The sequence below is a fragment of the Lytechinus pictus genome, chromosome 2 (genome assembly GCF_037042905.1).
Source record: "Lytechinus pictus isolate F3 Inbred chromosome 2, Lp3.0, whole genome shotgun sequence".
Taxonomy (NCBI): domain Eukaryota; kingdom Metazoa; phylum Echinodermata; class Echinoidea; order Temnopleuroida; family Toxopneustidae; genus Lytechinus; species Lytechinus pictus.
Window position 1 is genome coordinate 51,702,721 of NC_087246.1, and position 69,503 is coordinate 51,772,223.

The window sequence follows — 69,503 nt, forward strand, 5'->3', positions numbered from 1 at the left end:
CTTCTATGGAATGCTGGGCTTCATATTATTTCTTCCATTCTTGTGACAATTATCATTCTACCCATTTCACGACTCAATTATTATTATTGTTTTTTCAACTTTTGCAGTGGGATAAGAATAATTTTTAATGGGTTGATGAGTTGACAACTGGCAATCCATAAAAGTAAGGTCTAAGTTAATCCAGGATTAACTAAACCATGACTATCAGAATATCATCCACGATGGTTATACAATATATGTCCAAGACCAGATATCTGTCTTTAGCTATTAAAACAATAAATAATTAGGTTTATTGTCAGGGGCTTGTTGCAGAAAGAGTTTCGATGAAACACAACTCAAAAAATCAAACACAACTTCATTTTCAACCAATGATACACACATATTCAGGACTTGTGCTTGATTTTTTTTTCATTTAAACGCGAACTCTTTCTGTGATGGGCCCTTGACCTGACAGTAGCAATTACCTTCACACCAGGTGTTTTAAAACCCACTGGGTGGGATTCTAATAGCCATGGTTTAGTTAAACCTGGGTTAATTTAGACCAAACGTTTATGGAATGCCAGTTGTCAACTTATTCACCAATTAAAATCGTTCTAAACCTGCTGCAAAAAGTTGCCAAAAAATTAATTATGAGTCGGGAAATGGAAAGAATAGCAAAATTCAAATATATAATTTATTTTAAAGAATTGATACATTATATTTGCTACAAATATGGAAGAAATAATTTGAAGCCTAGCATTTCACACTCGGGATAAACCTAGGTCTAATAATCAGAATATCACCCAGTGAGACCTGGGTGTTTCATCAATATTTTCCCCTGACAAGTTGCCATATCTGACAACTTTCCTTGATTCTTATTGGCTGAGAAGCAACATTACTATGGAAACTGTCAGACAACTCCTTTCATGAGTGTTATATTAAAAAGTATCATGGGTTGCCCATCACCCGCAGTAAAATCTGGGTTATGACTAACCAACCTTAATAATCAACTCATTGGCTCACATAGTCACTGTCTCACTACCAAAGAATGTTTAGACTCGGACTGCAAATTTACCCGAGCATCAGAGATGTAGTAGCTCTATTACAGGATTTTCAAGAGCTTTCCATCAAATCTTGTGTCAGCAAATCATAAAATAATCTCTTGGAAACTGACAAATCTCTGCCTTCAACACAGAGCGGTGGGACTATCATCCATGCAGAATCCAGTGATCTGCTATGATTTTGATGTTGATTCATCTGCATCTTCATCAGGGGTTCCAAACTCATCTTCTTCCTCCTCCTCCTCTTCTTCCTCCTTGAGGCCGTTTCTGGTAGAAGCATTCTCTAGATGTTGTTGCTTATCCTGTGAGTTTTCTGAGGAGTCTACAAAGAATCAAGAAAAAAAAAGAATATTGCTAAATACTAAAATACAGTCATGCCAAATTCCCTGCAAGTCTTAAATAATAGTTGGATAGTGGAAATATGCTGCTCTTACATTTCCAGTTGCTTGACATGAACTACCAGTGGTGGATCTAGCCAGGTCAAACACATTTTTCATTCACTCATATATATAAACATTTTTTACACAAATAAAATTTTTCAATATGAATTATACACAATCACAATCACAATATAAATACATATTTGTTAACAGAAGAAGTCTTGGCTGTTGATAATGTGATTGCAAACAAACTCTACAGATTTATCGCAAACAATATCCAGGGGCAGCTAATAAGCAGCCAATCCCCCCCCCCCCCGGGCTAGATAGGGTTACGGGTAAAATGAACCAAACTTAAGTGTACTTTGAATATCCAATACCTGCAAGTATTACTAATTGCAGATACATCCAAGCTTACCTTCTCCTTCACCCTCTATATGTGTTTGTTCTTCATTTAAATTGGCTTCATCTTTGGTTTCTGCGACCTTTGAATTCACAGAATCACTTCCTTTGGACTCCTCTTTTAGTTTCTCATCTTCTCCACTCTGTCCTATCCTCTCTTCTCTCCTGTCCAATGAGGCAGTGCCTTCCACTTTAGCTGCATCCTCCTCTTCATCCTCATCATCACCATCATTACTCTCTTCATCCTTTGTCACTGGTACTCTTTTTCTGCTCGAGCTCCTACTGACTTCCTCGTCCTCTTCGTCAGGTCCCAGGAAGTCGTCCAGAGCTAGTTGGTCATCCCTATCGACGGTTATCTCAAATTCATCCAGTCTGTTCTCCAATTCCTGAGAGGATTGGGTCACTGGAGCTGTGTAGGGGATTGAATACAGAAAATAGAAATGTGACTGAAGGCGATCACTACCCCCATACTGTGACAACTGCCTTATTGCCATGATATACTATTACCATGGAAATGAATTTTCTGCAGTTGTATGCTCCAAACATTTTTTCCCCTGATTTATTGCCACATGATATGCCGTTACAATGGCAACACAGTTTGTGACACATTTGATGAAAATAAATCTTGCACATCTTCACTCCAGATGCCTGTGATCTCAGGGGGAGTCACAGGATATATCACGCATGGCTGGGTTTTTTTTAACTTGGCATCTTTGCAAATCTGTCTTGGCAGCAAGAGGGTTCTCTTACGATTTTTCTTTAAAGACCATCGACAGGTCTTCTTTCAAAGGCAATCACATAAAAAATTAAAACGTTTGAGGGGGGGGGTCTTATTCATGGACAGGCGGTCCTTATTTTTAATCAAAGTCAATTTATTTATTTCCAGTGTAGAATCATCATTCATCATTTATTTCAGTCAGCACTTTACCTCTTACGAAGGGTTACTAACTTACTGACTCTCACACCATGATGACATCTCTTCCACATCTTTCTGTCTTGGGTAACCTCCTCAAAAACAATTAGATATCAATATTTATACCATATACATACATATCAATTACAACAATTGTGGAACAGACAACTGAACTCTGAATAAGTGGATTTGATTGTACTACCTGACATTTTCCCATGAGTCTTGTAATGGGCCATGTCAGCAGCAAAGACTTCTTGGAAGGCTTTCTGTCTCTCCTTCTTCTTGGCATCTTCCCGGTCTTCCAGTCGACGGAACTTCTGGTTGTATTCATCCAGCAGACGATCTGACAAGACAAGGCGTGTTTAGTGCACACTTATATATATATATATATACAGTAGAATTTCTGGGGGGTGTTTCACAAAGATTTAAGTATGACTTAGAGTCACACTTAAATGTCTAGTTGCGTGCGGTATAAAAGGCATGACCGCATTGGTCAGATCATGCGAAGAGGACACGAACTACTGCATATTAATCAATAAGACTGTGTGTTGCATATCATGTATGCATCAGCATTTAAGTGCGACTTAAGTCATACTTAATCTTTGTGAAACATCCCCCAGGACAAGGTCCTTGGGACCAAATAATCATCTTGTCATCAAGGTTACAGAAGGGATTGTGTTATGTCAGGTTTAAGAAAGATGAAAATATGAAGAGCAGGGACCCTGGGCCCCATTTCATTAAGCTCATTATCAGAGGCAAGTTACAAAATACAGTTATAAGCTATTGAAAATGGAAACTTGATGGCTGAAAGCAAATTTGTAATACAACTTCATCTTTATTACAAGTTCCAAGAAACTGGGTATAGAAATATTGTTAATGAGAATAATGTTATATATGATCTCTTCATATTGGCTCAAATTCACGAAAGGTTTTCCATGAACTATTCAGATTCAGTGTATAATTGCACTTGATGTAACAGTCATTGAGAAAGGTCCAATGATAAATGTGCACTTACAAAAAAGGGTGCTAAACTCAATGTGAATTTAGGGCACATGAATTCAGTGCACTTTGCAAAAAGTGCAATATTGAAAAGTCATAGATTTCTTACTTTTTCACAAATTTCATTAATCAATTACTGAAATATTCCATACATATTAACTATATAAATAAAATTGGCACAAAAAGAATTGTTTCCAATTAGAATCTCCTCACAGAAATTTCATAAACTTTTGAATACAAACAACTTACCTCTTCTCTGTAACCTCTCTTTTCTGTAACATAAAATATGAATATAGAAATAACTTTACTAGGTGATTACTGGGCAGGAATGAGGGCATTGCTATTTTCTTGTGAAACTTTGTTGTTAGTGTCAATGCAGCAACTACCAAGGATGGTTTGAATACATAATAAATAACATAGGATTTGTATAGCACACATATCCATCCACCTTGTTAGGTGCTCAAGGCGCTCCTATATTATCCCGGCTAAGCTAGTCTACCGATTCTGGTGCTAACAGCTCTTTTGAGGAATTACTTCCTGCTGGTACCCATTTACCTCACCTGGGTTGAGTGCAGCACAGTGTGGATAAATTTCTTGCTGTAGGAAAACACGACATGGCTGGAAATCCAACCCAAGTCCCTCAGAAAAACTTTGATGAACATACTCATGACCTAAACTCATAGAGAAGTTATTGATATCATGGACTAGATAGATTTCATGCAATAATGACTATTCAGAATGGATTTCCTCACAGAATTATCACAAAATTTGTAAATGTTGATAGTCTTCAGCTGTGTATTAAGGCCACCTCACACCTTACGACCCGACTGGTCTACGACTGGCTTGCGACTGAGTGAGTAGAGATGAATCGCAAGGTAGTCATAAGCCTCCACACCGCACACCTTGTGATCCGACTACCATGCTATGCTGTCTGCGACTCACGCATGTGCGCGCTTTTTGCTTTTTGCCATAGCAACTGAGAAAATGGCGCTTACTACAGTGTATGCACGTTGTATATCATATACGCATCGTGCAACTCTGCTGTCTGACTGGCTGGAAGTTGGATTGAGCTTGCGATTCAGTCATAAGGATTCGATATGTCAAATCCTTACCATTTTCCTTGCGACTTGTCTCTGACCGGTCTGCGACTCTCAAGCTGACAAGAGCTGTGACGTCACATCTTCCCTCACTCAGTCGCAAGCCAGTCGTAGACCAGTCGGGTCGTAATGTGTGTGGTGGCCCTTAGCCATTGATCCCTATGCCCGAGATATCATGGTTTTGAATGGTCTATGATAAAAAATGTGATTTACACTGAAATCAAATCATATTCAAGCATTACACAACTGTTCCCAGTCTTACAAAGAGTTGCAATCGATCCATTCAACCACAACTATGGAAAGCCAGCAACGTCAACATCTGAAGTGCATGTCTTTTTCAAACTGTTTTCTTGATATGATGCATATTCATATATCAGACTGATTCATATATTCATCGTTTTCTTGTGATTTCAGTATGCTTCTCTTTGTTTACAGAGGACATTGTGCATATTTCCTTGAGAAAAAATCACGACAACGATGGATTTACAGAGTTGAGGTTGATCGGATCAATCTGAATTCTTTGTAAGACAGTGCCCTGTTCTTCATAAACTTACTGAGAGAATGTTTCCTACTTACGATTTTTGCTCCTTGTATTTCATGAATTCTGCCAGCTGTATCTTCTTGTTGCCTAGCAACTCCTCCTCCTCACATGTATCTTCAAGACTCTCCAGCATGCTCTCTATTTCCTCAAAATTAGCTTCCAATTTACCTATAGAGGGATATCATTATTGCAATTTATAATCCAGGAGTTATCTTAAAGCTGTAAGTTATGTATGACTCTAAAGGTAAAGGAATGTAGCTGCATCAAAAACCTGGCCCCGTCTTACAAAGAGTTGCAACTGATCCCATCAACCTCAAGTATGGAAAGCCAACAACGTCATCATCTAAAATGCACGTTAGTTCCAAATTTTTCTAGATATGCTGCATATTCATACATCCATTTTTGGGGGGTGAAAATTCAGTGTGCTTCTCTTTTGTTTACAAAGGATATTGTGCAAATTTTCTGTAGAAAGAATTATGACATGGATGGATTTCCATACAGTTGAGGTTGATCGGATCAATCGTAACCCTTTGGAAGACGGGGCCCACAGATATCATGGGAAAGTCTGTAAAATCAAGGTCAATTGCCTTCACATCATGGTAGCTATAGAGCTGGTTTACTTACATAAACCCAACTCTGTGAAATCATGAAATCCAAGCTGAAAAGTGACCACACTGGAGATTGCCCATTCAGATTAGCACATATGGGACAACGTATTATTATTGTTTGGAAAAAGACTCAACATTTGGGCGGAAGACCATGCTTGATTTGTCAATTTCTCAGCAATGGCACATTTTCTAACATAATCATTTGAAACATATTAATTTATGTATATAAACACTTTGGTAGTTGTTTTACTGAATTCTGTTCAACTCATTTTAGATTGTTAACACAACTGGCATTTACATGTATTTTAAAGACTGGAAAATGCTCTCGGGATTTCGAGCTAAATTGGTTTCTTGAACATTTCAATTCCTATTAGTTGATGTTAAAATAGGATCATTGAACATTCCAGTATTAAAATTTGATTCCTATTTCAGAAAATTCTCGTAGGCCTGATTATGCTTCTCATATCACCAGACCAGTGGCAATGAAATGAAAAAAATAATGCTTCTCTATTAAGTTAGCAGTCATTCAGGCATTGACCCTTTAACTACGCTTCTGCAAGGAAGATTTAACTCAGCATAAACCCAACATAGTTTCTGCTTGCAGTTTTGAACATAACTCAAGGGAATGAGGTTGCTGTAACTCCATCTATTCAAAAATATATTTTGTGATTTTGAATGCCAAAAGCAGTTTCCATTTCTTATAGGTCATCATTTTCATCATTTGTATCAAGCCTCACACATAATGTTCACTATTGCAATTTAGCTTAAGAGAGGGAGAGAGAAAGAGAGAGAGAGAGAGAGGGAGAGAAGATAATTGTTGAGGAGAGGCACGTATTAGATTTTTAAAAATATTTAATGCCATTTTCATAATTTAATCTATAAGGCCCTCATATAAATATAAAATTGATGAATAAAATACAAACTCTAAATGGGAAAGGAATTCATGGCAGAGCTGCTAACTATAATATTCATCTTTCAGGGAGAATTCACTGAGGAAGAAGGGGGAGATCGTTCTCAATTACACACAATCAAATGAAGGAGATCAATGTATCAGGAAGAAGTTGAAAACCTGCGTTTTTTCGCTAAAATTTCAGTCAAGTTTCAGGGAGTCTCCCTGACCATCAGAGAAGTATTGTAATACCTACCTAATGTTACTGCTAGATTCTGGATCTGTGCGACCATGCCTGGCACTTCTTGAAGTCTAGTCTGGAACTGTTTCCAGACCTGGACCTGTTTGTCATGATGCTCTACCAACTCTAAGACAACCTTGTCATTTTTCTAGGGTATACAAAAAAATGAGAACACCACCAATGATAAAAACATGAAATAGGTATCAATATAAATACATGTATAAAAACTTTAAAAGTGATGTCTTTTTCATTCAGTATGAATATAAATGAACTATCATTTCAGTCATTAAAGAGGTTTACATTTGATTTATATATGAGTGGCAATCAGTAAGCTTACAACATACCGTAGCTTTTTCTGCAGAGAATTCAATATTGACATGTAGCTGAGTCCACATCTGTTGAAACCTTAAGAATTAGACAAAATATTGAAACCATAAGTACTTTCAAAGCAATTCTCACATCAGAACCATTACAAACACTTTCACTAAATAATGGAAAATGTAATAATATTTTGACACAGGCAAGTCCAAGATAAAATAATTCCTGTATTGTATTATTTTTCTGAAGTTTGATTTATTTAAAAAAAAGATAATTTAAACAAAGATAAGCCTTAATATTTGTAATGAAAAATATATCACAAAACCCACAAAGTTATTAGTTTCTTCAAAATCAAATAACCACCTCATCTGACAACGTTAACACATCTTTAAAACAGGAAAATGATAATATTCTATTTGAAGGAGAGTGATGATTTATTAAAATTTACTTTATGAAAGGATTAACTGTTTAAACTACATCTTATTTTGATTTTCTTATGCAATTTACCTGTTGAGGATTTCATCGCCAGCATCAACACATTCTGGTTTAAGAGATGCAAGGCTGGGGAAAATGAAATAAAATGGTGGTTAGTTCCCTGTTTGAACATCTAGACTTTGTCAAAATAGTAGCATTTTAACACGTACCTACTATACTTACTTCTTTAATTCTTTGGTTTATTACATGCTAACATCCCACTCCTCTTAAGCTCATCTCCAATTTAATGAGTGTTGATCTAATACTAATTAATTACATCACCTTGTCTGTTAGAAAAAAAAAAGTTATGTAGACACCAACTAATTTGCCTCCTATTTGTTTGTTCTTATTCATTCATTTCAATGAGCAAACAAATATCACATCATCTTGCTTTTACAATTGTCTTTCTACTGACTAGCAATATAAAAAGCACAATTATTCATAAAGGTCAGAACAGGCGCTAGTGCGTTTGGAGTAGCATCATTTCAGAACTTGCTTATTTTCTACAAGTTAGTTTAACAAATTTAGATGATTAAAATTCAGTCTCATGGCTATTAAAATTCAGAATGGCTTTTCTGGTATTGTAATCACCAGAAAAAAAAATGTTGCATAAAAGTGATCCAATGCATATAATCTTGCAAACTTTAAATGAATTAAGATGACAGTTACTATAGCGAGTCAGATTATTGAGTATCCTTAAAGTGTGACGGACCTTCTAATCAATCTTTCGATACCCTATTTTTATGTTTTCTCTACATATGACAATGAAGGTTTATTCAAAGGTTTGATTATAATTACATGCTTACATTAAATTTCTATTTTACATTATTCTATGTAGGCACCAGCCAATAAGGAGAACCTCTCAGTTCTTTTATGTGATCCCCAGGCATTGGCTGGTGCTAAAATTTCAAACTTCTCGTCATGTTTCTATTGTATTTGTCATTATGTTATTATCTTGCCAGGAAATACAATTTCCAAAAAAAAATAATAATAATAAAAGAAAAGACAGACCAGTTCTTCCACCTCTCATATAAAAAAATATTTTCACAGACCATTGCAAGAATAAATTGAATGCAATAAAATAAAAAGGGGGCTTACTCTGCTGTTTTGCTGTCAAGAACATGCAATTCACCAGGCAGTCTAAAAAGGCAAACGAGGAAGTGAATAATATATTTATAGATACTTATATAAATGTACACTCAAGAGTATGTTTCAATGATCTGTAAAACCTGTAAAAAAATATCTTGATTGATTATGGTTTAAGACATTCTAAATCAACGCAGAAAAGATTTAAGATCAAATTTCTTACAGGCAATAGACTTTTAGCAAAAATTTGAATGTATTGTCAGAAAATACATAAAAATTCCCACTCCAATACCAAAATATTGATCTTCTAATCTAGTAATTACTTTGCATTTAAGTCACTACATCAAACTAAGTTGCACACATTGGCATCTTGAACAATTTGAGGATAAATATTCATACTTTGTTCAACATGTTTTTATGAGACAAAGGCTGTTCCCAAATTTTGAAATAAAAAAATTAATTATGTTATAAAACAGATTTTTCTTTCATTTCCATGTTCCCTTATTTTTACCAATCAAGCCCTTTTGCCAAATGATTAGGGGAATGAGCTAGGAACTTGTGCATAATACTGAAATAAAATGGTGTTCAATGGATTAAATAAAAATAATTGGGAATGAATGCAACTCACTTCTTTGATCGTCCAACTTCTCTGGCCTTCTCACTCAGTGACTTCAAACTGAAAAATATACAAATGAAAATTCATAAAGTGAATCATGCATGATTCAATTAAATATAATGAATTTATCTGATATTCAAAGGGTATATACCAATGACTATGTTTATGATTTTCAGGTTGATGAGGTTTGAACCTTGAAAGATGTTCTGTTCACTATATGTTGTTTTCTCTTCATTATTTTTGTTTTCAAATGAATAGAAAATTTTGTTCTCACATAAATAGTGTGTCAGAGCATATTTTACAACGTAAATTGTTGCAGGACCATCAATGTTGTAATTATTTTCTTAAGAGGTAGATACTTTTATCCAAGTAAAATGAAAAAAAAATCAAAATTTTGGAAATCAAAGAAACAGGACTTCATGAAATTGCACATGTGGGTATATAATCATCACCAGCTTCAGAATTCCATTTTTTATAACTTAGCTATTTTTCTTATCAGATTTCAATGAATTTTTCAGTTTCCCTTGTTTAATTTGACCCTTGAACTCTGCTGAAAGGAACATTTTCAGCCTGGATTACACCTTCACAATTTAAAAAAATTTCAGAAAATGAAATTGATTAATACTTACCCAGCATTCAAATCAAGCTGAACAGAGTGAATCTTCTCTTTAAACTGATCAAACATCTTGCTTGAAATAACTCAAACTTCATGGGCCACTTCCAAATAGTGTACTAAAATTGAAAGCAACACAAGATAGAATTTTATAAGAGAATGTAACACATTTTTACATCGACGTTTTGTACTTGTTAAATGATTTCTTTTTAAATCAACGTTTAACGTTAAAGTAGACCGATAAATAGGTCTACTTCTGTCACACATTTGCTCCGCTGAGAATCCATCAATAGACCGATGACGGCCATTGGGCTCGTAGTGGTGGAGCTCCACCGACGCCTTAACTACATGTAGGCCTACAGCGTCTATGGAGAAAAGGGTGCAAGAAAAGGGTGCAATTTTGCACCCTCCTTGATTACTCCTAAATTTTGCTTTTTGACAGGGGAAAAAGGAAAAAAATATAAAGATAAATTTATATCAAATACAATCAGTTTACCACCTTTCAGAAAAATATGCTGGAAAATAGCGAAGTTCTATGAAAAACAATCTATCAGGATCAGCCAAGTTCTTCTTCGATCGCCGTCAGCTACAGCTGAACGTACGGACGCGCCAGCGGATTGGCTGGCACGTTTGTACACTCAGCTGTAGCTGCAGTGACAGCAATCAAAGAATTGTCTCAAATGTAAGTTTCCCTTATTTTATTACATTTAAAGTTAAGATGAATTAAAATGAGTAGACTCTAATGTGACACATTTTCAAATTCAAGCATGCAATCATAAGGAAAAGGAACAGACCTGCACACAACTCTGATTTAGTGATAATCTCACTAAATACTTGGATGCAGGGAAACACAAACCGGTATATGCGGTATTGTCACCTATGAGGTCCATACATGTTAATGTTTGGACCTCATTGGTACTCACTCACACAACATACTAGGACTAGGAGTGGTCCTAACCTAAGTTAGGTTGACACAGCACAGCAATTGCCAGGCAAATACATATAAAACACGAAGCATAACGGGTGGGACTAAACAAACAAAAAATTGCCAGATCGAGTCTGCTAAGCCTATGAGTATGTTTATGCCTATGGCTACAATAGCTTGAACAAACAATAAATATCAACAATATATTTTTAATACCAAGGCACCCTTTCTTTATACAGCAAGATAAAATTTCCTGTCAATCAGCCTGAATCAGGTCAAATGTTACCACTCACCTCGAGAAGCTCCGTCACGACCGCCTATACATAGAGATGTATACTAGTAACGCTAGAGGGCGTACTTCGTCAAATCGCTGTGATTACGTGGAGACCGTCCGCCATTGCTCGATAGGTATTCGCAGCCTGCCATGCGCGTACAGTACCTATGGGGCATGTACACGGATGAGCACAGAACATGACAAATTGATGACATATGAGCACGAAAGCATATGGAAAAGCAAAATTGTAAATATTGCACTGGATTAAAGTTCAAATACAACAAAAATCTAGCAAAACTGAGGTCAAAAGGCCTATATAGGCCTATCTATAGCGCATAATATAGGCCGATACAGCTATAATACAGGCAAACGATTTAAAGTCCCAATTGTTTTTGCTTAGGTAAAATTTCGATACATTAATATGACTTCTATTTTCTAATGATTTGGAAGAGATGAATATCAAAAATAACATTTAGGCCTAGGTCCTGATAAATAAATTTAATGTGTTTTAATATGATTTGATGTACATTAACCTAAGAAAATTCATAGGCCATATCACAGTGTCTGATGCATCTGAGACGCTGTATCGAAAAAAAAAAACCACGATTGTATTTTTATAGTTCATAGTTTCCTAATTACTATTATGCTGATTGCTGATAATTTATTTCTTCACTTTAGATAATTGTTATAATTCATTTTCCATATATATCTACACAATAGGGCCTATAATAACTCGATCCCTTTTCCCCATGTCTTACACGCTGATGTAAACCAACATCACAAAAACTCGCGAATCATAAAATGACTTTTTATTGATATTTGGAAATGATTTACGCATTGATTCAGTTAAAAATTGATGATTTAGATTTCCTTTGCTGGCAACCATCCCATCATATTTATAAATATGTATATAAAAGTATACTTTCTTACTTGCGATCAATGTATAGAAAAGTTTGTTGACAGCAAAATTTGCATATCAAATGCGCGCATGCAGTCGTACAATTTTGCAATGTACAGGAGGCCTAATGGGGGGGTTGGATGTTTATGTACAGTGTTATTGCCTTGCAAACATTTTAAAACTTCGGAGAGTAAACAAATCACAATGCGCAAAACAATTTTACTTTGATTTTCTGGAAAGTATAGACTTGATTCTCCCCGGCTGAAAATATGCTGATCGGCAAACTGGCTGAAATATTTTGTTTATCGCCGTTGTTTCTGATCCTATAATGATTAGACCAATATCATGTGAACAAATCAAGGATAGAATAATAAGGAGAGGAAGAAGGGGGAGAAGGAGAGAAGAAAAGGGGCGGGATTATGATATATAATTTGTATTATACTATAAAGAATATTATTACTACTGCAAGAGTGTATAAAACTAATATCATGAAAGACATCAATGCAAACTTATCATAATTATGAAAACGGTTGCAAAATTGTGAGTACTAAAACCAAACATAGAAACAATAATATTGCAAAAGTGACAATACTTGGAATAAGATATTAAAAATCCTAATTTAATCTCAAATTTGATACCTGCCTTGAAATTGTGTTAATTAACTGTGTCTGTGTCGCTTGAATAAATGAACTTTATGGCAAATATTTGTAAGCACTGGCACCGGCCTAACATATAAACAGATAAACACGCGTTTTGAATATCCAGTTTTGTTTTTCATTTTAAAAGTATAACTGAATTTGATTTTCTAGTTTTCTTCCTTTAATGTCATTTGCTGGCCTATGGACATGAGTTTGGTTATTCGATCAGTTTTTTTTAAATAAGATTTCCATGGATGAACAAAATTATTATATTATGTTACGGCGTCGCGGAATGATTTTGAAAGTGATGGGGTGTATAAAATCACAATCATTTATTATGTGTAATGTTCATTTTCATTTCAGGGAGGGGTCCGGTCGCGCCCCCTGTATTTTATTTTGATCAGTATGTTAAAGCGAATTTGCTTAGGTGTGTTTGTTATTTTAATTGCACACACGGCCCCTAAAAAGCGAATTAAAACAAATCTAACTTAAAGTGAAGGGAATTAAAACTGTCATTTTTGAAAAGTTTGAACAAATTAGGCTATATTCTCGACATTTTAAATCAATATTTTATTTTCGGGCCATATAGGCCTGCAGATTTTGGGGAATTTATTATGTTCCTATAAGAACAAAATCAGCACGTTCACCAAATAACACAAATTTCAACATTGATGGTGTAACGGGAGGCTCACCAAGAACAATAATGAGATGCCCTTTAATAGCGCATGTAGATCAAAACACTAACTTATACAGAATTATTGTACAACTTAATATATAAAAATGATAGGCCTATATTTCATACAAATTAAAGCAAGTTACATATCATGTAGGCCTATATAGAAATTACAAAATTATATCCAACATAAACATAGAATCAAAGGACGTATATGTGGGAAGGGTGGAAGGAGGACGATGCAGTTAAAGGTATATAGGGAAATCCAGAGAAGGGCTAATTCACTGCAGTCTTTTGAATTAATTGTCAATCTTTCTATTAATGTCCGCTGTATGTTTTTATTTTTATATGATTGTTTATATGATAGTATATCAACATTGTTATCTATTACAGGCCTATAAACGGACAGGTAAATGCAAATTATTTAGAATTTCATCCCGAGAAATCAGGTTTTTAAAATGCCAAATTAATAGCATAATCCCCATGTAATCACTCTAATAGTGTATTGAGATGCAATTTGTCATTCATATTTTCGATTTTTATGAGGTTGTGTTCTTTTCTTCAAGATAAAGGCCGGAGACGGCACCCCTTTTCACAGCGTTACAACGCACGAGCTATGGGTACATCCGGGTACTTTTGCGAATCTATACCTATCGAGCAATGGCCGCCACGCTCCACACAATCACAGACGTTAAGTACGCGCGCCTATGGCGACTCCGCACTCTAGCGTAGTTAGTATACATCTCTATGGGGATATACGGCTTAGATCTTGTTGTTTAAAGGTGAATATGTGATGACCAACGAACGTAGAGGGCAGCAACACACGACAGTGTTGCTTTTAGGAAGGTCCACTCCGCTCAGATTTTGTGACCACTTAAGCCCCGCCCATCACTCAGCGCACTTTTTTGGTAGATTGTAGAGTTGATTTTTTTTCGTTTGTTCAATTTTACTATTTTTTATGGATACTGAAAACTCCAAGAAATAATGTAAATATTCTTTAATAACTGTTCATTTATTTTTTGAAAAAAGTAAGACAAAACGTAATCATGATTCTTGTAGTTTGCACATCAATAAACATACATAGTCTGATGACATTGAATTACCTCTTTTCTGCTTAATTTCGCTGCCCCTACAAAGCTACACCAGCCAACACGAGAGCCAATACCTTGATCTTCTGGCATAGCCGCGCCGAAACTTCCGGGACACAGTACATCGGTGCGCGTACTGCGCAAATGCAATACTGGCCGCACTAGCTGGACTGGCAGGATATCTAGACGCTACTCGACTTAGCCAGATATGGACTTGAACGATATGGACTTAATTAATCTGTCATTGATGTGGCACTAACTGCCAGTTGCAACGATAAATGATCAAGGTTAGGATCCGAATTTTCCCCTACAGTGTAGATCGGAGTCTGAAAGTATAAAAGAATTAATCGATATCCACGAATCCGACCCAACTTTTTTGCAAGACATCAGGCAGAGCTCGAATACGGCCACCAGTCAAGCTCAAGCCCAGGTAAGTCCTAGTCTAAAGTTAGACCTAATTAACAGACCAAAATTATCTGGTCCAGTATCGAGCCATATATGTTTTGACGGGCCTTGACTTGTGAACTATCAAGAGACGAAGGTATATGTCACAGCTACTTTTTTCATTCCATAATTTCATCCTAATTTGTGCAATTAGCATGCACAAATACCAGCCAACCGTATCCTACCTCCGCATCGACCGTACCGGCCGGCCGGGGCGCTGGCGCGGTCAGCCATGGCGCTTGCACTCAAGCGATGGCACTGTTGCTGGATTGTGTAGGCGCATTAATGTGGTGCAGCGAAACATAGATGAAGAATGTTCAACCTCACGTATATTTGTTATCATGTTGATATGCGAAAGTCATGAAATTGTTTTCACCACCACGTAATATTTTAGGAAAAATACAGAAATGAATATTGAATATTTTTATGCGTGATATTTGCTGTAAAAGTCTATCAAGTAAAAATGTTGAAAATGAGGAAATAAAAAAAAATCAACTCTACAATTTACTAAAAAAGTGCGCTGAGTGAGGGGCGGATCTTAATAGCGGTCACAAAATGAGCTTGACTAAATCGGGGTGAAATTAGCAGATTGGTTTATTTGATGGCATAATCAATCCTGTTTACTGAAGAATTAAAAAAACAAAAGACAATAATCTGGTAATATTTTTAATTTTGAAATGTGGTACATTTTTTGTCAATTGTTTTTATATTTTTCTATTTCTATTATTGGGATTTAGTCTTGTCATAATCTGTTATTTTACCTCTATTTTGTTATTAATCTCTGAATGTATCGCGTCGGTTCATGGTTTCGTTGGCATGCCTACCAAATTGTGCGCGCACTTCATTTGTAAGCGCGTATCGAGTGGACCTTCCTAAAAGCAACACTGTCGTGTGTTGCTGCCCTCTACGTTCGTTGGTGATGACCATAGAGATGTGATATGGCGTCACTGCATGGCCTGTGATGGTTAATATTAACCCCCCCCCCCTAACCTGGCTAGGCCTAGGGCCAGGGGCGATTAAATTGAAGGAAAGGGATGTGATAATTAAAGGGATATTCCAGGCTGAAAATAATATGGTTCGAACAGCTATCAGTCAAACAAAACACTGAAATAAAGATCCAAACTGGTCAAGGAGCTCCCTGGGTCAATAATTCATGACATTTTAAAGATTTCTGTGAATTACTAAGTATTTCTATTATGTATTATCTATGCATGTATTCATGAATATGTAATTAGCAAGTTGATGATGTCATATCCCCACTTGTTCTTTTGCATTTATTGTATGAAATTATGATTATTCAAATTTATCCTCAAGAATGAAAAATATTGGATTGATGACTGATTGAACTTGAATTCTTATTTTTTATAATAAGGGTGAAATACATACATAATTCATAAGAAAAAGGACAGTGGGGGAATGGCATATATATATATATATATATATATATATAAAAAAAAAAAAATATATATATATATATATATATATACGTAAGGGCGAAGTCTATGAATGGGTTTATTCTGTTATAATACACATTAACGTTAAGTCGAAGGTACTGAGAGGGCGTTAAGGCGCATTGCGAACTTTGAAAGTTCCTCAAAATATTTCAGTTCCTCAAAATATCTTTAAAGAAATCGAAAAGATTTCTTTTAATTTCATTTGGGGTGGAAATGACAGAATAAAACGGAAAATTCTATATCAAGATTATTGTGCAGGGGGACTCAAAGTAACTAATTTTGAAGTTTTCATTAAAACTCAGAGAATTATGTGGATTAAAAGGCTGCTGTACGGTGAGAAATATTTAGGTTGGAAAGTTACCTTTGACTACTTTTTTTTAGATCATTGGGAGGCCGGAGTATATTTCTTTGTAATTATGATGCAAATAAAATGGACTTACAAGGTATACCAATATTTTATAAAGATATGTTGAAAGCATGGCAAGATTTGGATCAATGTAGAAACTTTGAGAAAAACAAGATCAATCCTGTGATTTTTACTAACAGATTTATATGTCTTCATAATAAACCTTTTTTTGATGTTGAACTCTTTCAGAAAGGGATATTTCAAGCATCAGATATTATTGTAGGTCAACTAAGACCAGTCTCATACTTCCATAACCGGGGTTACACTGCTGATGATTCAAATAATTTTTTCTGTAATTAAAAAAGAATGGATACAAAGTGATTTTATAGTTATAGATAGTGAAAATTTTCAAATAGAACTGAAGATCTTTGGATACCTACATAAATTTATGGATTTAAAAGCCAGATATGTATATAATTACCTATTGAGCAATTTCAAAAAGAGTACACCGTGACATTAAAGGTTTATGATGGACATTGTGAATATGATCTTGGAATAGGGGAGTTGAAAGAAACCTTTACAAGATTGAAAAATGCTTTTATATGTAAACAAAGGGAGTTTCAGTACAAACTATTACATGGGGCAGTGTATACAAAAGAGAAGCTCTTCCAATTTGGTTTTGAGTCAGACAAATTTTGTTCTTTTTGTAAACAACAGGTCGAAACATACCAACATTTATTTTTAGATTGTTTAAAGGTTAAACAGTTATGGAAGGTCATCAAAAAGCTTCATTTAAAGGAAGTTAGGATTGATGATTGGAAAACAATTTTCATTGGTTTACTGGTAAATGTGTGAGAATACATGCAATAAACTGTATAATCTTTCTGCTAAAACATATAATTTTTATTTCTAGAGAAAAGGGCGAGCTACTGTCCGTACAAAGAACAGTTATGGTTAAAGGTTACAGAAACAAAGAATATAATATAGCCAAGAAAACAGGGAATTTGGGAGTACACTTAAGAAAATGGGAACAAATTGGTGCATTTCTTTGACTTTTTATTTATCGTATTCTATTTTATTTTATTCTTTTTTTTCAATGATACAAAGTTACAGATCGACAGACCGGAACGGATGTGCTACCTGTTGTATGATGTGTGTGCATGAGGGTTTTTGTGTGCGTGTTTTTGGGGTGGTATGTTTGTTAGGGAGTGTGGGGTGCGTGAAAGATTATATATATGTAACCTTCCTCTTAAGGATCAGAGTTTCATGAAAAAAGTAGTTTATTTGATTTGACATAATTTTGATATTAACATGATATAAATATTGAGGTAATTTTATTCTATATTATGTACTTTTTTGGGGGAAAAGTTATAAGAGTTTTCACATAAAAAAAAATATATATATATTTTCGGGTTAAAACTTAATGTTTTGAAGAAATTGTAGGTTATATTGATTTGAGATAATTTTTATATTAATTTATATGCTCTTATTTGTTTAGTTTTTTTATATGAGATACTTAAGTTTGTGAATAACTTGTTTCGCGATATTTGAAATTGTAAAATCATATTACGAGGAAGAAATAAAATATAATTTAAAACAAAAAAAAGAAAACCCCCCAAAAATCGCTTTAAATGCATCATCAGTTTACGTAATGAATATTCATGACATTCATAAAATTGTTTTCACAAGAAATTGCTTATATAACACCGTTATTTGTAATCAGATTTTGACAAAACTTTCACCATTTTGCACAATGATTTTTTTTCTATATATAATTAGACATAATTACTTTCAGCCCAGAGTACCTCCCTTTAATTCCAAAAAGTTTTTTATTGCAAATTCTTCAACCATTTAGCAAGGACAGTATTATTGTAGTAGTAGTAGCAGCAGCAGCAGTATAGTAGTAATGTATTAGTAGTTGACACCTTTTTTTTGCAGATCAGGGTAGCAGTAAATAATAGCAAGTTTTTAAACCTTAAAACATTTATCAAATCATATTCATGGTGGATTTAAGAAAGGAGAGAATTCAGTCATTGAATTCAGCAGCTTGCATATAATTTGTTGTGCCAAAATAATGCAACAATGCCGTAACATGATTTGTTAAATCTGATTTTGATGAAACTGAGTGCTCTGGGGCTGTTTTACAAGACTAGTAACCCCTTCATATGCTATTGCCCACATAACACTATGTAGCTGGCATAAAAACATGTTCCAGTCGTAGTTTAAAAAAATGAACATAACTTACAAACTGTTTTATGAAACACTCCCTAGCTGCAATGGTTAATTGCTCTATCAATCATAAGCTTATCAATACATATTTGAATCAAGTCCCCTTTTAATAATCAGAATTATACTTTTGCTTATATATTTAAGTCTGTAGAAGGAAGTAACTCAATTAAGAGCACAAATATAAGGAGTGTGCATTTCATACTTGGTATAGCACTTGGGAAGTGTAGGCAAAAGGTTGGTTTAATTATCAAACATCTTCAGGGGGTGTTTCACAAAGCTGTTCTTAAGAGCAAATTTAAGAACGACTGGTGAACCTTTCTTACACGCCATCTCCAATGAACATTTTGGTGTATACCATTTACCACAAGAAAGGATCACCACTCGCTCTCAACTTACAGCTTTATGAAACATCCACCTGAACTTTAGTTAATAATACAATTTTTTTTGTATTTCTTTAATTTCATGACAAAACATGCATATGCTCACAAGAATATCAAATCATAACTTTGACACAATTTGTTTCATATAGTTGGTCTTTATTCACCTTTTCTTCAACAAAGTTAACTAAATAACATGTCAGAATGTAAGGTATGAATGAAATAAGATATTGCAAATATTAAATTGTCATTATAATACAAAACTTTATCACCACCAAAAACTACCTTAAAACAAGGTGCGAATCATGCTATATCTTATAGCATAAAGATATTCATTTTGGAATACCTCTTGTCTATAATAATTGATCCAAACTAATGTCATAAATAGGAAAATATAAAAGAGACACATGTTGTGGGATTTACAATTAATATATAAAAAATCATGTAACAATTGCATTAAAATTCCTCTTTTGAAATAAAACGTAAATGATGTTCAACCGATCAATTAACATTTCAGTAAATTCAAGACAAACTTAATTAGATTTCATAGATTGGAGGTGGGGATGTCCCAGAGTTTTCCAACCTGTGATTGAGTTGATCAACCTATGCTAAGCATGGTGTCATTTTTCACATAAAATGACACAATTTACACTTGTCTTCTTTTTAAATTTATTTAAATATTGCTCTTCAGTTTTCACTTTGCCAATTCATCATGACAGATGAGTTACTTTCATTCTAGAAAGTAATCCATATATAGACACTATTATGCTTGATAAGAGAGGAAATTCCAAAGATATTTTAAACACATGCATCAGACTTATAGAGACAAACTTGTTGAAAGCATATACTGTACATTCACATTTATTTGTGTTAACTTATAGAAGCCTGATCTTAGTAAACTTAGCCCTGAATAATTTTTGGCCATGTATGATAAAAATAAACAGCCATAAATCTCTAGTCATTTGCAGCAAACAATACCTTGGGGAGAATGATGCAGAAAAGGGACAATTTTAATTTCAGTATGAGTATATTACTGTCCATCCTCTTCAAACATATATCATGCAGGAAAACTGGAAAATGAATGTATCTATTATTTACCAGACCCTTGTATTAGAGAATGGGAAGATAAATATAATCCTAACATACCCCAAACTACTTTGTATGCTGAATATTCTGTTAATTCTACCACTGAACAATCATAACAATATAATAAACTCTAGTATTTATAATATCTTTTCACAATACATTGGGTGGGATTCTGATAGCTTGGTTTAGTTACACCTGGGTTAACTTAGACCAAACTTTTATGGAGTGCCAGTTGTCAACTCATTCACCATTCAAAAATTATCATTATCCTGCTGCAAAAAGTTGTCCAAAATAATTAAATGAGTCCTGAAATGGGAAGAATGGGAAAATGAAAAAGTATAATGAATTTTAGTGAATTTGTTAGTACATTATAATTGCCATGAATATAAGAGAAGTATTATGAAGCCCAGCATTCCACAGAAGTGAGGTTTAAAATTCTAGTTTAGACGAGGGTTAAACATAGGTTTAATTATCAGAATACCACCCGTTTGTTTACAGTATTCTACATGAATGTATTTATTCTTAGGTTCAATCGGTCATAATACAATTAAATTTAATGAATACAAAGTTGATTGCAATTTAATAGATAATTTGTCTAATTTAGTTATTTGTCAAATTCTTCAGTGTACCTTAATTTCTTATCTAATCGTAGTCAAGCTCTTGCAGAGTGTCTTCCAATAATAAAGTAGTCAATTAAGATTCGAAACTGTTTGGATATGTACATAATCAAGTCAAATTACTGCATTGTTATTTGTTTCTTTTCTTTTATTATTTATATTGCAATGAATCAATTGAAATGATGATTGCTGATTGATCCATGGTACATTTGTTTCCCTCAAATTAACTGTTGCCAGTTTCAGTTGTATACTTTTAATTCATGTTTCTTTTTATATTCTTATACTGACCTGGATGGAGGTAAAGGGGTGTGGGAAGGAAGACCTGTGGGTCATGGTAATTTAGTTAACCTTTTCCAAACCCAGGCAGCCCCTTCATCTCTATTCCAGGTCCTTTGTAGTTTGTACTATGTCACGTATGTCCTATTGTTTATGTAATTTGTATTGTACTATAATTTATGTATATTGAAATGCCGAATTAATAATAATAATAATAATAATAATGCAGGAAGAATCAAATTCTGTAGCAAACACTTAATACTCATTCTACATATGACAGTAAATGTAATAGCAATGCTATATATCATATAATACATAATGCATGGATTGAAGAATTAATTGATGAGCATATGAATTGAAAATTTGATGAGCATATAAATCACATCTTTAAGAGCACAACATTCTTTTAAGCATCTCTATTTTATTTTACCATAAATGTAGAAAACAGTTTTAGTTTATAAAGTGATACTGGAAAAATAAACCTTTGCATAATCCATGCTCTAATAAATTATGATAATATTCTAAAATCATAAAAAGCTGCTCTTGAGTTCCATACTTATATTAATACTATAGGGAATTGAAATTGTTATCATTAACATTATCATCAATATCTTTATCATTAAGATTATCATTACCATTAATAATATCATTATCATTAATTTTATAAGATAATAAACATTATAAATATATTACTATTAATAATGTTATTACTATCATTATCAGATCTTTAAAAGCACTATATTCTTTTAAGCATCTAAATTTTCCCTTTAATTTTCCAAGTTATCATTTTCTGTATTTTTTAATTCATTTTACCATTATGTGGATAACAGTATTTTTTAGAAAGTAATTCTGGAGAAAAAACCTTTGCATAATCCATGCTCTAATAAATTATGCTAATATTCTAATCTTATAAAAAAAGCTAACCTTGAGATCCATATTTCATATGGATATTAATACTAAAGGGTATTGAAATTGTTATCATTAACATTATCATTATTATTATGATTGTTATTATTATTACCATTAATGATATTATTATCATTAATTTTATAATTAACATTATCATAAATATTATATTACTATTACTGTTATTATTATCATTACTACTATTTCATGAATGCATCAAATGAAAGTACTATATGTTTGAATTGTAAATTATTCTTTAAACACTTCCTTGTTGCAATAAGCTAATGTAATGAAATGTCTACAAAAATAGATATATGATCTTATGAAATGGGCAAATCCTTTTCAAAAAATGCTCAGATATGGTATTACTATGCTCAACAATACTATGTGTACAAATTCAATAGGATATAATGCAGCAAAAACTATCGAAGAGACAAAGACTCCTGTTTATTATTGCCCTGCTAAACACATACAAGAAAATGATTACCCATACAAAAGTTGCTTTAAATGTTTGTACAAAATAAGTTTTGTCTTTAGTTGTGCAGACAACTCATGAGATCATCAAACATAGATTCATGACATCAAAATAAATGTTTGAGAGGTGAATAGTTACAAATAAATTCATGCAATTATGATGATTTGACTAACCATTTCTGAACACTAAAAAATTGATTGTGAGCTTCACAAACCATGCCTGATTGATGCATAAAAATGGGGCAAAGCTACCATTTCTTATAATCCATGTTATATTCACCAAACTTGCTACAATGCTACCTATCAATGCAAATTTTTATCCCAATCAAACATCCCATACATATCAAAATTAGTAAGCAGTATGAAAAATAGCCTATTATGACCCAAAGGAGGAAGTGCAAGCCAGGATCTTCGTCATGATGATGAATGTGACCGCTTTCAACAGGCGTGGGATCATTGAAAATGGTGACTTGGCTCGGTGGGACAAGAACAGAGACTCCCAAGAAAGTCAGATGATTGCATTGGCAGTGGGTTGAGGAGGGATAAGAGAGAGGACCGACCTGTTAAGAATGAAGAATCATAAAAAACAATATGACACTTGATTATCAGCAGGCACCGAAATGACCAGGCCTTTTGTATAAAGGTCAAGTCCACCCCAGAAAAATGTTCATTTGAATAAATAGAGAAAAATCGAACAAATGCTGAAAATTTCATCAAAATCGGATGTAAAATAAAAAAGTTATGGCATTTTGAAGTTTCGCTTATTTTTCACATCTTATTTTATATCCGATTTTCATGAAATTTTCAGTGTTATGCTTGTTGGATTTTTCTCTTTTTATTCAAATCATCTTTATGTTGGGGTGGACTTGTGCTTTAACATTATCAATCCTAGATCATTCATTGTAGATGTTCATATCGTCCAATCAATCACAAATTATTATATCAATTAGTACATAGATTATCAATGTGACTGGCATATAATAACTAAGAATTAACATTACATTCTGAGCAATTAAACATTAATAGTATATGATGAACACGACAGTCAATAATGTATCTATTTGAAAGAAGGTGTTCAAAATTTGAAGAAAAAGAACAGGTAATGGCGAACTGATTTCAAGCTTAGAATGTCATTCATAATGTTAATGGTATACAGCCATTGGTTCCATTTCAAAAATCTTGTGAGCAATGTTTAAAGAAAGAGTATCAAAAACCTGCTTTCAATTAATCTGTCGCTAAAATCTCAGTAGATTTGATTATAACATTTGTTTTGGGAGTTTAATGAGATGGGGCGTTAACAACTAGATTTCAAATACTCTACAACCCATGAAGATAGATCCCATACCTTGCATCCTTCGCTGTCCCACTCTTCCCGGTCTTCATGCCAAAAATTACACTGTAATGTGTGCATGAAAACAGAGAGTGTGATGTTGTCGTCTTCATACTCTGGCTGATCTTTGCCATCATGCAACCTTATCATGATCCCATTTGAGGCTGCATCAAACAAAGACGAAAAAAATTGAAGATAAGCAGTAAAATTATTTTATGCTTTTAATCTTTTCGACAATGCAGGCTCGTCTTCTAGACAAATACTTCCTCCACCATGGTGTATATAATTTATGAATAATTACTGCCTATTACCAATTTTTTATTCATTTATTATTACCATTAGAAATAATATGGGGTATTGCAAACAAAAATGATGTAAATCATTTATAAACACTGTAAGGACTACCTGTTATTTCATTTTAAATTTCATTTACTATCATCATCAAATGAACCGTGATTCAAATTTTCTGAGGCGATTGATTATTTGTTTATTATTTTATTGATTTTCCTGCTTTTAAAGTGCAGTAAAGTTTAATTTCTATTATCAGTTTTAGTGAGAACGGATAAGAATCCAAACTGGTTGACTACTTGCATGTAGTACAATTGTTAAATCATGATGAGGAAAATTTACATTGAATAGAAAAGCATCCATTCTAACACTGTCCAGAGGAAAGTAATAATTTAATAAAATTAATTTGTGATTTCAGTCATAATTATATTGATAATATAATACAATAATACACTTCATCGAGGGTATAAGTACAAATTACATGCACGAGGACAAGGGACCTTTGGAACAGTGCTGCCTCGGAAGTTTTCAAAAGTAACAGGTGCATGCAATCATTCTAATGCTTGAGAAAAATGAAGTGCATTATTATTATTGTATGTTTTACAAGATAATGATGTGGCTCCTTGTTATTTGATGAACCATCCTTATTTCAAAACCATGAAGGTCAATGAGACTATTCATTGGTACCACTCATTAGCAAATTTTCCTGTTGGATTAAAATAAATGACTGGTCACATGCAGTAGTGTACGCAGGATTTTTTTAAAGGGGGGGGGGGGGGTTTCAAGCTGAGTGAAATGTTGACAACCAAAAATTGTAGGTCGTTTCCTACCCCCAAAAAAATTGACAAGCAAAAAAAAGGTCTTCACCACTAATTTTACGTTGTTTCGTACCTCAAAAAAAGGTCTTCAAATTTTTTTAGAGGGGGGGTGGATATCAAAAACAAGTGGAATGCCTCTGGCCGTCTCACCTGCATCACGCGATTCAATATAGCAGCAGTGCTGATTTTGAAAACTACTATAACTCGCACAAGATGTTCAGTGATACTTGGTTACTCTTATTTCCACGTTTTATGAACTAGACCAATACACTTATAGAGATATGATGGCAATTCAACAAATACCCCCAACGTGGCCAAAGTTCTTTGACCTTACATGACCTTTGACCTTGATCATGTGACCTGTAACTCGCACAGGATGTTCAGTGATACTTGATTACTATTATGTCCAAGTTTTATGAACTAGACCAACACACTTTCAAATTTATGGCTGTAATTCAACAAATACCCCAATTTGGCCAAAGTTCATTGACCCTAAATGACCTTTGACCTTGATCATGTGACCTGAAACTTGCACAGGATGTTCAGTAATACTTGATTACTATTATGTCCAAGTTTCATGAATCAGATCCATAAACTTTCAAAGTTATGATGGTTAATTCAACAGATACCCCCAATTCGGCCAAAGTTCATTGACCCTAAATGACCTTTGACCTTGGTCATGTGACGTGAAACTCATGTAGGATGTTCAGTGATACTTAATTAACCTTATGTATAAGTTTCATGAACTAGGTCCATATATTTTCTAAGTTATGATGACATTTCAAAAACTTAACCTTAGGTTAAGATTTTGATGTTGATTCCCCCAACATGGTCTAAGTTCATTGACCCTAAATGACCTTTGACCTTGGTCATGTGACATGAAACTCAGGCAGGATGTTCAGTAATACTTGATTAACCTTATGGCCAAGTTTCATGAACTAGGTCCATATACTTTCTAAGTTATGCTGTCATTTCAAAAACTTAACCTCAGGTTAAGATTTGGTGTTGACGCCGCCGCCGCCGTCGCCGCCGCCGCCGCCGTCGCCGCCGCCGTCGGAAAAGCGGCGCCTATAGTCTCACTCTGCTATGCAGGTGAGACAAAAATTAAGGGGGGGGGGGGTGTAACCACCCCCTGCGTATGCCACTGGTCACATGGTAGATTTCAGCCAACCATTTGATGAGGATCCACATCACCACTTTAAGAGAAGAATATTATTACAGATACATACCATTCAAATCATTCAAAGGGATATTCCATGTGTAATTAGTAGCACTATCTAAAGGTGTATTATCAACACTCAAAATAAGATGACTTCCAATGCAGCTTGGCTCCTGAATGTTGACACTGGCTGTACAGACAGACAGGACCACCAAGGGCTCAGTCTTAGCCGAGATTGTAAGGTAAAGGGCGCCCTCCACAGGCAAGGATGAGGGGTCAATAATAACTGAAGCCGAGGCATTCTTCGTAAGGTGCACCGCAGTGGGTTTGGTCAAAAGAGTGTCTCTCATTGGTATATGCACATCGATATCCGCAGTCAAGTCATGAACTGTAGTTGATTGAAATTAATAGATAGAACTAGATAGTTGATGTAATTATAGAAGTTTCAATAACTAACAAAATTACAGTACATGTATCTTCAATATAAAAACAATTTAGCATCATTAAATGCAGGCAAGTCATATTTTCATGCCCTCCCCCCCCCCCCCCATAAAGGGGGAAAGATGCTCTTAGATTCATGAAAAGAACATTTTGAATATCGAATCTACATGTATGTAAAAAAGATTTGGATTTGTTCTGAACTTTTTCATTTAATATCAAATAAAGGTTCTTTTATTCTCTGGAATAGAAATGAACAAAAAAAGAGAAAAACATGCTCTCAGATTATAGCACATCACTTTTCACAATTTCTCAAGCTTGATGATGCAGTTATACCAATGAAACTAACTCAAGGGCCCCGCGTCTTACAAAGAGTAACGAATGATCCCATCAACCACAACTATGGAAAGCAAGCAACGTCAACATCTAAAATTCATGTTTGTTCAAAATATTTGCTAGAAGTGATGTATAATCATGCACTCATTGTTTTTTGGAAAATTCAGTGTGCTTCTCTTTGTTTACAACAAAATTATGACATTGTTGGGTTTCCACATATTTCAAGATGATCAGATTAATCGTAACTCTTTGTAAGATGGGGCCCTGACTGATCAAAGATGGTATGTTATTCCGAATGACAATCCCCATCAGTGTGCCTGGAGTTTGGTTGGCATGACTGCAATGTTAATAACTTACAGTCGAGTACATGATCCCCTGCCAGCTGAATCTCTACAATACTGGACCGGACAGAGTCACCGCCAGCTGCCCAAGGGAAAGGGTTCCTACTCCATGCTGCCATCTGAAGAAGAAAAAAAACAGACCTTGGAATATCATTTTATTGTGTCCACATTTAAAGAGTTAGACAGATGCCAACTGCATTATTCATACCCATATATCATAGACCACATTATGGGGGTTTCAATTGAAAGAATAAATAAATTGCTCTGATTCATATTTGATGCATTCATGAATTTATACCTATTCAAGAGTTGGTAATAACAGAAAAGATATACCTTGTTTTCTACATTTGATTTTCAGTTGAATGATTGCAATATATTGTTGCAACTCTTACATATTTAGTTCTTGCCTATTTCATTTGAATGTGTGCAAGAGAAAATTCTTAATTTCACCTTCAATTACTGAAATATGCTAAAAATGTATAACTTTTAAATTTACGTTTTATAAGAGAGAGTGCACAGTTTGTCGATTTCAGAATTGTTTTTTTTCAACTTCATGCATTGGCCCATGGGCGGAAATCCCAGGTGGGGGGGGGGGGGGCATGTCTCCCATACCTTAAAATAGTAAGGGGGACACAATATCAAATGTCCCTCCTACTATTTGTGGTCTTTTATGATGGTAAGAAATACATCATTCAAAATAAAAATAAAACCAACTCGCTCATCTGGAGAAATAAATAAATTTGTATGAATATCATGTTTAAATTTAAAAACATTTTTAGTATGTTCCTATCTAACGAAGATAGCATAAAGAATAATATTTATTGCATCATGAGGAATCAACAAATACATTATGATCACTATCATTGTGACACTATGACCCTTATCAAGTCATGTTAACATCATGGCCTATTTAATGAAGATAACATAAAGAGCAGTGAAATCCTCTGCATTTAAGAAATCAACAATATGAAATTACATTAATAGTATCACTAACATTAATCACTACAGTATTATGACCATTACAATAGTAATATGATATTATGACCCTTATAAAGTGTAACATTACACAGTATGTTCCTATCTACTGAAGATAGCATAAAGAGCAGTAGAATTAGAAATTAAAAACCCATCAAATACATAAAACCTATTATTTTATCATAATAACATTATCAACCTTATTATGTCATGATACAATTATGAAATATGTTCCTATCAAGTGAAGATAGCACAAAGAGCAGTTAAATTGGAAACTAAAAACCAACTAAATATATTTAATCTATTATTTTATCATAATAAATTTATCACCCTTATTATGTCATGATACACTTATGGAGTGTTCTTATATAATCAAGATAGCATGAAGCACAGTATAATTAGAAACTGAAAAGCCACCAAATATAATAAACTTATTATTTCATCATTTATCACCCTCATTAAGTCATGATACAATTATAGAATATGTTCCTATATAGGGAAGATAGCATAAAGAGCAGTATAATTAGAAACTAAACACTTATCAAATACATCAAACCTTTTATTTCATCATAATAACATTATCATCCTTATTAAGTCATGATACAATTATGGAGTATTTTTCTATCTAATGAAGATAGCATAAAGAATAGCAAAATTAGAAACTAAAACCCCACCAAATACATCAAACCTAGTAATTTATCACAATAACATTATCACCCAAGTCATGATACAATTATGGAGTATTTTTCTATCTAATGAAGATAGCATAAAGAATAGCAAAATTAGAAACTAAAAACCCACCAAATACATTCAACCAATTATTTTATCAAATAATATCATTACCCTTATCAAGTCATGATACCATTATGGACTATATGGAGTATGTTCCTATCTAATGAAGATATAAATAATGAAAAGTTAAATTAGCAACTAAAAAAACAAAACAAATTTCATTATGAAATTATAGCCCTTATTATCACGACATGACTTCATTATTGAATAGGTTTCTCTCAAATGAAAATACAATGAATACTAGTGAGATGGGACCCACACTCTTGTCTTAAAATATCAAAAAATCTACATTATTTTCATTGTAAGTACAAAACTTGATATAGAAACAGGCCTATGTTCCTCTTTAAAAAAAAAGTGCCATAAATACCACTTTAACATGAACAATACATCTCGTCAAATCTGTATTATGGCTATATATATTATAATTTCCAGATATGAGTATGTTCCTGTCTAATGAAGATGCCACCCATATAAGTCTACACTAAGATTAAAACATGTATCTTTGAGAAATAAATCTACATGGCGATTATTATCAAATGCATGGATTTTTATGATTCAACATATTAATAAATTTCCCTTTTCCGGTGGGGAAAGGGTCTGATTGATTGATTTTGAATTTTGTATTATTTGGTCGTTGTTTTTTTACATAGCCTAAAATACATGCAGAACAAAGAAATGAGAGCTGAACAAAAACTTTGTAACAGACCAATAGACCAACAGACTTAACAAGAAAAGTGATCTCTAGGTCTCTGACGAACTTTGTTCAGGCGAGACAAAAATAATATATACACCTTCTTCTGGATGTCAAATGTTCTAGGGCATTCTGTAATAGCAGTCATAACATGGACTGGTTTGAAAAAAAAGGAATGCTCTCCAGGATGTGGGGTAGTAAAGAACTAAGAGATATTGTTTGAGGTCGGTAAACAGAGCAGCAGGTAGGAGGGCACCAGCCCCATCAGGAGGATCTAGCTAGGAATTCCGGTGGGTGATGCAAAACTGTTCTTTTTTTAATTATGTACTCGGTTGTATTTGTTAAGATCTCTTTTTTTTATTTGTTTATATTTGTTGTTGTTTGTACATATATATATATATACATCCAAAGGAACTGTTGCTTGGCTAACGCCATGAGCGTCTCTGGACGGTGTGTGCGCTCAATAAGATATCACAATTATTATTATTATCATTGTTATTATTTACTGCTATATAAAACTAAAGTAGAAAATTATCATTATCCCCACCATCAAAAATATCGAGTAAGATTACCTTGATGCTGATAACTGTGTCGTGAACATGTTCCATACTGTGATGAATATCCTCTGCCGAAGGCATTCTAAAGCTACCAGTGGTCTCTGACCCCCTGAAGGTTGTCTCTGCCAGCTTGTCCTTGCTGATACTACCAACTGCTAAGCTCAGCATAGGAGATGTTATGATGGTAGCTTCTTCACTGGGAATCTTGCCTGCAACTATTGCATCTTGAATGTCACTGGTCGTAGACATGGCAACTTCCATCAAATTCTTTAAGGAAATATAATATTGGCATGAAATGGTTGCATACATTTATAAAAAGCAAGAATACCTCTAAGGTTAACTATCAAAGCCACAAAATAATCTGTTATTGTGGCAATACAAATGTCTGATATTGATATTACATATATCACCTACTATTGGTGTGTGAATGTATGTAATAAGACTTTAAGATCCAGTCATGTCTGGCCCCCGTTTTTTATTTCATAATTATGATAGTAATGTCAATTGAAAACATGTTCATATATCAATATCGATATCTAATTTTCTTGTAACAAAGGTCATGTGTCATGAAGAATTGAATGCTTGAGATAAATAAATTTAGTTTGAGTTTTTTGTAAGGGCAAGAATTTAGCTAATTACATGTAACATCTCTGAAAACTTAACAGCTTGTAGATGACACTGCCCGAAGCAATGGCTGTATCAAAATATTTACAATGATGTCATCTTTAAACATCAAATAACAAAGTTCAAATAATTATTGTAAGATTCAAAAGCCTTTCCATATTCTGGATGATGTTATAGAAAAGGTTCACTACAGAGGATTTGTCTTCAAATCTCTCAAAATTATAGCATTGACAAAAGGAAATAAAGGCTTCGTCTCAAAGGCATTACCTTATAATGATCTTCTTGTAGGTTATCCTCTGCAGAAATTAAGATGTTTGACAACCCCTCAATCAGAATTCTACCAGCAGACTCAATATCTTCCTGAGCTTGGGTGTAAGACCCAGATTTTGAATTCAGGAATAAGGTCATTTCAGTAAGAACACTTACAGCTTCCATCTAGTATGGGAGAGGGGTAAAAAACATGACTTTAAGGAGGAGATGTGTAAAACTAAATCATTTTTTCATACTTTTATAGTGTCAGAACACAATGCCAAAAATCTATGCATCTAGTCTATGTAAGGGTTGTAACATTATAAATTTAGAAAAAAATTTGAATGAATGCATTGGGTGGTATTCTAATACCACGCACATATTAAATGTAAACCATACTTTTTATGGAATGTACGGTATGTTCCTATCTAATGAAGATAGCATATTAAAAGAGCAGTAGAATTGGTAATTAAATACCCACCAAATATATTAAACTTATTATTTCATCATAATGACATCGTTACCCTTATTAAGTCATGATAAATAAATAGAGTATGTTTGTATCTAATGAAGATAGCATATCAAAAAAAGCAGTAGAATTAGAAACTAAAAACCCACCAAACACATTAAAACTATTATTTCATAACAACATTATCGCCCTTATTAATTCATGATAAAATTATGGAGTATGTTCCTATCTAATGAAGATAACATGAAGGGCAGTAAAATTGGAAACTAAAAACCCATCAAATTCATTGAACTTATTATTTAGTAACAACGTTATCACCCTTATTAAGTCATGATACAATTATGGAGTATGTTCCTATCTAATGAAGATATCATATTAAAAGAGCAGTAGAATTAGAAACTAAAAACCTACCAAATACAATTGTTTTGGAGTGAAAAAAGTCTAATGGCCCATATTCTGATGTCGGGTTTATCTTAGACCATGGTCTAACTCTGTGCTGAAATTATGGGAAGCCAAAAATGTCAAAAGTTTGTGTACATTGCATGTTCCTTATGTTTACTGCACCCTTTTCTGATTCTTCAATGGAAAAGACAACTATCTTATTTGTCTTTCCCCAGACAATTAAGAATAATTTAAGAGTCAAATGAGCTGATATACTGAACCTCAACTGTTAAGAGATTAATGTCAGAATTGGCTATCCATACTGAAACCACAACTTGAGACCAGAGTTTGAATTAAACCCGACTTCAGAATAGTATACAATACATTCCAATGAATTTTAGCTAACATTAGCTCAATCACGATTAATGTTGAATAGAGAAGCCAAAACCTAGCATTCTACAGATGTGTGGAATAAAATTCTTTTTAGTCTCGAGTCAGCCCAAGTCTAATTTAATCAGATGGCGTTATCATTTTCAATTATTTCATTCTAACTAAATGATTGCATAGTCTCTATTTACCTGTACATTGGTTAAAATTTCTTGAGTGTTTCGAGTAATACAAGCAAGAGCAGCAGAGTTCTGTAGCAGAGAGGTCATTGATTCTATTGGGATAGCAGCAATAGTGTCGATGAAAGAAGAACGAATCTGTGAAAAAGAATAAGGAGACTGCACTCATAAGGGGGTATTACCGGTATACAAAACTTGATACCAAAGTGTACAAAATATAGCCATTAGCAACTGATTGATGTTAGGGTCAACATTGCTATTGAGGTTGAAAGTGATCTCGATCATTTCAAACTAGAACATAAATGACCACACATCTATATGGCTGTGGGAAGTATATGTAGCGAACCCGACGCTGGTGGACACAAGGGGTGGGGGTAAAAAAAGCTGAGACTTTTTAGGGTTAAAATAAGTAATGTTATAGAATCATATAATATTCATAACAATGGGTTCACACTTGACCCCCATATACACACATTCCTCTGAAGTAGAAAGGTGAAAGAGATGGGCTGGAAGGATGACCAGCACTGGTCAACAGAAAATAGACCAATCTACAAATGGACAGAATTTTGATTTCTTTTGCACAAAATGATTAATTTTTTTGCATCCATACCTCTGCCCTGCTCCCTCTTCCATCTTCATCCTCATTAGTAGCACCCTCTTCTCCAATGACATTAAGAATTGATCCGAGAACATAGATGACCTGTGCAGCTCGTCCAATGTCTCCTACTGCTAATAATGCATTCACATTGGATTCAACAAACAACCTCATCTCCAGGTATTCCTGTGCAGTTGGAGGTTGGGAAAGTGTGGTTGGAGGATAAACCTGGAATTTCAAAGACAGATTAGTGAGTGTTAAATATAACATAAGTTTCCTCAACTTGTTTTGTGACTTCGTAGAGTAGAGTGAAAGCAGGGGTGGATCCAGGATTGACAAATGGGAGTGGGGCAATAGGGTACACTTGCTGCCCCACTCCCACAAAATCAACCCCCCCTAAAAAAAAACCCCCCAAGGTTACCCCTTTCTGTGTTAATCACTACCCCCTTTGGTTACTCATTTATATTTTTCATAAAGAAATGAAATTACAAAACAAAAATAGGTGATGGAAATGAACAGTACAGGCTCTGGCCATATATATAAATGCAATTTTCAAGGACAGAGTAACATATACTCACATTTGCGGTAACAAATATTGTTGTACTAGCCCCATAGCAATCTTGAGCAGTGACTTGTAGCAGTACAGTGTAATCATTTGCACTATCTCCAACTGGAAGGTATATATCATCTATGAATCCCTTGCTCCCTTCATACAGAAGAAAACCTGTAGAGTAATTCAAATATTACGCAAATGTCAGAAAAAAAATCATCAACTAATATTATTTTTAAAATGTCTTGATATATACCAAATATTAAATTACATTTTCTTACTGCAATTAACAATAAATATTGAAATGTATCTGATATTCTAATTGTGTAACATCCTCAGAAAAAAAAGGTGAACAGAAAATGAAATTCAGTTCATGATTACTTGCATCCATAGACACATTCCATTATATATTTTCCCATGCTCTCAGATATGTTAGACAGATATACCACAACGAGGTTAATTTTGGATAATAGGGTATCCTAGATAAATTCCTTATACTACTATATATTCAAATCGTGCAGATGAATATTGATTTTCTTACTTATTTTCTTAAAAATTTATTTGATATTTTATTTTGCAAATGTATAAGGAGTCATACACCCCCTCTCTCAAAAGTGTGATGAGTGGATAATCATAACAAGTGGAGCGCCTCTGGCAGTCTCACCTGCATTACCCAATTCAATATAGCAGCAGTGCTGACTTTGAAAATGACTATAGAAATTTTAGAATAATCATAAAAAACACCATTCATGTGATAGGCAATTAGTGATACTGGATTACTCTTAGGTCCAAGTCTCATGAACTAGATCCAAAAACTTTCAAAGTTATGATAGCAATTCAACAAATAATGCCAATATGGCAAAAAGTTCATTGACCTTAAATGACCTTCGACCTTGGTCAAAACTCACACAAGATGTTCACTGATACCTTATTACTCTTATGTCCAAGTTTCATGAGCTAAATCCATAAAATTTCAAAGTTATGATGGCAATTTAACAAATAACTTCTACATGGCCAAAGTTCATTGACCCTAAATGACCTTTGACCCTGGTCATGTGACAGGAAACTCAGGCAGGATGTTCAGTAATACTTGATTAACCTCATGTCCAAGTTTCATGAACTAGCTAGGACCATATGCACTTTCTAAGCTATGATGACATTTCAAAAACTTAACCTTAGGTTAAGATTTCAATGTGGACGCCGCCGCTGTTACCGTCGCCGCCATCGGAAAAGCAGTGCATTTAGTCTTGCTCTGCTATGCAGGCGGGAAAAAACAGATATGAATAATGAAAACACACAATGCATTAGAGAAATAATTACATTACCAAATTATAAAGTCACTGATTTAGGATTCTTTCGAACAATGGCGTTGAGCAAATTGAATACATCAATTTTGAATAAAAAAATGAAGGAAATTAATGTGGTCATTTACCCTCTCCTCTGCCCTTAAATTCTCCATTCACGAAATCCACACGGTTGAATAAAACAATCCGATATGTCAAGGGTTTATCCACATTGGTGAAACCAAATGATATCACAGTGAAATCAGTTTGGAGGGCATATCCCTCTCTGGGTGTCACAACACAGCAGCCTAGTGCAGGTGGAGCACTTAAGTTGACAACGAACTCGGCGTAGCCCTCAGAATCAAAGGTAGATTGAAAGCCTGAAAATTTAAAATAATAATTTCTGATTAAACATTATATAGAAAAACCTCTTGTAAGATTCATACCTTTATTCAAAAAAAATGTTTAGAATGCATCAAAAATGAAATGCTGCACTGCGATTGGATCATCAAAGTACATTTACATTTCATATTCCCTTCTGTGAGAAACGGTCATCCGGGTGACTCCTGGGTGACCATTACGTGGTAAAAGGTCAACCAAGCGTTTCCTGGGTGACCAATACTGTTAAAGGCTTCCTTGGTGACCATTGCTGAAAAAGGTTAACTAAGCGTTTCCTGGGTGACCATTACTGTAAAAGGTCAACCAAGCATTTCCTGGGTGATCATTACTGTAACAGGTCAACTGGGTGCCTATTGGGTGGCCATTACTCTAAAAGGGCATCTTGGGCAATTCATCGTTGACCATTAATACACAAGGTCACCTGCGTGAATGCTCGGTGACCATTACTGTAAAATTTCATGTCGCATGTCGGGTGACTCGTGGGTGATTACAGGATAAAGTCTCACTCTAGATATGTCAAGGGTAGTAACTAATTGCACAGGTGACTATAATAATTCCCCCTTCCACAGCATGTACTTACCTCTAACTCGCAAAGCAATGCCAGTGCTTTCAGAAAAGGAATCAAAGGTATGAGGTTTGATGACCAGGTAGGGTTGGTCAAGACCTGTTGTAGTATTGGTAGATAAGTCACTGAAAACTGTGCTGCCATCTGATTCAAGACTCCATTGGAAAGACACATCTTCACTGTCACAGTTGCTGCATGAGGCATGCAGGACAAGACGCTCGGCTGTTAATAAGTACGTGTTGCAATTACTGATGCAACTGTGAATGAGGACAAGAAACGGTTACGTCTAATATGACAACATTCTTCTTCATTCAGCCTGTAATTCCTGTAATTTGAATGTTGTTTCATTCTCGCATGTAGTGTCATTAGTGTGGGAGCTACTTTGACCTATGACACCAGTTAAGCCCTTCATTTAGAGAACTGACATCAAAATTCATTTTGTTCATATATTAAGAATATTTAATACATGCCTTAAATTAGAACCATTCAAACTGTAATATTTTGTCTTTTTAGATGATATTCACCACTGATACTCTGATATATGGACTACGCAAAGACAAAAAAAGTTAAAAAGTACATCTATTCATTAAAAAATGTTTATTAGCGAAAGACTACCAAAACCTAATTTCTCACACTGTTATCATGATAAATCAATTGTTTTGGAAGTTTGTATAGTAAAAGAAATATTCCATATTTTCATTATTAACAGCAGGAAAAAAATCTCCCTTATCTGAAGATTACTCCTTGGGTGACCAACACACAGTCCCCAACATTCTTAATTGATTCGCTCAAGCAGCCAGCAATTGCTCAGATAAAATTTAAAATCAATTTATCCCCCGTCTTGATGCAATACATGCATTGGCCAGAAAATAGTGTCATCCTCCACTGAGAAAATGATTGCCCAACATCCTATCAGTTTTTAAATACAACACCGTTTTTGTTATTAAAATAAAGTTTATTTCATTTTCGGAAAAGCAAACCTTATTTCATTTTCGGACTAACGAACCCTTTTTTCATTATCGGACTAACGAACCTTATTTCATTTTTGGATTAATGAACCTTCAGAATAACGAACCTTATTTTGTTCTCAGACTAATGAACCTTAGATCGTTTACGGACTAACAAACCTTTGGACTTCAAACCTTCGGAATAACAAACCTTCAGAGTATTCAAACTTTCGAAATAACGAACGTCATCCAGGTTGGCTTTCCATCCAAAGAAATAAGCCCCAAAAGGTTGTTCCTTCTAATGTTTTGATAATTACATGGTAATTCCATATCTTTACAAGAGTTTGTGATCAGTGCAATTTTTTTTCAAACATGACTCAACAAGGTTCATTGAAAAATATCAACTTAATAGCTTTAATTAGTTATGACATAATAAATTATTCCACATTGTGCTACATTTGCATACTTGCCAACTTTAGAAAAAAAAAAGAGGAATCCATTTTTCAGAGTAACGAGCGTGTGACAAGGCGAGACTCTAATAATGATATCCAAAATATTGGACATTGCATGTTTCCCCAATGTTTCTGCTATGTACGAAGTTTTTGTTCGTCCCGATGAATACTTCTTGGCGATGTCCGAGTCGGGGAACATCTTTGGGAATAATTTTGATGCGTGGTCCGCCACACTGATAGGTAGGGAATGTTCAATAATGAAGTCTGTAAATAAAGTCTCCGCTCGAATAACATTAACACTTGAAGATGACGTTGAAGCGAAAGTGGAGATACTTTTCGTACTGCTCGCTGAATTACTGATGGAGCTGTGTTTTTTCGTTCTTAAATGTTTTTCAATGTCATTTAATCCACCAATGACACACAGACTGACAGAGAAGTCGGTACGGCAAAGTTGACAGTAGGCAAAATACTCTCCATTACCCGACCGTGAAATAACTGGATATTTCTTAGAATACTCCTTCTTGTATTTCTGATTAATTTTGGGTTTGCTCATTTTGACTTTATTTCACGAAAACAGACTAACAGTCTAAATGCACATGTAACTTACACATGAACTTAGAATCTATGCAATTGCAAATGCACCGGTACAGCACTCACTCACTGTCACTGTGTTGTAATACTGCCCACTGCACTGTCTGTATAACGATCGGAATCACAGTCACATTCACAATCCAAACGATGCATTGGCGACGGTATCCACTTTCCACACACTAAATTTGTAATTTTGGCTTTAAAATTCCACAGAAAAACTATATCCTTTGGCCATTAGCATTAGTCCGACGATCGTTGAGCTGGATCTTACGTTTGCACACGTATTATGCACATGATGCATGCAGCGCAGTATACTCGCAACGTCGCAGCATGCATTGTATTTGCACGTGTTGTCGCTCTAGCTGTGTTTGCACGCGCTTCTGCAATGTGCGCGCCATATGAGATAGGCAAAGTGAAAAACTACGTACAAGAGTGTGTTCAGTTGGTGGAAAAATAATGCTATTTGGGATATCGCGATATCCAGGTGTCCGCAATGTGTGTGTGTGTGTGTATTTGAGTTTTGTCAGACGTGTATTAATCAGATATGATTATTTATGTCTGGGACCGACCTTAAACGTCACCATCCGAAAGACGTGACCAGGGCTCGAACCTCTGCATCAATTTGTAATTTCCCCACATAGCTTGGATTACAGGCGCACGCCACAACGCTTCAGTTTGGTCTAACCTTCGCTCCAGCCGTTTTTTTTAAATATTATCAATGTAAAAATTAATGAAAATCAGAATTATGGGGTTGATATTCGTAATGCGGAATTGGCAATAAAAAAATGGGATTCCGCCAAAATCGGGATGGTTGGCAAGTATGCATTTGTGAACACCCAATTCATATCGACTATCGAATACAAAAAAAAATTGCCAATTAGAGGACCACGATGGAATCTTTTGATAAAACCTTCCATATTACTTCTCACTATCCTGTTTTTTATTAAAATTGAATTATTAGAATTGAATTGTATTTTATTGCCTTCAAAAAAAGTTTTGCCCAGTAAATAGTTTAACATCTTCAGTAGATTACCTCATTTGTACGTCTGGTAATCGCCCCGCCTTCAAATGGATTCTTTGTTTTGTCAGCCCAGATACTCTTCCCTCTTTCAAAACATTGAGCCAGAAGTCCATTGTCACATCAGCATTAAGCTTGTTGGCCATTACAACCAATGTTGTTGAGGTTGAGTTCATCAATATTTCTTCACCTTCAAAACATGCATCATCTACAGGAAGCAAAAGAAAATGATTAAAAAAAAACACCTGTTATGAAATAGAATTTCAGGTACAATTAGTCAAATTTTTTTAATTGTAAATTTTGTTGTTGTTGTTGTGAATTTGCATTCATTTATTCTCTAAAAATACTGCTCTTCATTGAATATCACAGTCTAATAATATGTTTTGTAAACAGTTAATTTTTTTTTGGGGGGGAGGGCAGAGTTAGGGGTGGGAAGGCCTGTTTTTGTTTTCATTTTGTTATCAAAATTTAATTATTTTTATAGACAATGAGAATGCTTAATCTAATTAAATATGAACTCATATTAAGCTCTTGCTATGACGAGCAGATATGGGCGCACTTTTTAAGTTTGGCTTCAAATAGATAAAATAATACCAGTCACATGCACGTTGTGTTAACCAAAGTGTGTGTGGTATTACTTATTCAGCGGAAACAAAAAAAAAACCAAAATAAGTACTGGGTGAACATCAAATAACATACACTACCTGTATTTTGTATTGCTTCATCAATAGACAAGTACGTGGTTTCACCATCAACCATTACACAGTACCACAAGAAGGTCAGATCACTGGATGACCCATCGGTCACATCAGGGTCATATGAAGTTGATCCATCTACTATCAAACTGGAACATACACCTTAGTTCAAATAAAAAAACAAAGCACATTTTATGTGAATCAATAATTGGCTTTTAAAAAGCAATTTTCAGAGCGCATCTACATCACTATTGGACACAATCACTGCTTCATGCATAAATGAATTGCACCATCTCCACTCCCTGAGGGCATTCCAGCCAGGCTCCCTTTCACAAGCGCACACATGCTATTGACATTTGTATTAAAAATGAACCCCTTTGTTTGCTACAGAGATTGAGAAGACAATACAGCAAAAGCACATCCATCTGGATTTTAGATGGAAAATAATATTCAATGTTAGTGTACGACGTTTGATAAAATTTTAAATGGTCTTTTAAATTGTTTATTACCTTTATATACAATAAGATATTATATGTATACCATTCACGAGAATATAAAAGAAAAGAGAAATACCATGTGACCTCGAGGCTCCACCATTGATAACAGCTACTAATGAGGATGGCTGGATTTCCAATTGAGTGGCGATATGCTCTTCAACGATGATTTCCTCTGATGCCTTTTTACGTGTTTCAGCTTTCAGATTTAAACTATGAGTACCATAAGGCAGAATTCCACCTGGAATCGTCACTTGATGTGTCTGATGAGTAAGTATAGAGCATTTCTCAAATCATTTAAAAGGGCTGTAAATATGTTAAAATACAGAACATATTAACTGCAAACTTACCTCATTGGCTTGATGTAGTTAATTTTAAGGCATATACAACTGTCCACGGCTTTGAAGAATTGATAAATATTTTCTCCCCCGAAATGTTAAAAATAATCCCTGTAAGTAAAATGACCCCCTGTAGATTACTAGTACCCCCTGGTTCATGCCAAAAGTAATTTGGAATGAACAAAATCAGGAAAAAATGGCTCCCATACAAAAATATTGATAAATCAACTGGGTAATACTGTATGAGAACTTTCAGAAAAACAAAATTTAAAAAGACAAGAGAAGCATGTGGATGTACAAAAACGATACAAATAATTATAATAAAACTGGTGTTTTATATTTCTGCCCTACCATGATGTGGTAAAACAGTTTCTGATGACTAAAAAGTGTGTCTTGAACTTTCCATTGAAAACCAATTTGTACATGAGCATTGGACAAAAGTTGAGGAAGTACTTTGCTCAACAAAATTTTTCCTGATTCATTGCCACAGTATGTCATTACCATGAAAATGCAGTTCCTTATACATATAAAATGTATTTTCACCGAAATGAATGTGTGTGAAGTGTCATGAACATTGTGCAAAAACTGAGAAAGTATTTTGCTTTGCAACATTTTTTCCCCCTCAATTTATTACTATAATGTATCATTACCATGATAATAGAGTACCGTACCCTACATATTTGAAAATGTATCTTGCATTTGTGACCATTGAGCAAAAATTGAGCAGTTTGCTCCTCAAGATTTTTCTCTTACATATTTTTCAATAATATGCCGTTAGTGGCATAGCAACACAATTCCCAAGACTTAAAAAAAAATGTCTTTCGAAATCCCCAAGATTTGCAACGTACCCACGGACAGACTGCCAGACCGACCGACCTTTACATTGATTCTAGACACGCCTCCAAAGCTTGTTTGGCGGCCAACATTGATATTTACTTACATGTGTGATCCTTTCAAAAACAGTAACTATGGCACCGTCAACATCTGATGTCACTATCCACCACTTCAAATGAGTGCTCATGGGTTCAATGCACTGTTCATCAATCTCCATATGGGCCATGGCATGAATATTGAAAGCCTTGAAGTGTACACCAGGATACAGACTATTACACGTCTCTTTGGCCTCCATGGTCAGACTGCTGATACATGAATGCTTGACTATCACATTCACCTGCACAGATAAAATTATAATCAGATATTTAACATTGAAGATATTTTGAATCTGAGGGTTTTCCTCACATATGGTCTTAAGGCGGACAAGAAAGACAATTACACTAGAAATAACTGTTCAAGAAACATGGACATTAGATGAACAGAACAATTTGGAAAAGAAAATGTAAGATTTTCAAGTTGTGATTAATCAGTTACAAATCTATGACCCCAAGATGTCATATCCCACTTCACATTCCACGATCTTGGCAGAAATTCTTTTGTTTCACTGATTTGTCATCGACATGTATTTTAACCATCGTAGAACAAATTCTTGTAGGACAGTCACGGAAGGGCAGTTCATGAAAGTTGTCAGCACTGACTATATTATCGGCTCTGCTAGTTTCAGTAAAATCCTTTGTTTTGATGGCCTGAGAAGCTCTAGTCTCTAATCACTACTATGGTATCAATCCAAATTCTCAGATTTATTTTGGTGCAACATCGATGTCTGCAATATTGTATACAAACCTTTGCAGCCAAAGTATGGAATACCCAAGAAGAAACTTCATAAGTGCCGAGCGAGGAATATCTGTGACTGAGAAAACTAGCAAAATATCCATCCATGCTAGACACACTTTCTGTCAAGGCACTGGGGACGTCACTCAGAGACCACGATCTTGGGTTGGTAGTCAAGCAGGAGTCCGCAGAGTGCTCAAAGCAGAAGGTATAACTTAAATGCTCGACGATGCTGTCTGTCAGAAGGGCGCACCACATTACTTGATTTGTAAAGACATGAGTTGGACAGAGTATATGGGTGGTGGGAAGTACCGTTGCATTTGCCGTGGTTGTAAGGTTGTAAGACTTTCCAATGGCAGTTGCATCAATGGTGAAAACTGAAGGTATGGTTAGAGAGAGAAGCACTGCATCTTCAGAATAGACTGTATACTCAAAAGAGTCACCTGATAGAAGGTCTGTGATGGACCAAATGATCTGAGATGAAATCGCTCGAAAGGAGCCAAAAATAGATGCAAGAACAAGGATGGTGTCGTTGACCCGGAACATGTGATCAATGCTTGACTCTGCAGATATGGAAAGATCAACAAAGGGAGATAGAGTTGAGACTGAGATTTGATTTTTTTTTCCTGTTCACCAAATACAACATCAGAAAGTTCGATGTCAGTCATAATAATATGAATAGAAGATAGGATACTATCTGAGATGAACTCAAATAAATTTTGCTGATAAAGTAAGTCAAATGGAGGGCCTTGCCAAGAAGAAGTCAGCTTAGTATGTAACTGTTAAAGCACATGAAGAATTGACAAATACTGTTTCCCTTTCAATATATGGCAGTATGCAAGTTATTCATTCAAAATATAGTTAATTGGCTTAAACGTAAGATTTTAACACAAGACAATGATGAACATCACGGAAAAAGGGTAAAATATTAACAATTTCTTAATTGTGAACACAATCAGATTTACAGTACAACTCTTTCATGTATCATTTTATCATTGTAATTCCTTCTGTTTTTCCACATTTAATATCACTAACGTTCCCATTAAACTGAGTTAACAGCTGTTTTTATAATTGAATCACATTTATAATAAGTAAATGGCACATTTTTGGATAGCTTAGATCCTCCCATTGCTGGAGTATGCAGTATACAAAATATACATCTCTAAAAATGAGTGAATACTAAGAATTTGAAGAAATATTTGTTTCAAAGAGCAAAATCATGTTTTCCATCAAGCTTATTTTTGCCATTTTAAATGACATCCTAGTCAAGGAAAATGACGAAGGAATCAAAGCACAGTTTGTTTAACATAATACTTGCATTTCTACTCTTGTCAGCAACAGATTAAATTAGATAAAGTATTAGTCAAGGTTTTATGAAAATCCATCAAATAGCAGAGTTATGATTTTTAAAGTTTGACATTTGTGACGTCATATACGCAAGCTGCCTTCCGTTCATGTTATATAAGTTAAATAAATGCAAATTTTATAATGGATGGTGACTACAAATATTTTTCTTACAGAAGGGGCTATGAAATGATAAAGTCTGATGATATTCACTGCAAAAATAAAATCACATTTCAATTTTTGAGAAAATGGCATTTTGGGGAAATTTACATCACATGACATATGGATGAGCTGCTTGTCTGTTACATCAAGAATCCAAACTTTAAAAATAAATCTCTTATTCTTTGACAGATTCTTATCAAATCTTCACCAATATTTTATTCATCTGCACTTATTAAATTATCATGGAGAACTTCCCCTTTAAGTCAACTCCTGTACTTGTTTTATCAAACTATGGAAATACAAGTATTACAATAAACAAACTGAATATCTTTACTTCTTGTTCATTTTTCCACACTGAGGTGTCGCATTAAAGAACAAGTGGAATGCCTCTGGCAGTCTCACCTGCATTCCGCGATTCAAGATAGCAGCAGTGCTGACTTTGAATAGTTATTCACAAGAACATAACATGATAATAAAATACTATGTTCAATGACTCTAAATGACCTTTGACCTTGATCATGTGAACCAAGACACGTGCAAAATGTTCAGTGACAGTTGATTACCAGTGGCGGATCCAGGGGGGTGGCGCAGGGGGCGCGCGCCCCCCTAATATTTGAGCGGCGCCAAAGGCGCCGCTCAAAAAAAAAAAAAAAAAAAAAAGTAAAAGAAAGAAAAGGCGCTGCTTGAAACAATAAAAATAAAGGAAAGAAAAGAAAAGGCGCAGCTTAAAAAAATCATACAATGATATAATATTAGCAACAGTAAGGAAAGACTATCCCCCAGCAAAGCACAATCATATCATCTTCCTTCTCTTTTCTTTTAACTACCCTTTTCCCAACAACTTCGCCGGTTAAAAATAATCAGCAGTGCGCTGCCTGCATATAACTGGCGCAAATCAAGAATAATCAGCGCCAACTTCATCTAAATCAGCGCCAGACAAGAATAATCAGTGCCATTTGGTTATAAATCGGCGCCAGTCGAGAAAAATCGGCACTGCCAGAGTCTTAACCGGCGCCGATCAAGGATAATCTGCGCCACCTAATTCTAAATCGGCACCAGATAAAAATAATCGGCGCCATCTGGTTATAAATCAGCGCCGGTAAAGAAAAATCGACGCTGCCTGAGTTCGTAACCGGCGCCGATCAAGGATAATCAGCGCCACCTATATCTAAATCGGGGCTGGTCAAGAATAATCAGCGCTATCTGGTTATAAAACGGCGCTGCCTGAGTCTTAACCGGCGCCGATCAAGAATAATCAGCTCCACCTAAATCTAAATCGGCGCCGGACAAGAATAATCAGCACCACCTCATTAAAAATCGGCGCCAGTCAAGAATAATCGGCGCCTCCTGGTTCTAAATCGGCGCCAGTCAATTATGAATTGCCGCTGCCTGAATCTTACATGACGTCTGTAAAAATAATCAGCACTACTTGTTCTAAATCGGCGCTGGTCAAGAATAATCAGCGTCCCCTGGTTCCAATAAATAGGCGCCGGTAGAATAATGAAGAAGGGCCTATTGCCAACCAAATCTAGATCGGCGCCGGTCAAGAATGATCAGGGGCACCTGGTTATACATTTTATTGTTGAATGGTCATAACAAAGCTTATCGCATGCCCTTACAGAGTGGACTGGGGCGGGGCAGTTGCCCACAGAATGAGAGATGTCATGAAATCTTTAATTTATTTAAAAAATCCCAGAATCATACAAAAGCGTAGAGCAAATCCTTTAATTTTGATCTTATTTTCCAATGCTTTAATAAAAAGGAGGTCAGTCACTTTTCTTCTTTACACATTCCACATTGTGCCATCTCTATGGCCTTTAGTTTAAGACAGCTACTATAGTGTTTTATGAAGATGATTCGATATTTTAGCCCAAAACTTTGCTAAAACCCGTTGCTAGTACCGGGAGTGTATAATTACGCAACCAGTCGTATATTGAGATTGAGCTACACAACTCGTTCTTTATTTAAAATCGTGCTTAAATTATCCGCTTCTTAGATTGGAATATAAAAATTTTCAGCTCGCGCTTCGCGCTCGCGTCATTTCTGCAGCAAAACCCCATACTTTTCATGATTAAATAGGTAAATAGAATGTCCCGTTTTCAGTTCTAAACGTCAAAAGAACTGGATTTGCAATAATCTTTTGCTGGATATAATCTTGTTCTTTATTACAAACGTCCATTAAACTGTCATTTTTTCAGATCGAAATATCAAAATTTTAAGCTCGCGTTTCGCACTCGCATCTATTTTTTTTTTTTTAGATACCCATCTTAATCATTGGTACCAAAAATGCATAGAATATCAAGCTTTCTGGTCAGAATATAAAGAAATTTCAGCTCGCCCTCGGCACTCGCATTATCTGTGTAGTGAGATATGTATCCTCCTCATGAGTTACTACAAACAGTGTGATTTGGTGTATTTCAGAGGAGTGAGAGAGTGTACCACGTTGCACAATAGACTTTTGTGAGCGAACCTGCCCAAAAAAAGAGATATAAAAGTGAGGAGAAGCGTGGACCGGGTTCTGGAGACTGCGAGACGGCAGAACGCTACCCCGACAGGACCCGGTTACGCCACAATATACAAAAGTATTGGCCTCATCGCAATAAAAGGGTTAATACATGAGATTTTGAAATGGCACATAACATGCATAATTTGTGTTACTTTTTGCTTGTTTCCTTCTTTAATAAGTTTTTCAATCTCTCTCTATATATATTTTAGATTATATGTTCAAATTGATGTATATTTTCTGTTATAATGAGATATGTTTAGGTGGACTTCAGGGAATGGTCGTACGCAGCAAGGGGGAAGGGGGGGGGGGCACATTCGCGATCTGCTGTTGTGAAAAACAATTTTTTTCTTTAACATTTCATGAAAACTATGAAAAATGTGCGAATGTGAGATGTGCACCAAATTTTCGAGTCTTGCCCCCCCGGAAATATTATCTGCGTGTGGTCATGCGAAATGGTTTGGCATGACTGGAAATCCTACATTTTGAAAAGAGCATTTGACAGGGTCAGACTTTACCCCTTTTTCAACATTTTCTTTTATGGCGCCGGTGAAGTGCAAAGATATGTGCGCCGCTCGGCAGTGCGCCCCCCTTTTGCCAAAAGCTGGATCCGCCTATGATTACCATTATTTCCATGTTTCATGAACTAGATCTGCAAACTTTCGAAGTTATGATGGTAATTCAACAAATACCCCCTAACATGTCAAAAGTTTGTTGACCCGATTGAAATGACCCTTGACTTTGGTCATGTGACCTGAAACTTACATAGGATGTTTAGTGATACTTGTTTACTCTTATGTTTAAGTTGCATGAACTAGATTTATAAACTTTCAAGGCAATATTTCAAAAACTTAACCTTGGTTAAGATTTCGATATTGATTCCAACAACATGGTCTTTAAGTTCATTGACCCTTTGACCTAAACTATTTGATCTGAAACTCGGACAGGATGTTAGGTAATACTTGATTACTCTTAAGTTATAGTTTCATTAACTAGGTCCCTTTACTTTCTAAGTCATGACATTTAAAAAACTTAACCTTGGTTTAAGTTGGTTAAGATATCAATGTTGACAATGCCGTTGCCGTCGGAAAAGTGGCGCCTATCGTCTTGCTCTGCTACGCAGGCGAGACAAAAATTGAATTTTCCAGAAATGCATTTATATTCATTTTTCTAATTCAAATATTGCTAATCAAATTACTTTTCAGTACCCATTCATAAGTTTTTTCCCTGGACTCATCTTTTTCTGCATAAAACCAGGAGTTTAGAACTATAAATTTCATCAAATTACAAATGAAGATCTCAGCTTTAAAATCATCAAGTGGTTTATGAAACATAACTGTAATTGTGATGTAAGCTATAAGACGTCAATAATTCTGAATTTTGTGTTTCATGGGATACACTGTATTAACAATTATCAGGCAAACTTCTTTGTATGTTAAGAAAGTCAAAGTTCTCACCGACACTTGGAAAAAGCAGAAATTCAATTTGTATTATATCACTGAAGCTGCTTGTTCTACCAGTAGCAAAAGAAGTAATATCAGGAATAACAGCTGTAATACTCGTCCCTTCTATTGTGGTGGGAGGAATAGCAGTGGCTACTGGAATAGAAGTGGTGGCAGGCATAGTAGTGGTAGCAGGAATAGTAGTGGTGGCAGGCAAAGTAGTGGTGGCTTGAATAGTAGTGGTGGCTTGAATAGTAGTGGTAGCAGGAATAGTAGTGGTAGCAGGAATAGTAGTGGTGGCAGGCAAAGTAGTGGTGGAAGGAATAGTAGTGGTGGCTTGAATAGTAGTGGTAGCAGGAATAGTAGTGGTAGCAGGAATAGTAGTGGTGGCAGGAATAGTAGTGGTAGCAGGAATAGTAGTGGTGGCAAGAATAGTAGTGGTGGCAAGAATAGTAGTGGTGGCAGGAATGGTAGTGGTGGCAAGAATAGTAGTGGTGGCAAGAATAGTAGTGGGGGCAGGAATGGTAGTGGTGGCAAGAATAGTAGTGGTGGCAGGAATGGTAGTGGTGGCAGGAAAAGTAGTGGTAATAAGTTCATGACGTTTTTTGCAGACACTTCGAAAAAAATGTGTGCGAGTACAGAAGTAATAGTACCAGTAGCTATTTATGTGTCTTTTAGCAACACAATCGCGTTTTGGATGCAGCCATCCTTCTGCATCAGCTGCCAATAGAAAAAAGGGGACCATCATCAAAACACAGATATTTAGAAACTACTCCTTTCAATACTCAAGTTATAATCTTTTCAATACATTATTGAATTATATCATTACATTTTTGACAGAATTTCACGTGATACCCTCCATCATTGCCAGACCAAACATATACTGTAGAAGCTGTTATTTTCGCGTACAGAATTTTTCGCGAATCGCGGGGGTCCCGACATTTTCGCGGGTTGTTAAATTCGCGATCGGAAGATGTAGACAACATTTCCACAGCATTTAAAAGAAGCAAAACTAGTGCTAATCACGTGCAAATCACTTCTCCTCGAAGTTTCCATGCTGATGTGTCTTTTATACATAAATATGTCCCTGTAAAAACAGTTACAAACTGTGGAAAAAGGTGGTTTAAATTTCAATTTTTTTTACCTTTAGATCTGAAAATTCATCATGCCACAGTTTGATCTGTAATTTATAGGGTTAAGCAATCTTTAGAATTTGTGTTTTGTTCTATTAATTTTTCAAAAAGTTGGTAAAAGTTCAAAAATGTGGAATTTTGTGAACAGACTTATGAATATTAATGAGTATGCAAATAGCTGCCAATACGTGTGTAATATAGTCAATCAGATGACAAAAATATCAAATTATTTCATGGAAAATACATTTTAATATTACAATGAGTGTATAGATATTGATAATATAATGTTAGAAAATACTTTAGGCTCTGATTTTGTTTGAGAAATTAAAAAAAGTGAAATTCTAGCTAACTTTTTGAATCACTAATTGTACTTTCTAAGCCTTATTTTTTGTACATATAGAGGTGCATATCTCCATTTTCTTAGTATACAGTATGTTTTCAATAGCAAAACTTTGCTGTTGGGGACATTGGCACTGACTAACAATTGTGTCAATATTTTCGCGTGTTGTTAAATTCGCGGCCGATCGGCAATTCGCGAAATCCGCGAAAATAAAACCCCCGCGAAAATTACAGCTTATACAGTACTACCCACCCAACTTCTTTTTTTTTAATGACTTAATGAATTTGTAACCACAAAATCTGATATTACGATCATCATCACTCTAATACGCATGTACACGAATATAGATTGAAGTAGTTCCCTCAAATAGTTCTTCAGTTTTCTATATAGTTCTCACTTACAATTCTGTCAATGCCAGACCAAACATACTACCCATCAAACTTTTAATAATGATTTAATGAACTTGTAACTGCAAAATCTGATAAGATCCTCAAATTCATCATCACTCTATGAAGTATGAAGTTGATCCCTTCAATGGTTATTAGTTATTATTTATGTTTGATAATGGTCTAGATGTGACCTCCCACCTCATGGCTGCCAAATCTAGACAGAAACAGTTTTTACAATATTTACATGATGTATTGCCAAGGAATTCAAAATCCATAGGAGTTCCATCAGTAAATTTCAATACTCCTTCATTCTCCAAGTCGGTTGCCCCAATCCACACATAGTTTGTTATAAATCCTGAAAAAGATCATAAAATCAATATCATACTATATAAAGCTGTTCGTAGGTTAGGAGTGACTTTAAGATTGACTGGTGATCCTTTCTGGTAAATTGTATACACCATTGGCGATTGTTTGACGTGTAAGAAAGGTTCACCAGTCGTTCTTAAAATCAATATTAACTTATGAACAGCTTAATGAAACAGCCCCCAGGCTTGTTCACTTTAAATGTCAAGTAATAAATAAAGTTCAAATATAGGGTATCCCATTCAGATGCAGCAAGATGGCCGCATCTCTGACTGGGATTCTGGGAATGATGATCATTTTTGTGTGGTAAAAAAAACATGGAGCAGTTTACAAAAACCCAGGACAAAGATGGGGGAGGAAGCTTTGGAAAATGGTAACATAACATGACACGACACAACACATCTTTTGGCATAAGAAGCAGTGCTGTTTTTTTTTTTCAAAGTAGGACAACTTATTAACAAAAAATTATCAAAAAGTCAAAAGGGGCCTAAGGTTTCGATCCTAGCAGATTCTTCGGCGGAAGGCAAAATGACAAACATATAACTTTATATGTTTGTCATTTTGCCTCCGACGAAGATTCTGCTAGGATCGAAAGCTTAGGCCCCTTTTGACTTTTTAATTTACTCCATTGGCTCTCTTTTATTAGATAAGCAGTTTTCAGCAGCTTCTTTTTGCCAAAATAAATTATCGACTCTGATATTGACTCATGAATGCAAGAATAAAAGGTGTCTTTAGTCAGATTGCAGGCCTCTATGCTAATGAGCAGATCAGCAAGATTTGTCAAAATGTAGCTTTTGTGACTGAATTGTCCTCCCAACAAATTCTTGGGAATTGTGAGACTTTCTTTCTCAAAGGATTTAACGAAATCCTAAAGACAAATAATATCAGGCCCCAATAGATGCCTCAAATCAGAATTTGGGTGGGTGTGTAGTGTCCTTGACCAATCAGAGTCTGAGTGCAACATTCTTTTCAAGTTGATGAATCTGCTGGTCTACAGATGAAAAGGTGTTCTTGACCCCATTAAACCACATCTTCTTTTAAAAAGCATAGATCCTCTGCTCATGACGTTAACATCATTTGGGCTCAAACAAAATGATTTATAGTGTAAAATAATAAGTTTTGCCAGGAGAAAAAAATCATTTTTATAGCATGTTTTATATCGATAGTTTCACCTTCACATACATAACAAATGTTTCGAATAAATGCAAACACATTATTACTGAAAGAATGATTATTCTTCTTTATAAAGATAAAGATACATTTTTCTCAAAGCAGCAATGCCTGAATTAAAAGTGTTTTGATCCAAACCAATCTCCTTTAATATACACATTTATGGTCATACATATGATCACTCGGATGAAAAAAGCTCCTGTTTCAGAACTCTACTGTCTACATTCATTAAACTATAAGAGAACTAAAAAGAGCAATTGGTTTAAAGTAAATAGAAAAATACTAGTGACAACATAATAATATACAGACAAATAGTCCTGCAAGAAAAAAAGTAGGTAAACTGAACAAAATGAGAATATTGGAATAGACTATTATTTCTGTCTTAGAAAGGATAGGAAAATTAATATAAATGGAAAGCACAACAAAATAAGAAATAATAAAGTCTCAAAAGCTATATTTTCTTTTAATGTCAACATATCTACCGATAAATCTTCTTTGAAGATAATTGGAGATAGAACTTTGATTTTTCAAAATACTTCAATAATAATAAGCTGACAAGATTAATGATCTTGACTCCTAGCCCATTCTTCTAAGATCCAAGACCTTGTCTTCTCTCCCTGATATAATTTGACAAGATCACAGACAACATCTTGACTTTTTTTGTGATAGCCATCTCATCTTATGTAGTTATTTAAGTGCAATCTTTTCAGCTTTCATAAAGTTCGCAATAATAATTCTGTAAAATATTTCTTAAACCAAAATACATTAATTACCATTTTGATGCAAAAGTTTTTTGGCTGAGTTTTGGAACTGATCAAAATCATGTTGTTGAGAATATTTATGAAAAGACAATAACATGATTTAGAGCACCTTTGGGGCAGGCCACTGTGAAGTGTGAAGTGGGGTTTTTCAATTCTGAGCCAAACCTTACCCATTATGAATGCATCTTCCTCTGCACTGTGTATGCTGGTCAAATTAGCATCTAGACTTATGCACGCATCCCTGGCTTGGACCCAAGTTAGGAATTCTGAATTAAAGAAGTAGCAACGTCCGTTAGCCGAATCATAGATCCATTCCCTTTCACAGCCATACTCTGACACAAATGCACAGACAAAGAATAAATGCAAAGAGAATCAGCAAACATTTTAAACATCAAATCTTACTTGAAGATCTATATCTATCTACTTTATCAACTTTAGGGTGCAGAGGGGGAAATAAGTGATGTATTACTTTGTCTACTTTCAAGGTAAATAAATACAAGGTATAAAATCTAGCAAGATTATGGTTTTATTTTAAAAGATTAAAAATTTCTAGGTTTTAATTCAAGAAATGTGGCTGGGTTTGCTACTTGTCAGAATACAAATAGCTGGATTCTCCACTGATATCTCTGCAATTTAATTTTCTTTTCCATGAAGAAGAGTAACATTTATACTATATCAAATGGCAAATTAAGCAATTACAAAGGCCTAATGGTAAACATGAAAAAAAGATCTAACAGCGTTGTACCTCTACACCTTTAAATGGCTGCCCACTAAAGAATATATTACTACGGCATGGGGAATAGGCTTATAATTCATATGGAAAGCCAATAAACTCAAATTTTCAAATGACATAAAAAAGTTGGAAAACTATATAGATCGATTCATGCTTGAGAATGAATCAGTGAGCACTAAACTGCCCACCTAACTAGTTAGAGTTAAAGGGGTACTAAGAAATGAAAATAATTGTATCTAAATGAATAAAATTAAATTCACTGAGCAAAATGCTGAAAAAAGTTAGAAAGAAATATTTTGTGAACAGTTATGCTTGTAGTCATGAATTTTCATCAGGTGGACTGATGATGTCATGTCCCCACTTCCCCTTTTCTTATATTATTTTTACATGAAATCATAATTATTTCATATTTTTATGCATGTGTGTATGATACCTCTCCTTTATAATGAAATAAGTTGCAGCAATGAATGCATTAAATCAGTTGTCAATCCCATATATATATTTAATTCTTGAAGGACAAAATTTTAATAAAAGTAATTTCATATAGAGGTCTAACATAAAATACAAAAAAACGAGTAGAGAAATGATATCATAAATTTGCTCAATTAATATTCATGAAGATATCGTTGGCTGTCAACCAAACCGTCATATCACACAGTGCAAACCCATTTCAGAGAAAATTGACTTAATTAAAGTTTACTTTATTTTCCGTATTTGTTCCCCAGCCTTAAAACAAAGGCTTGACATTGGTATCTTTACTTTTACACAAAACCAAGAATCAGAGAAAATATTGCAAAACAGCTACATGCTTGTTACTTTGGTTTGAGCGGTTTAGATATCTCTGTACAAAAATGCCATAGGGGTACAACAACCCTGACTGCGATTTCAGTCAATGCAGTGCAGATACAACGGTTTGACTGACCTTGCATTTGCATATTAAGTGCGGGCAGCTTTTGTTGCTACAGTACACGTTTCCTATGGGATTTGTGCATTTTATAAAAAATTTGTATGGCTTCACCGTGAAAATCCCCACATATAAATTTGCTACCTGGAAATTTAATTATGTATAAAATAGGACTTGGAGTATACTTTCATTTTCTGTAAAATTATCAAAATCAATTTTTTGACCAAAATTGGCCGATACGATGGTTCAGATGCGACAACACCAATATTTCTAATGCAAATCTTTAAATGTCATAACTATTTTGCAGTGCCGTCTCCAGCTTTTTTCAAGAGGGGGGGGGATGCTTTTGGGTGAAAAGAGACAAAAATTACCAACTCCACCAGGGGTGGATCCAGCTTCTGCCAATGGGGGGGGGGCCTAAAGATATTTTAACTCACATTTTCCGCGATTGGCTGCTAAAAGCTGAATATTAATTGTCAGGTTTTTTTTAGGTGGTAATCCTAGCTAAAAAGTGAAGTTTAAAGAAAAGTACATCTTTACTTTACTCATACATATCATAAAACCTATAAATTATGCGAGCACGAGGTGTGAGCTCAAATTTTTGGATATTCAAACCTGAAATCAAACATTCTTGTCAATTTTTACAATCATGATCAAAATGCGTTTTTCACTCTAAATTTTTGATAAACTGACCAGAAAAGGGACCATTATAGGACTATTTGCAGCTAATGATTAAGAGGATAAATATCAATCAAATAATGCAAGCACAAATCACAAGCTAAAAATTTTGATAATCAGAACTGAAAACATTTCTAGTCTAGATCTAGAACCAACGTTAGGGCCTAGATCAAGACCCCTCTCTAAGATCTTCAATTCTTTTTCAAATTGCCTTTCTCAAAAGACCTACCACCCCTAGCTCCCCGCCCCCAAAAAATTGTGGTCTGGACTCACTGGAGGGGGGCGCGCAGGTTACTGTTAGAATACCTTTGTAATCTACCTTTTTATTATCTATCATCTAGATCTACATGTAGGCCTAAATCTCGACCCTAAATAAATTAGGTCTAACATTTAATAAATCATACTAGATCTAACGTTTCTAGTCTAGATCTAGAACTAACGTTAGGGCCTAGATCAAGACCCCTCTCTAAGAACTTTAATTCTTTTTCAAATAAGATCTAGATCTAGTCCTAGGCCCTAGCCTAGGCTACTAGTACTAGTCTCTAGTCACTCTCTAGGACTAGATCTAGACTAGGCTAGGGTCTAACATTAGATATAAATCCATTCTAGGCCTAGACCCTATAAGTATAGATCTAGACTAGGCTAAGATCTATAAAAAAAGTTAGCACTTACATATGACTTAGGCCTAGATCTAACTAAAAAGTTAGATCTAGGCCTAACTGTTGTTAGATCTAGATAGTCTACTTAGTCTTAGATCTAGAGTCTACCTGTACTAGGGCCTAGTTTAGAGTCTAAGTTAGATCTAACCCAGGGAGCTCCGGCCCGCTGCGCGGGCCGGAGCCCAGGGGCTTACCGTGTATTTGACCATACTCACAGGACTAGCGTGATTTATGGTCTAAATATTTCTCCAAATGAATTGTGAAAACAGAAATTATGCACTTACCGCGATTATATGGATGAAGGTCTAACGAGTGGCAGTTTCCTGACATCGAGGCACACACTGGAACTTCAAAAAACCAAAAAAGTTCTCTCCTTCTACCCCAGTCTCGATCGGCCATTTTGTTACGATTCATAACAAAAATGGCCGATCGAGACGGGGGTAGCAGGAGATAACTTTTCGGTTTTTTGAAGTTCCAGTGTGTGCCTCGATGTCAGGAAACTGCCACCATAAATCACGCTAGTCCCGTGAGTATGGTCAAATACACGGTAAGCGGGCCGGAGCTCCCTGGGTTAAGTACTTAAGTTAGATCTAGACTAGACAGGAATATCTGTCGTTTCTGGGGATTTATTCAACAATTTCTTACATTTTACTATATGTATTGGTGAGTGAGCCAACTCAGTTCAGCGGAACAATCAAAATCAAACAAAGCCAAATTCTGTTAAAATTATATGTTCCCATTCACAAAGTACATAATAGGCCTACCGCTAGGGCCTGTAGCGGCCATTTTGACTTTCAAAATACATTATTTATCACCTACCTGGCAGAATGAATGATATATCTTGTTAGAAATTATGTTTTCAGACAATATTAACTCTTAAATCACAATTATATGCATGTTATGGTGCCGACTCCTGTGAAAATTGGTTTCCCAGATCGATTGTACATAATACAGTCAATGTCTTTTGGCGGCCATTTTGAAAGTCAAAATACAATATTTAACACAAATATGAAACCCGAATAATATATTTCGTTGCAAATTATATTTGAAGACAGCATTCCACTAATTTACCACAAAAAATACGTTTTAGTGCTCACCTTGTGATTGTTTTTGTCCTCTCTCACATCGTAGATCATAATTTTAGGGCCTTTGGCGGCCATATTAAATATCAAAATACAGGGTTTATCATATACATGGCATGTTAAATAATAAATTTCGTTAACAATAATGTTTTTAGTCAGTATTCCACTCGTTTATCTTCACAAATTGCATTTTAGTGCTCACTCTTGTGATTTTTTTGTGTCACCATTCACATTGTACATAATAGTTTTAGGGCTTTTGGAGGCCATTTTGAGTATCAAAATACAGGATTTATCACATAACTGACATAAAAAATGATATATATCGTTAGCAATCATGTTTTCAGACATTGCTTCACTCATAGATCACAATTACTTGCATTTCAGTGCTCAATTTTGTAAAAATTTATTTTCCCCATTCATATTGTACAGGGGTCTATGATGGCGGCCATTTTGATATCAGGAAAATAAATATTTTGACAAAAATCATTTTTTCAGATATTATTTCACTCCGGCAGCACAATTGCATGTACTTTATAGCCAATGTGTGGACAATTTTATGATTTTCATGGGTAATTTGAATATTTTGGCGGCCATATTGGATTTTGCCAATTTGTAGAAAATGCTCAAGGTTACACGAGTGGCATCATTCAGATTCGGAATCAGCACCCTCGAATTGACAAGAAACCATAAAAAAACAAGGTTCGACCCCTTCTATCCTGGACTAATATTTAGGCCTTGTGAAATACCTCAATGTGTTTTTTGAAATAAAATCTCAGATATCCTTTAACTTCTACCCCCCCCCCCATTTTATTGATTTTTGTTATCTTGGTGCCCTCTACAAAAGTTCAACAAGACCCCCCCCTCGTGCACCCATGCTGAATAAATACGCCACTAATGAGGAAAATGAGTCGATTGCTTCGAGATTGCATTATTCCCAAGAAGCTATCATTAATATTATTGAAGGCTATTCTAAAACAACTAGCAAAGAAACTACAGCTCCCGTTCACACAATATTCTAGTAGGGCCTACTCTCGTGAGAAGTTGAACCAAATTGAACCCCCCCAAATCGCTCGCGCTTCGCGCTCCCATTGATATTTCATTATTATATTCATGGATTTTTTTTAAAGAACACATTAAAAGAGTGGTCTTTAATTGCCTTTTTAAAATGTGATTATAAGATAATTCAAAATCCATTTAAGGCACTTAAGTTAGCCTGGCTGGAAGGGAGTGGGCGCAATTTTTCGAAAAGTACACATGGGCACCAAGAATCAGGTCAAATTTGGGCCCCCCTTCTCACCAAATCCTGGATCCGCGCCTGGGTTCTATAACAATAACCAAATTAGGGCAATCATCCACTGACAACTACTTCAAGGAAAATATGATCCCCATATTTTTACCGCCGGGGACTGTTACCCCCAGAAATTTACCCTCGAGACAATTACCCCGGATAATTACCCTTAGTACGGAGCCTTTAAAATGCCATCGACGTGACGTGATACTTTATCTTGCCATGTATAATTAATATTAATAAGCTTATTATTTCGACATGGCGATATATTCTATCTTGTCAAGTCGATATGTCGACATGGCGAGATCTGAAGTGTACAAGTCCCGGCCAGAATCCCGATATATCGCCATGTTGACATATAACTTGTTACAAGTCAACTTGGCAAGATGAAATATCTCACCATGTTGACGTATAACTTTTTATATGTGGACTTGGCAGGTATCTCGCCATGCCGACATAATAAGCTTATTTAGTCGATATGGCAAGATAAAGTATCTCGCCAGTCGTCAAGTCAGTGGCATTTGAAAGGCTCCGTAGGGGTAATTGGCGTCTAGAGGGTAAATTTCCGGGGGGGGGGTAACAGTCCCCGACGATAAAAATATGGGGATAATATTTTCCTTGAAGTAGTTGTCAGGGGGCGATTGTCCATTCGGTCATCGTTATAGAACCCCATGGACTCGTATCATTGACCGTTTTACCTCTTGATGACATTGGATCTCACTATATCCTGATCATAATTTTACACACACCGCGGACTATCGGACCCGCGGTCTATCGGACCAGCGGTCTATCGGACCCGCGGTCTATCGGACCCGCGGTCTATCGGACCCGCGGTCTATCGGACCCGCGGACTATCGGACCCGCGGTCTATCGGGCTGTAACCGAACCAACACGTACTTCGCCCGAGGTACGTGGCCCTGGGCCTGGCCTGGGATTGGGAATGCCAGGGGCAGGGTCAGGATCTCTGACTCTGGGTTAACCCAGAGAGCTCCCGCCCGCGCAGCGGGCGGGAGCCCAGAAGCTTACCGTGTATTTTACCATTGTCACCGGACTAGGGTGATTTATGGTCTAAATATTTCTCCAAATGAATTGTGAAAACGGAAAGTATACAATTACCACGATTATATGGATGAAGGTCTAACGAGTGGCAGATTCCTGACATCTGGGCACAGTCTGGAACCTCAAAAAAACGAAAAGTTCTCTCCTTCTACCCAGTCTCGATCGGCCATTTTGTTACGATTTTTAACAAAAATGGCCGATCGAGACGGGGTAGAAGGAGAGAACTTTTCGTTTTTTTGAGGTTCCAGACTGTGCCCAGATGTCAGGAATCTGCCACTCGTTAGACCTTCATCCATATAATCGTGGTAGGCCTAGCCTAATTGTATACTTTCTGTTTTCACAATTCATTTGGAGAAATATTTAGTCATAAATCACCCTAGTGACAATGGTAAAATACACGGTAAGCTTCTGGGCTCCCGCCCGGAGCTCTCTGGGTTAACTCTGGGTTAGATCTTGCCTAGCTAAGCCTAAGGCTAAGGCCTAACTTAGTCTTAGTTAGATCTAATTTTGTTACAGAATTATGGTCTCACCTGCTGGTCCGGCATTCCTAAACAGGATGGCAGTAACAAATGATATGAAGACGATGTCGAAGCTCATACTCTCTCGGTTTAAAGTTAGCAACTCAACTGTCTAACGTCAACGATCGAGGGACTCAGGGAGTAACGTTCACCATGAATCATGGCTCATGCATGTCGATTGTCGTGCTGTATCGTTCTCATTCGATCAGGCTCAGTCTTTGCCCCGGGGACCTCGACACAGTGTTCGGGCTGCCGCAGTAAGCTCAGATCAATTCATGCATAGCCTAAGGCCTAGACCTAGTATGGTCTACATACATAAGGGCACTAGTATTCAACCCGTTTGGAGAGTTTCCTCAAATATATAGAAATATAGAATCTACCCGAATTCCAGACCCGTCCCACTTCCAAGAGCAAATGCTGGTTATTCTTTTTCCGTTATTTTTTTCTTCAACCAGTCGACCGCGTGCGCGGGCGATCGAACCATACGGCGACGGATTTTGGTACTAGTATTCAACCCGTCGGCACTAGTATTCAACCTAGCGAATAAAGATGGCCCTATCTCTCAATCTGCCCTTGTCCCATCCGACTATGGACTAGACCATTTGAGATGAGACCAAACAGGGAATTAATCAAAGCCAGAGATTTACATAGATCTAGATCTAATTTAGCAATTTTAACCCTTTTGAGATTTGCTATCAATCCTCACTAGGTTGAATACTAGTACCATTCAGTGCAAAAGGCCATCGCCGCACGATTCGATCCTCCGCGCACACAGTCGACAGATTGACAAAGAAAATATCGACAACAGATTACCCTGGAAATAACAAAGATGTGAAATTAAGATAAACTCCCTATTTCTAAACATTTTGGGGAATATGTCAAAATCTTTGAATTATGCCGGGTTGAATACTAGTACCCATACGGGGCCTAGCTTTAAATTGAAAGACCGAAGACATAAAAAAAGACAAAGACAAAGTCAATGTCAGCGCTGGTTATCGCAGTCACTAGTATACAAATAATGCATGCAGCCGAGTGCGTTAGTGGAAATGCAGAGCACGCGAGGTTTCTTTAGATAGGAGTCGCACTGTGCACGAGCCGCTTGCGGCGAGTGCCCAGTGTGCTCCATCTGAAGAAACCGAGCTTTCTCTGCATTTACTTTTACGCACGACAGAGCAAGTGCATTATTTGTTTTATAAAATAGCAACACAGAAACAATTTTTTTAAAAGTTACAGTACAGTTTTGTTGGACTTTACCGCACTGGTTTGCTCGAGCGTGCAATGTCAATTTTCGTTGCACACCTTTTGCACTACCGTGCAGTGCACAAAAAAAGTTGGATGTCATGTGACGCGTATTGACCAATCGCGATGCTTGAAATAATACAGCTATTTTATAACATGGCATCATATCTGCCGATACCCGGCCGTCCGGCGCCGGTCGGTATTTGCTGCTAGAGTGCTAGTGCTGTTGTAATGTATACTCAGCTGTGGTACAATACATGGTGCATGCCATGCATATGCTGCGCGTGTATGCGACAAAACTTATGCTGCGAAGCTTTGGCTGCGATCTACGCGCGCGTGACCCGAACTACTTATGGGGGAGCGGGGGAGACTAGTCCATGTCTACGTCTAGTCCCGTCCGATATGCGCCCCGACCATAGAGATATATATATATGGCAGTGTATCCTATTGCCGGACACCTTTATTTCAGTGCTTTAAAAATGACAACTAGAGGAAATACAATCAAGAAAAATTAACACTTGCTATTCCAAATATTATGAAAATTATGAATATGATAAAATTATTTTATATTTACCAACCATTTTCTTTGCATCGCACTTGCCGCATACCCCTCCACGAAAAACAATTATTTTCGTGCGCGACAAATTACATCATGATTCCGGACGCGCGCCGTACGGGTAAAGATATCCTTGAATTTGATTATAATGATGTTAGAACAAATTTTTGTGATTTTTTCTTCTTATATCATATCATGAGTAAATTCTAAGTATTATTTGCTCTTTTATATCGAATCTGAGCAGATGTTGGTAATAAATTCGTGTTTGATAACTTATTTTATTTTGTCTTTTTAATGTTAGCTGCATGTTCCATGGCACTTTCCAATAATAATATGCTCGCGTTCGTATCGTGACGCTCATCAAGTTCTATCGATGCGCTGCCGATCGACAGCTCTACTCACGGTAAACCTCGCGCACGGGTACCTTGAGAACTAGCCGTCGACGATCACCCACAATACACCACATCTCATCATTCGATCGAAGGAGTGGACGAGATTGAAATTCGGCAAATCAGGCCCATATTTCCGTTAGAAAATATATCAATTGTTAATACAAAACTATGTTATATGATATTTTAAGCATTTTCTGTCATTTTTAGAGATAATTAGGTAAAAGTTTGATTTTTCGCCTTGTTTTTGCAATCTTGTTCTATGTATTGCTCTGTGAAATTGAATTGCGGAAGTCTTACGGTACGAATTTGTTTTAGAACGCAGTACTAATATGCGCGTCCGGAATCATAATAGTGTCCGGTAATACAATATAATACGTGACTATACTAATAAACTAATAAATATACTAATAAACGTAATTAGCATACATCTCTATGGCCCCGACCTATATTTTTTATGGGCCAGCGCGTGCCAGTCATGTCACGAAATACGATCGAGTGCGCGTAATGTACGTATTAAAGTGTCGTTTACACTAGTACTAGTATACTTCAAAGTTCGTCTTTATATTCATCCATATCGGAAATTTGTTTCGTTCACAAGTTCGAGTCAACATTACCGTACCATATTAAACATACAGGCTTAAAGCTAAACATCTCGTTTACCTTTGATAGACCAGTTCGTAGTTACTTCATGGACAATTTTGGTCAAATAACCTTTCATTTAATTCTTTCATTATAATAGGCAGATTTCGAAGCAAGATATTATGTAAGCATGCCTTAAGGATGTTCCACAGTTATGTTTGTGCGCATCATGATCTGCGCATATTTTACACTCTGCGCGCTGACGTCACAATGGATGAACCCCGGTGATTAATCAGCTGTAGGTAATAATTATGAGCTGATTTTTCTCCTTATCTGCACTAACTACAGATCCGATGTATTATTTTTGAAGCTAATAAACTGGAATTTTTCCATGGACCATTTTTTTATTCCTCTACAATTTCAAAATAGTTTCTCTGTAGTGCTGCAAAGTATGATGAATATGACCCTGAGTTTGAATAAATGGAAAAGTGGTTCGGAATTTTTCCTCACATAGATACAAAGCTTTTGGCGCGTTTTCGGTTGTTTTAAGAAGCAAATTTGCTCTAATAAGAGTGTTGATAGTTTGAAAACAAGCACATGAACCCATATTTTTTAATGTTTGCACCTCTTAGGTATACCTTCCTCTACAACTTTGCAAAGTTTGGTGAAAATGACATGGGTTATGACTAAAGTGCAGCGTTTCTTTTACTTCTAAAGTTTGTTATTGACATTTGAAATTTTTGAGGTTGAGTATCTTTCCCGCAATTTCTAAGAACTGAGAGTGTTGTTAGACTTCAATGAGCAAACAACTGACAGCAATATAAATCAATTATCCATCTTACGGATACTATTATTAATCATATTGCAAAATTTGATGAAATCTTTATAGATTTTGACTGATTAATAGAGCTTTAAACTCATTGTTGTGATCTCGTGAGGTCTAAAAATGCCAAATTCTTTTGGATGCGCAATTCTTAAGAACATCATCCATTTTGGGTTACCTTTGAAGCTCTATAGCAAAAAATCAAGCACATGGGCCCATGTAAATTTTTGTATATTTGAATTATTCAGGTGCTAAAGTATCTATGTGCAAAGCTTATGATAAAAATGACATGGATTTTCAATGTTTGGGAGCAAAACTACGGAACCATTCGCATTTTAGACGGTATTTACAGACTTTTGCTTGTTTTCGGCGCATTTTGGGCTGTTTCAAACCAACCCGCAATGCTTTGGACACTGATAATTTGAAAATGAGCACATGGACCCCATAGTTTAAATATCTTAATGTCTTTAGAATATATTCCTATACAAATCTAGAGAGTATGATGAAAATGAAATGGATTTTGAATGTTAGGGAGCAAAACTACGGAACCATTTGCATTTTAGACGATATTATTAGACTTTTGCACGTTTTCGGCGCATTTTAGGCGATTTTCAAGCCAACTTGCAACAATTTGGACACCGATAGTTTAAAAACGAGCACATGGACCCCATATTTTTAATATTCTAATGTCTTTAGAATATATTCCTCTAAAAATCTAGAGAGTATGATGAAAATGACATGGATTTTTAATGTTAGGGAGCAAAACTACGGAACCATTTGCATTTTGGAGGGTATAGACTTCTGCACGTTTTCGGCGAATTTTAGGTGCATTTCAATATTTTCAAGCCAACTTGCAACACTTTGGACACTGATAGTTTAAAAACGAGCACATGGACCCCATATTTTTTTATATTTCAATGCCTTTAAAATATATTCCTCTACAAATCTAGAGAGTATGGTGAAAATGACATGGATTTTGAATGTTAGGGAGCAAAATTACGGAACCATTTGCATTTTAGAGGGTATAGACTTCTGCACGTTTTCGGCGCATTTTAGGTGGATTTCAATATTTTCAAGTCAACTCGCAACGCTTTGGACACTGATAGTTTAAAAAGGAGCACATGGACCCCATATATTTAATATTTTAATGCCTTTAGAATATATTCCTCTACAAATCTAGAGAGTATGATGAAAATGACATGGATTTTGAATGTTAGGGAGCAAAACTACGGAACCATTTGCATTTTAGAGGGTATAGACTTTTGCACGTTTTCGGTGCATTTTAGGTGGATTTCATATTTTCAAGCCAACTTGCAACACTTTGGACACTGATAGTTTAAAAATGAGCATATGAACCCCATATTTTTAATATTTTAATGCCTTTAGAATATATTCCTCTACAAATCTAGAGAGTATGATGAATATGACATGCCAATTTTGAATGTTTGGGAGCGAAATATGGAACCATTTGCATTTTAGAGGGTATATAGACTTCTGCACGTTTTCGGCGCATTTTAGGTGGATTTCAATATTTTCAAGTCAACTCGCAACGCTTTGGACACTGCCTTAGTTTAAAAAGGAGCACATGGACCCCATATTTTTAATATTTCAATGCCTTTAAAATATATTCCTCTACAAATCTAGAGAGTATGGTGAAAATGACATGGATTTTGAATGTTGGGAGCAAAATTACGGAACCATTTGCATTTTAGACGATATTATTAGACTTTTGCACGTTTTGGGCGCATTTTCGGCGATTTTCATGCCAACTCGCATCACTTTGGACACTCATTGTTAAAAAACGAGCACATGGACCCCATATTTTTAACTTCCCTACAACTTCGATATGCATTCCTCTACAAATTAGCAGAATTTGATGAAAATGACATGGATTTTGAAAAAAGTGCATCTTACAAAATACTTTTTTAATTTTTGAGTAGATTCACGTCTTTGAAGATTTGCTTTTTCCGAGTTTTTGCACCATTCTTGCCAAATGAGGGCGCTGCTGACTCCAAATAGATATAGTTTTACTGATTAAAAGGCTTTCTTTTACTTTGGTATACACTTTGTTATATATCTTGAAAATTTGATGAAGCTTGATGCGATATCCACTGAGTAAAGATGATTTAAACTCATTTGGCGAATTCGTGAGGTCTAAGAGAGGCAAAATTCTTTTGATTGCGCAAGATTGCATATCATACGGCAACTTTGAAGACCCGTATAAAAAAAATAAGCACATGAACCTATATTATTTTTTGCATTTTCATAATGCATAGATACCAAAGTAACTCTCTGCAAAATTTGGTGAAAATGACATGGACTTCATTTCAACTGTGGAACGTCCTTAAAGCAGGATGAAGAAATTGAATAGACAAGGTGACTAGAAAGGCACACCAATGAACACTTTATGAAGGTATTTGTTGCATTCCTACGTTGAATGCATATCATAGCATGTTGCACAATGTACTAGGCAAACTGTGAAATACCAGTCGTTCGTGGACGCATTGTTGTTGTTTTTGGATGTAAATGAAAAATGATCCGCAGTTATGGCTTCTCCTTGGCAGTCCTTGCCTAAAATCTATAGCCTGGCGGCTATCCTCATCATTCTCAAAAGTTATTTCCTCTGCCTCCGAGGCGGCTATGGAACATTGCATTTCATCGTCCGAAATCTCGGATATTATTACGGTTCCCTTCCTAAGCCTTAATAGCCCTTTGACTATTTTCTACCAACTCCTCCAACAAGCCTTCTCCCTTCTCTTATATATATATAAACATCCGCGGAAACGGTTTTCAAAGTTGGTGTGTGGGGGGGGGGGGGGGGTCTGAGCAAAAAGTGGGGGGGGCTGACTATGCAAAAAAAAATCACAATCATATGGTCATTTTTACGTTTTTGTACACGGCTCATGAAGCCCCCCAACCCCTGATAAAAATGATATGCAGTGAATGTGAATGCACGTTTACATAATGGCTACAAACAGTAGCGTACCTAGGATTTTCCACAAGGGGGGCCAAATTGCCCGCCCCCCCCAAAAAAAAAGGTCTTCAACCACAAATAAAGGATTTCATACCATTTAAAAAATTGACAAGCAAAAAAAAAAAAAGGTCCTTTACAGGATATAAAGGACATTTCGCAACAGAAAAAAATTTGTCAAGCAAAAAAAAAAAAAAAAAAAGAGAGAAAAAAAAGGTCCTCAACAGGATATAAAGGACATTTCGCACCAGGAAAAAAAATTGACAAGCAAAAAAAAGTCTTCAATTTGTCAGGGGGGGGGGGGGCAGAGATACATCCTTTGCATGGGTTGTGATTCGTCAGGGGGGGGGGGGCAATCTGCCCCCCCATAGGTACGCTAGTGGCTACAAACAGAGCCTAATTTAGTAGAAATGCGAGTATTAACTAGTAATTATTATTTCAGTACAAACAATCTATATAGTATATCAATAATAAATGCATTCCAAAAAGGGGACTCACGTAAACAAGCGACGCTTTCCAGAGGGTTCCCTTTCTTCATTTCTGTTATTCATATTCTGATTTGTTCCTACTTACTTAGTAAATTTGTTTGCCTTGAAGAATAAATTCAATCAATCAATCAATCAATCAAAACGTTACTGTATTGCCTCAATAGGTGGTTTCAGACCGCCTCGAAGTTCGCCAGTTCCAGGTATTCTCTGATCGGGAAATTTACCCCGATCAGAAAATACCAGGTATTTTGGCGGTGTGAAAGCAAACTACGCGTAATATCCCAGAAAGAAAATACCCGATAAATAGTAGGTACTTGGCGAAATTACGAGAACTTTCGCGGGGATTTTTCCAAGGTCGTGGGTATTTTGGCGGTCTGAAAGCAAATTACGGGAACTTTTAGCCCAGCGTGTCGTTGGGTGCGGCGCCGTGCATGGGTTGCTGCTGGGCTAGTGATTTTGAATTTCGCGCCTTGCTGCTTATCAGACCATACTGCGCATGCTCGTAACTTCAGGAACTTATCCCGAAGGGTATGTTTCAGGGCGGTGTGAATGCAGGAATAATTAATGGGTATTTTTCAGCCTAAAAAAGTTCTCGTAATTTAACAGGGATTCTTGTGATCGAGGCGGTTTGAAACCACCTAATTAAAGTGTTATCACAAAAGTCACATGACGTGTTTCCTCGGTTTAAAAAATACCCTACCACCTTATAACACAGGAACCCCATTGCCTTGCGTGTTATGTCAATCAGGGAGCTAAAGTGAGGTATTCGACACCCCACTAGGTGGTTTCAGACCGCCTCGAAGTTCGTCAGTTCCAGGTATTCTCTGATCGGGAAATTTACCCCGATCAGAAAATACCAGGTATTTTGGTAATGTGAAAGCAAACTACGCGTAATTTCCCCGAAAGAAAATACGGGGAAAATACCCGCTAAATAGTAGGTACTTGGCGAAATTACGAGAACTTTCGCGGGGATTTTTCCAAGGTCGCAGGTATTTTGGCAATGTGAAAGCAATTTACGGGAACTTTTAGCCCAGCGTGTCGTTGGGCGCGGGCGCCGTGGGTGGCTGCTGGCCGGGCTAATGGTTTTGAATCTCGCGTCTTGCCTGCTTATTAGACCATACTGCGCATGCTCCTAACTTCAGGAATTTATCCCGAAGGGTATGTTTCGGGGCGGTGTGGATGCAGGAATAATTAATGGGTATTTTTTAGCCTAAAAATGTTCTCGTAATTTAACGGGGATTCTTGTGATCGAGGCGGTTCTTTCAGTTTTTGGGAGAGTTTAATTTCTCACATTTAAACTGGGGAGGGATGGACTGACAGCTGATAAGAGCTGATAACACACAGCAACCAATAGGCGGTTTCAAACCGCCTCGATCACAAGAATCCCCGTTAAATTACGAGAACATTTTTAGGCTAAAATATACCCATTAATTATTCCTGCATTCACACCGCCCCAAAACATAACCTTCGGGATAAATTCCTGAAGTTAGGAGCATGCGCAGTATGGTCTAATAAGCAGGCAAGGCGCGAGATTCAAAACCACTAGCCCAGCAGCCACCCACGGCGCCTGCGCCCAGCGACACGTTTGGCTAAAAGTTCCCGTAAATTGCTTTCACATTGCCAAAATACCTGCGACCTTGGAAAAATCCCCGCGAAAGTTCTCGTAATTTCGCCAAGTACCTACTATTTAGCGGTTATTTTCTTTCGGGGAAATTACGCGTAGTTTGCTTTCACATTACCAAAATACCTGGTATTTTCTGATCGGGGTAAATTTCCCGATCAGAGAATACCTGGAATTGACGAACTTCGAGGCGGTCTGAAACCACCTGATGACCACAGCGGGTGAAGTTGGATTGCAGCTGTCCATCTTACGTAATAGTATAAACAAACTTTTAAGAGCTTCCTGGCCCTTCCTGGCTGACAGATATCTAGGAATAATTATTTTGTATTCTATTTGTTTTAGGACGTTGGCATATATCCAGAAACGATTCGTAACGAAGGTAAGACTGTTTTGAACCGTTTCAAAAAGATTTTGGAGCCCATGAAGACCACTTAAAGATTGGTAAGACCTCAAAAACCATTGTAGGTTCATTGAGAGACCTCTGAAAGATCAACCAAGATTCATGGTCTTTCAGCGGTCTTGTTCTCTGTGGAATGGGGGTTTAAGTAAAACAAAAGAAGTTCAGGACTATATTGCATGTCTCTTTCTCTCTCGCTCTTTCTCTCTCCCTGCCAGGCAATGAGGGTCACTTCTCCTAGGGGAAGGTAGCCTCTTGTCGAGGCCCTGGCGGCTGCTTCCCGAGCGAAGCGAGGGATTTCCTAATTCGCGAAGCAAATTGGGACTGTTTTGCGGCGCTCTGGCTGCTTCGCTATATCCCTTGCTTCGCCACTTTTGCTCGGAAAGCAGCCGACAGGGAATGTGGATTACATCTGGGCGAGTGTGTGTTTGTTTAAGGATTACCATTCTTGCAAAGGATTGCTGATGGGGGAGGGGTTTGTGATCTGGTCAGGAAGTCGAAATTGGGGTGTCAATAGGTGGTTTCAAACCGCCTCGATCACAAGAATCCCCGTTAAATTACGAGAACTTTTTTAGGCTGAAAAATACCCATTAATTATTCCTGCATTCACACCGCCCTGAAACATACCCTTCGGGATAAGTTCCTGAAGTTACGAGCATGCGCAGTATGGTCTGATAAGCAGCAAGGCGCGAAATTCAAAATCACTAGCCCAGCAGCAACCCATGCACGGCGCCGCACCCAACGACACGCTGGGCTAAAAGTTCCCGTAATTTGCTTTCAGACCGCCAAAATACCCACGACCTTGGAAAAATCCCCGCGAAAGTTCTCGTAATTTCGCCAAGTACCTACTATTTATCGGGTATTTTCTTTCGGGGATATTACGCGTAGTTTGCTTTCAGACCGCCAAAATACCTGGTATTTTCTGATCGGGGTAAATTTCCCGATCAGAGAATACCTGGAACTGGCGAACTTCGAGGCGGTCTGAAACCACCTAATAGGCGGTTTCAGACCGCCTCGAAGTTCGTCAGTTCCAGGTATTCTGATCGGGAAATTTACCCGATCAGAAAATACCAGGTATTTTGGTAATGTGAAAGCAAACTACGTGTAATTTCCCCGAAAGAAAATACCCGCTAAATAGTAGGTACTTGGCGAAATTACGAGAACTTTTGCGGGGATTTTTCCAAGGTTGCCGGTATTTTGGCAATGTGAAAGCAATATTTACGGGAACTTTTAGCCCAGCGTGTCGTTGGGCGCGGGCGGCTGCTGGGCTAGTGATTTTGAATCTCGCGCCTTGCCTGCTTATACAGACCATACTGCGCATATGCTCGTGACTTCAGGAACTAATCCCGAAGGATATTTTTCGGGGCGGTGTGAATGCAGGAAT

General features: G+C 36.0%; 2 protein-coding genes across 11 annotated transcripts in view; both read right to left on the bottom strand.

Moving 5' to 3' along the window:
• Positions 1-16,248, bottom strand: part of LOC129270816 (dysbindin-like) — a 17,703-nt gene extending 1,455 nt beyond the window's left edge. Inside the window, exons 1-13 of the mRNA XM_064095107.1 lie at positions 16,063-16,248; positions 11,433-11,475; positions 10,231-10,333; positions 9,614-9,661; positions 8,998-9,039; positions 7,933-7,986; positions 7,452-7,512; positions 7,123-7,255; positions 5,405-5,537; positions 3,981-4,003; positions 2,935-3,075; positions 1,836-2,228; positions 1-1,362 (exon numbers count right to left, since the gene is read on the bottom strand). The exon at positions 1-1,362 is cut by the window's left edge and continues 1,455 nt beyond it. Coding sequence (XP_063951177.1) covers positions 1,214-1,362; positions 1,836-2,228; positions 2,935-3,075; positions 3,981-4,003; positions 5,405-5,537; positions 7,123-7,255; positions 7,452-7,512; positions 7,933-7,986; positions 8,998-9,039; positions 9,614-9,661; positions 10,231-10,286 — 1,233 coding nt within the window. The 5' untranslated portion in view covers positions 10,287-10,333; positions 11,433-11,475; positions 16,063-16,248 and the 3' untranslated portion in view covers positions 1-1,213. The remainder of the gene's footprint in view (positions 1,363-1,835; positions 2,229-2,934; positions 3,076-3,980; positions 4,004-5,404; positions 5,538-7,122; positions 7,256-7,451; positions 7,513-7,932; positions 7,987-8,997; positions 9,040-9,613; positions 9,662-10,230; positions 10,334-11,432; positions 11,476-16,062) is intronic.
• A 6,386-nt stretch (positions 16,249-22,634) lies between these two features.
• Positions 22,635-59,965, bottom strand: LOC129278010 (sperm receptor for egg jelly-like). 10 transcript variants are annotated; one of them, XM_064095109.1, is made up of 20 exons: positions 59,066-59,965; positions 52,303-52,464; positions 50,083-50,193; positions 47,992-48,696; positions 42,538-42,902; positions 41,801-42,031; positions 40,602-40,785; positions 40,038-40,190; positions 39,349-39,541; positions 36,341-36,582; positions 35,511-35,741; positions 34,107-34,252; positions 33,544-33,756; positions 32,946-33,071; positions 31,536-31,703; positions 30,660-30,911; positions 27,646-27,748; positions 26,585-26,902; positions 24,265-24,413; positions 22,635-23,479 (listed from the first exon to the last, which is right to left on the bottom strand). In XM_064095109.1, exons 1-20 carry the CDS (start codon positions 59,130-59,132, stop codon positions 23,216-23,218), a joined length of 4,383 nt encoding a protein of 1,460 aa, XP_063951179.1. In that variant the 5' UTR covers positions 59,133-59,965; the 3' UTR covers positions 22,635-23,215. The 10 variants fall into 10 exon arrangements, with proteins under 10 accessions (XP_063951179.1, XP_063951178.1, XP_063951180.1 ...); XM_064095108.1 differs by having other exon boundaries at positions 42,538-43,088; XM_064095110.1 differs by having other exon boundaries at positions 42,538-43,088; positions 47,992-48,222; positions 59,066-59,963.
• Between the last annotated feature and the right edge of the window lie 9,538 nt (positions 59,966-69,503).

Excerpts from the sequence above, each read along its gene's own strand:
- LOC129278010 (XM_064095108.1), bottom strand. The coding sequence starts at position 59,132 with ATGAGCTTCGACATCGTCTTCATATCATTTGTTACTGCCATCCTGTTT. Across the intron at positions 42,032-42,537 it reads TCCATACTTTGGCTGCAAAG|GTGAATGTGATAGTCAAGCA; the intron begins GTTTGTATACAA and ends TTATCTGTGCAG. Across the intron at positions 33,757-34,106 it reads CAATATTTGTTACCGCAAAT|GTTTATCCTCCAACCACACT; the intron begins GTGAGTATATGT and ends TTGAAATTCCAG.